The sequence below is a fragment of the Salmo trutta genome, chromosome 29 (genome assembly GCF_901001165.1).
Source record: "Salmo trutta chromosome 29, fSalTru1.1, whole genome shotgun sequence".
NCBI lineage: Eukaryota > Metazoa > Chordata > Actinopteri > Salmoniformes > Salmonidae > Salmo > Salmo trutta.
Window position 1 is genome coordinate 29864436 of NC_042985.1, and position 54782 is coordinate 29919217.

The 54782-nt window shown below is 43.3% G+C and overlaps 1 protein-coding gene across 1 annotated transcript; it reads left to right on the plus strand.

The window, feature by feature from the left end:
- The first annotated feature begins 8354 nt into the window (after positions 1 to 8354).
- On the plus strand, positions 8355 to 45851 carry LOC115167342 (lysyl oxidase homolog 1). The gene is made up of 7 exons (XM_029721690.1): positions 8355 to 9856; positions 27041 to 27149; positions 28311 to 28448; positions 35953 to 36109; positions 36404 to 36499; positions 42605 to 42720; positions 44081 to 45851. The coding sequence occupies exons 1-7, from the start codon at positions 8770 to 8772 to the stop codon at positions 44085 to 44087; spliced, it is 1710 nt and encodes a 569-aa protein (XP_029577550.1). The 5' UTR covers positions 8355 to 8769; the 3' UTR covers positions 44088 to 45851.
- Positions 45852 to 54782: the final 8931 nt, after the last annotated feature.

Here is a 54782-nt window from a genome sequence, read left to right on the forward strand (position 1 = left end):
CTGATGCAGCACAGTTTGGGAACAGAGTCCGATTGAATTATATACATAAAGCCAACCATTGCTGTAGATTAAAAAGTGAACATATGCTGTGTGTTTGTATGTTACTCAAGCCAATGGCCTTCTCTCTCCAAGCAGTGACTTGGGAATGGGGTCAGGTGAGAGGCTGAGGGGGTGAGAGAACGGGGTGAGGTGTCTAAGTTCCTGTGTTCACGCTCCTGACCCCTGAGTTTAAAGTGGGAATTTCAGTACGAAGCTCCACATTCAACACCTGTCCAAAATGAATAAAATGTTTCAATTATCCAGAGGGAAGGAAGGCAGACAACTCTGCTGCTTGTATAACTGGAGTTTTGTAAGATGGTATGTGTGTTCATAATCTTCGGTAAAGAGCAAGACGTATTTGTGGCCTTTGGCAGGAATTTCTGGGCTGTACTGTAGTATGTGTAGACTAATCATGACCTAAAGCCTGGGAACCAAATGAATAATGATATTTAGCCAGGGTCCATAGATGTCTCTGTAGCAAGACCACCCCACATAAGAGATAAAGAGAAAGAAAATAGTTGTATAGCTGTTCTCTTATCAATGAGAATCCACATAATGAAGTGGCACCCAAGGCTGTATCAGATCAATCACTATGTCTGTCACAAAGGGCTGGTCTGTGTGTGTGTGTGTGTGTGTGTGTGTGTGTGTGTGTGTGTGTGTGTGTGTGTGTGTGTGTGTGTGTGTGTGTGTGTGTGTGTGTGTGTGTGTGTGTGTGTGTGTGTGGTTTTAGGTTAAGGTTAGGTTTTCGGGTAAGGATTAAGGTTAGGGTATGGTTAGGTTTAGGGTTAGAGGTTAGGGAAAATAGGATTTTGAGTGGGACTGAATTTTGTGTCCCCACAAGGTTAGTTGTACAAGACTGTGTGTGTCTGTGTCCACGTAAGGAAAGCCCCTGTCTGACAGTCTGTTCATCTGTGGGTCTGTCACCCTGTCTGGATGTTATTAAAATAGACAAAAACAAACTATCTTGGTGAGTAAGCGAGCCATTTATGAGGCAAAGTGTCTGTTTGTCCTTGAGCAATATCAAGCTGCAGCGGTCTGAGATTTCAGATTCAGACCAGACCAGTAAGTGTCTGCTAGCTCTTTATAATCATTCAGTCAGCCAGGACCTTGTTGTGATATTGTCTGGTGAGTATATAGGAGAGGAGGCTAGAGGGAAAGGGAGAGGAAGATGGAGAAGAGAGGGGGCTAGAGGGAGAGGAAGAGGAGAAGAGAGGAGAGGAGAGGAGAGGAGAGGAGAGGAGAGGAGAGGAGAGGAGAGGAGAGGAGAGGAGAGGAGAGGAGAGGAGAGGAGAGGAAGAGTAGGTTAGATGGAGAGGGAGAGGAAGAGTAGGTTAGATGGAGAGGAAGAGGAAAGGAGGCTAGAGAGAGGGAGAGGAAGAGTAGGTTAGATGGAGAGGAAGAGGAAAGGAGGCTAGAGAGAGGGAGAGGAGGCTAGAGAGAGGGAGAGGAGAAGAGGCTAGAGAGAGGAAGAGGAGAGGAGGCTTGAGGAAGAGGGAGAGGAAAGGGAGATGAAGAGGGGAGGCTAGAGGGAGAAGGAGAGGAAGAGGAGAAGGAGAGGAAGCTAGAGGGAGAGGAGAGGGGGAGTAGACTAGAGGGTAATGAAGAGGAGAGGGAGAGGAAACTAGAGGGAGAGGAGAGGAAGAGGAGGAGGAGGAGAGGGAGAGGAGAGGGAGAGGAGAGAAGAGGGAGAGGAGACTAGAGAGAGAAGAAGAGGAGAGGAGACGAGAGTAGGCTAGAGAGAGAGGGGGAGAGTAGAGAGTTTCTGGGGTTTGCAGACAACAGCACAGTGAACATCTGTGAGGACGACTCCCAAGGGAACAGCTGTGGATGTCGGGAGCTAATTGAATGGGCCGCTTCATCAAATTTACAGGCTCCATTTGCTTTGGGAAACACATGACAATGGAATTCTCCTATTCTCTTTTCTCTCTCTCTCTCTCTCTCCCCTCCTTTGTCTTTGTTTTTCCCTCTTTTCTTTGGGATTTAGATTTCATGGCCAGTCATCACAACATGGTGTGTTAGCTAACTGTGCTGGTGTTGTGCAAGTGAAACCCACAGTGAGATGAGGAACCACTTACTATGCCAGTCACTCTCCTCGACATTTCCCCGTCCATGAGACTGCTCATTAGTATTGCGGTGCAGTCAGAGCCAGAGTCTGGGGCTCACCTTAGTCATTAGAGAGACCCATGGGGTTGTTTGTATTATTATCTTTGATTTTGATTTGGTGTTATGCCGCTGTCCTTCCCTTGAGCCTGTATGTGCCACATGTGCGAAAGGTCACCATCCGATGGAACCCCCATCTCAAATGAGCTCTAGGCGCAGAAAATGACATTGGAGGCAGAGGGCTGCAGGTCACAATATCTCAGTGAGAGGGACAGGAAAACCGTGAGGAGAGAGGAGAGGTGAGGAGAGGACCACCTGTGTATACCTTAATTTGTCTGTCCAGTGAAATGTTCCACTGTAACATTTGGGGAGCAGATGGGGAAGCGTATTGAGGTCACAACCGATGGAACATTGGGGGAAACCAGAAGGTCAGGGATCCTTTCAATAACATAGTGGCATTGGGAGTGTGGGTGGGACATGCCAGTGTTTTTGTGTTTGCACATGTATGTGTGTGCGTGTGTGTGCATGTGTGTGTCCGTTTGCATGCTTGTGTTCCTGCGTGTGCCTACATGTTTCTCTCATCAACATGTGTCCCTCCGGTGCCTTTGCATCATAGTAACATGCTTATCAGTACCAAATGAGTCCTGCCACCCTGACAGCTCTATTCCCCTGAGTAACCTCTGTCGATGTTCAACATCAGTTATGTCACTCCTGCATACAGCACATTGGGGTCTCCAGAATCTACCAGGGGTAGTAAATAGCCACTCTCTTCCCTCGCTCATCGATGCCCATCTTTCCTGTGTCTAGCCGACATCCTCTCCCTAGAGCTTCTCTACCCTTCATTGATTCTTCGTGTGGTGCATTCGTAGGGCTCCCGCCCACTGACGTTTGTTAGAATATCTGGAGGCTTGACATGCCAATGAGAGGTTCCCGTCCCGGTTACCATTAGGGGTCGTGTCCTTTGTGTGCCGTGTGGTGTGTGACAGACAGACACAAAACAACAAGCACCAGGGGCCAGTGGTGCAGGTGGACTGAACCATGTAGTGATTATTGTACACCTGGAGCCCAAGTCAATCCAGTCAGATTGTCCATATTGAATGAACTGGGCTTAAGGCTCACTCATTAGTTCAGCTAAGAGATTTGTTCCAGCAGCCAAAAAGGCTTACTTGATTTTGTCTGGTTTGTATGGAAAACCGCAAATCAGATGTTACAAGAAGAACAAAGATAGTTTAAACAAGTACAAGTAGACCAACACGTGCTTTGTCTTGACAGAGAAGCAATCTTCATTTGTGTATCATGTTGTTAATCTGTGTAACATTACCAGGCTGATTTTTGTATGCCATGATGAAACCGAATGTAATGAATTGTTGGTTTGGAGGGTTTGTCTGGTAGTCCTTGTGCTTAATGTAGAGCCAGGAAAACTGTCGTCAGGTGCATCACGCCTTCTCACTGAATGCCAATGGAATGGAATTGAAAACAGTTGGGTTCACGTCAAAGACTACAGCCTCTCATCCAGTACTGTATGACCAAACTATCTTACAATAGCCAGCCTCCCTCAGCTGTATATATTACTGCAGTGGACGTGCTGAAGTGAAACTTGGGCTCGTGAGCGGAAGTAACTAAATACAGGAGACTACTTTCTTGTGAGCAGGCTAAGATCAAACAGACATTAGTATTATGCTCATCAGTAGTTGTCAAAGGAGCAGTAAAATAATAAGTACCACCTACCGCTTCTCATTACCGGAATTAAGCCAAAAAGATGGACTTCTTACTTCTCATTTCACAGTAACAATTCTTCAGAAGATTAACGTTCTGAGCTCAAATTCCAGGAGAGACAGGAAAAGAGAGAGGGAGGAGCGGAAGGAGGGAATGAGAGCACTACTGAATGTGATTCCCAACAGACATCTGGAGAGTACTGACAGTGTTCAAGGCATGTGAATCTATCTAGCACAGACGTACTGTAGGGACTTGGGTGAAAGAGCACACGCTGAGCAAATACTGTAGCTGAATTGAGACGTACCATTTAAAACATAATGTGACTATGGTAGTACATTTAGTGTAGGGTAATTACATACAACCATAGAACCAACAACATGCAAGAGGACATAGACATTTCACCTAGATCATAAGCTGAGAAAGTGACTATACAGTAGATGTGAGATCGCAGAACAAAAGCATATACTTGTGTCCTGTTATGTGGAGCTCGCAGGGTTGTTCTCTCTCAGTGGGGCACCTGCTCCCTCAGGGTTTCCCCAGCACACAGTCACACAGTCCCTTTAGATCAATGTCTTCTGTCGCTGTTCTTCACAAAGTGCACAGTGTTTCTACGAGACGTGAGAAGCTGCCACAGCTCAAACCAAATCTCAACGAAATGTATTAAAGATGGGATTTTAGGGCACTTAGAATCAGTCTTGTGGGTTTGCTAATGAAACCAACACGTTTTATTCTGAAAGAGAATCTCCTGGGATTATTCTATAATTAAAAAAAAAACTCTAAACTTAATTTAAGCCTAAAAACTGTAATGATATGAAATTCTGTATGACTGTGGTAATAAAGGGATAAAAACCCAGTGTCCTCGGGGGAAATACTTGTCTTTAAAAACAAAAGCTATGGAGGTAGCATAATTAGGACATGTCACAGAGTCATCAATTGTCTGCCACTACAGGAATCTTGCACTGTTCTTCCATGATGAATTTCATTATTTTATGTCAGCTTAATGGAGATAAAATCCCAGCTAAGGCAGTCCCATGAAGGGTGTTGTGTAGTGATGGGGAGAGCCATGGGAGATGGAGAGATGGATACCTTATGGATGGATCTATCCTCAAATAATCTGTGTAGCTCTGTAGATTGGATGGATAACAGTGGTCTTGGAATGCACTCCCCCCGGGTGGAAGGAAAATGCTGGATCGTGCTATGATCAGGACAGTGAACTTCCATGCTATATCAACTTAATGGAGTAAGTGGAGAGTAGGATGCATGTCAGAAGGATGCATGTAGATGCATGTCAGCTATATGACTACATAGTTGAACTACATTGCTTTATATAGAATACTGGGAATCCTAGACACTAACTCGGCCCATTGAGACCACCGCCTAATCATTATATTCACAGAGGAGGTCCACTAACTCGGAGCATGCAAACATTACCAACCATTAAGTACATTGAACTGAACCTTAACTTGGCTATACTTGATGTTAAAACCTCTTCGGGATCTGCCCCTTTTTTCAATGTTCTCCTAAAATGACATACCCAAATCGAACTACCATCATCTTTAAAATGCAAGAGAAAGGCCATAATGTATTATTCCAGCCCAGGAGCAATTTAGATTGTGGCCACTAGATGGCAGCAGTGTATGTGCCACGTTTTAGACTGATCCAATGAACCATTGCATTTCTTTTCAACATTTTGTATCAAGACTGCCCAAATGTGCCTAATTGGTTTATTAATACATTTTCCAGTTCATAACTGTGGACTCTCCTCAACAATAGCATTATATTCTTTCACTGTAAGATCTACTGTAAATTGGACAGTGCAGTTAGATTAACAAGAATTTAAGCTTTCTGCCAATATTAGATATGTCTATGTCCTGGAAAATGTTCTTGTTACTTACAACCTCATGCTAATCACATTAGCCTACGTTAGCGCAACCGTCCCGCGGGGGACCCACCGATCCTGTAGAGGATTTATTAACTAAAGTATTGAGACGAGTGATAATGAAATGACCACAGTAGTAGCATTCTACACAGTAGAAGAAAGCAGCAGCGAATCGGCAGCAATCATCGGTACTACAGTTTTAACAGCAAGAATAAAACCAGATGTATTCTGCCACTGAACTTTGCCATAAATGAGCACTTGTCTCAACAGCAGCATAGCAGTGCCCCTGCTGTTAAATAACGTGGTAAATCGAGGGTAATTGCCTCCAACCTGTAATAATTTTCCCTTGGTGAATGAAAGGTAGTTGACATTTTAACAGCCTGTGATAGCTGCACAAGGAAATAATGATCTGCTCATACCAGGCTATTAGAGATCAACTGTGCTGCAGTCAGAGTGGGAAGAACAACAGAACGGCTGTGCGACCTGTTCTGTTCTGTTCAGCAGGTAATCCACTTTGCAAGAAGGGAAAGCATGTGAGAAATGCTAGTGATTCCAACCAACTCTCCGAATGGGGAGATATGTTGAAATTGCCTCCTTGTTTTCTCCTCTGGACTGCTTGCTATCTTGCTACGGTCGTTTTCCGGTCTTGACCTGTTGAACGATCCTAATTCATCAATGACAGAACTAGCTAAACTAAGGCCGTACCAAGAATATCTGCTTGACGCGTGTAAGATGCAGTAAAGCATTTCAATACTCAAATGATTTCCCCTCTCATCCCTCTTGAGTTTGTGCTGGTTGCTCCATACAGCCTTGGACCATGAAGGTTGTGTAGAACTGTAGCCAAGTGGCCCCTGGGAATGATTTAGTTCTCTGCTTTGCTGTATACAGCATCACAGTATCACATACATATTGATGCCCTCTACAGGAACCTTGCCCACTCCCTGGAGGAGCTCCTCCTACGTTTCCTCATTAGCGTTGACCACGGGAGGGGTGGCAGGTAAACTAGTGGTTAGAGCATTGGGCCAGTAACCGAAAGGTTGCTGGATTGAATCCCAGATCTGAGAAGGTAAAAATCTGTCGTTCTGCCCCTGAACAAGGCAGTTAACCCACTGTAGGCCGTCATTGTAAATAAGAATTTGTTCTTGACTGACTTGCCTTGTTAAATAAAGGTTACTTTTTTTAAATATAGGAGTTGGAAAGACAGCACAAACCAATCTGGAACCAGGCTAGCTCTTTGCAGGACATTGATCTGACTTTCAGAAAATGTGAAGAAAAACAAAATCAGCTTGTTTTACTGAGTCATGTTTCAAAAGGAGCCGAGCGGAGTTGGCAGATCTCAGCTGATTCATTTAAACCTCTGATCCTGTCTGTGGTGGTGGAATATTGTCCTTTCATTGGTCTGTGGCACATTCTGCCCGCTCCCGACAAAAGCCCATGCCAACTCAAACACCTTGGAAACCGCTGACTTTGATAACAGGAAAAATATTATATTGTCTCTCTCTCCCTCTCTTTCTCTCTCTCTCTCTCTGTCTCTGTCTCTCTCTCTCCATTCTGTCTCTCTCTCTCTCTCTCTCTCCCCTCTCTCTCTGTCTCTCTCTCTCTCTCTCTCTCTCTCTCTCTCTCTCTGTCTCTCTCTCTCCACTCTGTCAAGGCAAGCAGGAACCAGATCCGCTGTTTATCCCATGTTTGGAATGTGTTTACCTTCCTTTGAGAACAGTTGTGTACTAGTGTGATTACATCAATACTGCCCAGGTAGAAGAGCAACTTCATCTAAAATGTTCCCCTACAATATCATTTAAAAGGGGGTACTATTAGGCCAGTGCACACGGTTTGATCTGGGAGCTCTGTATGGGTGTATTGTGCATTGTACTGGCCACAGGGGAGATGCTGGGTGGGTTGCTTAATTGACCTCAACTTCATTGCATTGCAAAATAGGTCTTGGAGTGGGGGACACTTCACATTTCCAAACATGAGTACAACTACATAGTGGGTGGATTGTTGAGATTAAAAAGTAACAAGACTTTCTCTATAACCAGATGGAAAATCCCCTCATATCAGGAAATAAGTATACAGAAGGCAATAATAGTGACTGTTTTCAATGGCCGTTCTCTTTTAAGTATTGAATCAAAGACTATCTGATCCATCTGTGTTTCTCTGAAAGCTGTCCCTCCACTCTCTCCTCTTCATCAATTCTCCAGTTTAAAGGAACCTGTTGCTCATTGTAACTGAACTGATCTGAGTGAGGAAGACTGTTACCAATTACTTTCTAAAGTTATTTTTGGTACGAGTTATTTCCCATCTGTACGTAGTTATGAGTTTAAAGGGTTTGCTAGACACCTGTGTGGGTGAATCCAGGCCATGTTCAACGCATCTCTGCTTGTTGAGGATGATAAAAGCATTTGGGCAATGGAAAGTGAGCCGCGATATAAATCCAAATGCCTTTGCAGATGGTGATGTTGACTCTGGAAGCCTTACAGAGCGAGTCCTGGCTCCAGCAGTCAGTCCAGGAAACCGCTCTAGCACTAGGGCCATGTGGGACCTCTCCTTAAAAAAAAAAAAGTTGAGTGCTTTTTTTCACAGCCCATTGTAAGCAATCAGAGAAGCAAATAGAAGGCTGCAGTCGAGGCACACAGGCAGGCACTCCTCTCCAGAAGGCTGAGTGAGAGTAATGCTCAGTCAACTGACAGTCACAGCGCAGCTAGACAGCCAGGAAGACAGGGCATTCTCTCACAGCACTAACAGACACTAGCACCACCAGCGGGGCCTCTGAAGCCCACTCCCCCCTCCCGGATATGACTACTCCTGGACACAGACTGATCCTCAGCCTCTCTAGCCAGCTGTAAGGAGCAGCGAATGGACAGAACCACTGGCATATCCTCCTGCTATCCTCTCCACACTCCCACCACGTGCTGCTCCATACCCCTAGAAGAGGATTCATGCTGTGTTGACATAGGCTACAGGTGGTTGGTCGTGTTTGAGCGGCTGTTGGTTGTTTTCTCTGTGTGGTGGTGAGTTGAGGTGTGTTTAGTGTCATAATGATGCTGCCTCTTGTTGTGAAGAGCTTGGTGTGTGTACTACTGGGCTCCGGATGGGCCCAGGCCCAGGACCAGGCTGTGGGGCAGGATGGCGCTGCCACCCCCTGGAGACAAATGATCCAGTGGGAGAACAACGGCCGGAGGTTCAGCCTCCTCAACAGTGGAGCTGAGTACGTCCCTGCTGGAGCACAGGACCAGGAGAGAAGTCACAGAGTGGTGGTGGCTGACTCTCGCCCCCGAACCCCCAGCAGACCACAAGGAGGGAACGTACGCAGGCAGGCCCCCTCCAGGGGAGGCTCGGAGACCGTGAGAGGACAGGCCAGACATCCATTTGGCTTTGGACAGGTGCCCGACAACTGGCGCCAGGGCTCAGTGGGAACAGGCTCCACCAACCCCCGCTTCAGGCCATCCACTGGGTCCTCTTCGTCATCCTCGTCATCCTTCTCATCTTCCTACAACATCCCTGTCCAACCCTACCCGCAATACCCCTTCCCTCAGCAGCCCTACCCCCTGCCCTATGATCCCAGTGTGGTGGAGGGAGCAGGTCGAGGCTACGCAGAGCCACCCTTCCAGAGGGCCACAGGTGGAGGCTATGGTGCTGGTGGTGGAGGATATGTTGGTGTCGGTGGAGGATACACTGGAGTCGGGTATGGAACTGGTGCTGGTCTGGCACCTGTGGTTCCACGCTCCCCGCAGGACTATGGTGAGGATGGCTACCGTTACTACCAGTCCTATGGCTACGGGCCCAACCCTGCCGTACCTGCCGTGCCTGCTGTGCCAGCACGGGCTGCCCAGCCACCCTTCTCAGATGGCCTGGACCGCAGATACACACACAGCCTCTACAATGGAGGAGAGGATCCTGCTGCTGCCCCTGCCGACACAGTGCCCGCTGTCCCAGATAGGACAGTGGGTGGCGCTCAGCCTCCAGTACGAAGCCCCCAGTACGAGCAGTTCCCCCCGTTCGGTAGGCCCCAGGTGCAGCCACAGCCTCCTTTCCTCCAGCCTTTGGTGCCAGGAAGAAACCCCAACACGGCCGTGGAGAACCCCAGCGTCAACGTCGGGAGTGTCTACCGGCCGGAACAGAGAGGTATGCGCAATGTACATGCACAAAGTCATTTAGTTCAACGTCTTATGTCCTATAACAAAGCCAGCTCTTTGTCCAAAGTCCAACCAGATGTTTTAAGACATCAGAATGTCCAGTACTTCGTTTTGAGAGTATGAAAGTTTATCTGTATGTGGTCCTAAAGAAACTAGAGAGATTCGTCATCTTCTATTTAGTCAACTTTATAGACTATTTGATGTGAGCAGTACAAGACAGTCATGCAAACCACAAAGGAACCACCAGAGCCTAATGGTAGTACACATGTGAAGTGGATGATGCACTTGTGGGGTCACATCCAAGTTTTTCCTCAGTTGAAGGAGAGAAAACAAGAAGGGAATGTGGCTCCTTTCCTCTGCTCCTCTGCTATTTCCTGACAGCGGTGGACAGTGTGAGCCCAGGGGGAGCAGAACCCTTACCACCTGTCTCCCCAGCTATGTGCCTCTGCAGCTGGAGAAGTACACTGTTTTCTAGAGGTCTTTCGTTTCACATCTCTCAGGCCCAAAACACTCAAGTCTTTCAATTCCAATTTGCCAAACAAAAGCAAACTGTACTGAAGGACGGTTCATCTTTTCCCACTCACTCACAGGGGTTATTGAAACCAGGTGTTGAGAAAGGCCTGCCAATGTGATGAGCGCACACACAGGGCTCACTGTATCATAGCTTGAAAATGGCTTGGCTCCTGGGGAGACCTGGATGCAGAACTTGGGAATAGAGGACCTCGGTGTTGGGGCTGGCTGGGGCCTGGGTGAGGGGGGGGGGGGGGGTGCTGAGAGAGAGAGAGAGAGAGAGAGAGAGAGAGAGAGACCCTGTAACACATGGGGTCCATTGCCTCAGGATATCAAACAAATATTTAGTATGAGCTGGGGTGAAGAGGGAGGGAGCATCAATGAGCTGCTCTTAGACATGCAGCGACCCAGGACTCGTTTCGTAATTAAAAACACACCATTTCTTGAAAACCATGGGTAATTGATAGACTCTGTTCTGAGAGCCAATCACAGGGCTGGAGTAGGGTGAGGGTAGGGGGTGGACACCGACTTTATTATTGGAACCCAAAGTTGGCAATGTGGAAAACATTTATTTAGAGTAACTGAAGCCGTGTGGCGAAAAGTGACGCAATTGCCAACATGTGTGTGTGCGTTTTCTCTGTTCTAGCTGCTAGGAGCCTCCACGGCCTGTGGGGGTGGGACATCAGATGGGATCCTCTCCTCTCGTTAGGAGCATGGAAGATTGACTTACACATATCTCTATTCCTCTGCCTGGACTGGCTGTGCATCAGGCTCTTTAATGTGCCATGTGCTTCAGTTCCATAACTCAGTCTCACTCATTAAGACATAGGAATGTGGAAGCATTCTTCTCTGTCCTAGAAGCAGCCAACATGTGTGCAGATGCCTCAGCTTTCTCACACGCCATTTAATCAATGTGATAGAAGTTCTTCCAATGGGCTGACAGTCAATAGAAGCAAAGGCAGGCTGCAAGGGATTCCAATTTAACTTACATACCTTCAAATGTGGAGACCGGTTCGCTTTGTTTCCATACAAGGACACAAATCAAAGAGAGATTGGATACAGAAGTATTGAGGGTCACATTTTATTTGGATAGTCTGGCTAGTCCATCTGTAGATGCTCTACGGATGGTCATACCATCAACAAACTATCTGTTGATAAAGCAACATTAGGGCAAGGGTTAGGGTAAGGGTTAAGTTTAGGGTTAGGGTTAGGGTAAGGGTTAAGTTTAGGATTAGGGTTAGTAGATAGTTAGTTGAAATGTTAGTGATAGTCTGTAGATAGTCTGTAGAGCATCTACATATGGACTATCCAAATAATTCCACTGGGCACAGACATCAGTTCAATGTCTAGTTTTGATTTATATTTGTTTGAGTTGTTAACCAATGTGAAACAACGTCGATTCAACTAGTTTTTGCCCAGTGGGAAGTGTTACTGTATTGAGTTATCAATAGAGATAAGTAGTAACTTGTCTTGTCTTGTTTATTGTCAAAAGGCCTTAATATCATCAATATCCAATGGTAGCGCCTGGCGCGAAATACGAAAAGCCTTAAAAATGCTATAATTTCAATTTCTCAAACATATGACTATTTTACACCATTTGAAAGATAAGACTCTCCTTTCTCTAACCACATTGTCCGATTTCAAAAAGGCTTTACAACGAAAGCAAAACATTAGATTATGTCAGGAGAGTACCCTCCCAAAAATAATCACACAGCCATTTTCAAAGCATGCATATATGTCACCAAAACCACAGCTAAATGCAGCACTAACCTTTGATGATCTTCATCAGATGACACTCCTATGACATTATGCTATACAATACATGCATGTTTTGTTCAATCAAGTTCATATTTATATCAAAAACCAGCTTTTTACATTAGCATGTTTTGTTCAGAACTAGCATACCCACCGCAAACTTCCGGTGAATTTACTAAATTACTCACGATTAACTTTCACAAAATAGATCATTATTTTAAGAATTATTAATACAGAACTCCTTTATGCAATCGCGGTGTCAGGTTTTAAAATAGCTTTTCGGTGAAAGCACATTTTGCAATATTCTGAGTAGATAGCCCGGCCATCACGGCTAGCTAATTTGACACCCAGCAAGTTTGGCCCTCACCAAACTCAGATTTACTATTAGAAAAGTTTGATTACCTTTGGTGTTCTTCGTCAGAATGCACTCCCAGGACTTCTACTTCAACAACAAATGTTGTTTTGGTTCAAAATAATCCATAGTTATATCCAAATAGCTCCGTTTTGTTCATGCGTTCAAGTCACTATCCGAAGGGTGATGCGCCGGCGCATTTCGTGACAAAAAATGTCAAAATATTCCATTACCGTACTTCGAAGCATGTCATACGCTGTTTAAAATACATTTTTATGCAATTTTTCTCATAAAATAGCGATAATATTCCAACCGCGCGACGTTGTATTCGTTCAAACACTGAAAGAAAAAAATGGAGTCGTCTCATGCACGCGCGCACCAGTGTCATTGTTCCCAGAAGGACCACTCACAAAAACCCCTGCTGTTTTTCGCCCAGAGACTGGAGAGCTCTCATTCAACTTTCTGGCGCCTTCTGAGAGCCAATGAAAGCCTTAGAAAATGTCACGTTACAGCAGAGATGCTGTATTTTTGATAGAGATGCCCTAGAAGTAGAACAAATTGTCAGACAGGGCACTTCCTGTATAGAATCTTCTCAGGTTTTGGCCTGCCACATGAGTTCTGTTATACTCACAGACACCATTCAAACAGTTTTAGAAACTTTAGAGTGGTTTCTATCCAAATCTACTAATTAAATGCATATTCTAGTTTCTGGGCAGGAGTAGTAACCAGATTAAATCCGGTACGTTTTTTATCCGGCCGTGAAAATACTGCCCCCTATCCCAAACAGGTTAATGGGAACAAGATAAAATGAGGTGGTGGAAAGAACCTGTGTTGGTGTGTTGCAACAGGCTCGGACTTGTCTTGTTCACGTAGTGCTGTGACTGCAACCGTCACAGACTATTATATAGTGCAATATTTGTATTGCACGCTATTCTCTCACCACTCTTAAGCTCTCACATATTCTCACATGCACCCACTATAAAGAGTTGTTCTCAAAAAGAAATGACATGCCATTGACTTAGTAAAAGGGATGAGTTTGCATGTTGTGTATTGTACACTTTCAGGGAAAGACATTATTAAAGAAATGGCAAAATCCAACATATTTTCTCTAGTGCCCCATTTAGAATATGATACAGTATGTAGCCTTGTCAAATGCTTTCGAGGGAGGATCAGCTTTTGGTTCAGACACACTTTATCCCTCTGAAAAATACCCAATTTCCAGTTTCCGGAGATTAGGGGGCCAGAGAACAAAGGCCCTGCCGAAAGAAGAGGGAGAAGAGTCCGCTGCTGGATGGAAAACCTCTGCATTTCACACAGGCCTTACAGTGTTTACATGGTCTGCCCCAGGAAGCTTCCCGTGGCCTGTAAGTCTGCTTCAGAGAGAGATGACAAATAGGATGTGTACACAGTGCTTGGAAAGACAGAACCCTCACTTGAACCTGTGTCTAAACTGGGGAAGGCACACCTGGACGTTAAACAGGCAGAGGAGATAGGAAGCTTTCTCTGTAGAATTCCTATAAACAAATTGAATCCAAGGCCTGCTGTAAACAACAGTAACGACAGAGTGGGAATAGAAAAGCACAACGCTAAATATCATATCCCCATATGCCTTCAGTTGTTTTACTCTTTTGTCAATTTTACTGGAACCAAAATGAAGCAGATGGTAGTTTTATTTTATGGTACCAGAGGTCAAAACTTGGGATTGACTTTATGTTGCTCCAACTGGTTCACATTTAAGTGGATGTCTGGCCTTTGAGGTTGAGGTAAAGGGGGAGGGAAAGGAGTGGTGGTAAGGTATCCCAGTGACCCTTTCTGGCATGCCCTTTACTGGAAATGGGACACACATTAGCTCTGACAACTCAGGCCTGCTTTTTTATTTATTCTTCTGTTTCTCTGACAGAGTCAGTCACTGGCCCAGTTTAGGAACAGCGGGGTGTGAGATCATTGTTGTTTTACCTTAGCGTGCTTCTCTCTCTCTCTCTCTCTCTCTCTCTCTCTCTCTCTCTCTCTCTCCATCTCTCACATTTTCTTGCATAAATGTGAAAGATCTTAAAATGTTTGATTACTAGGAGCCTACAACAAATATGAAATATAAACTTTGGATACTATAGCAGAACATAATTGTACGTCTGGTATTCTGGTGAAGTCGATTTTCTAATGCTTAGCGTTATCCCCTCCAGATATGAATAGTCTGAATGTATTTTTCATGCCAAAGGTTAACATGGAATGACAGGTTCATATTAGGATTAGTGTCATGAAACATCACATCATATTAGGAAAGCCCCAGCGTCTTACCATAATTTCTCCCTGTGTGTACCAACCATGTTTTCACTTTCACATTCAGGTTCGAGGGGAAGAATTTTTAAAAGAATGAATGACTCATTCATGTATACTCATTTTATTTTTCTTGGCATGATTATCTTTTTTCTATACACTAAGATCAGAATCTATAGTGACCTATAGGGAGGGAGTACTAATTCTGCTAAGATTATCATCTGGAATGTACTGTAATTAGTGATTCCTGACTACTGACCACAGGACCCTTATTTCCACCTATCTGAATGTGCCGCCATATGTAACTTGGCGGCACAAAGATTAAGATGGGCAAAAGAACAAAGACACTGGACAGAGGAAGGCCAGCATCCCGGAGTCGCCTCTTCACTGTTGACATTGAAACTGGTGTTTTGCGGGTACTATTTAAGGAGGCTACCAGTTGAGGACTTGTGAGGCATCTGTTTCTCAAACTAAACTATTCCATTAAAAATCAGCCGTTTTCAGCTACAGTAGTCACTCACAGCATACAACTACACTGTACTTCTGATCAATTTGATGTTATTTTAATGGACCAAAAATGTGCCCCCAAACATTTGAACGGTGGTGTATATTTACAAAAAATATGTATGGGGGAATGGAAATGATGCAGACAATTACATTGATGGAAGCCACAATCTATCTGCAATATTAAACTGATTTACCCTCTAAAATCATAGTCGCACACGTCATGTAGCCTAGCCCATGGGCCTATATGTTTTGTATCATAAGGTTAGAATCACAACTAAAGTGGCCAAATTACTTCTTAAAATGAAGCACATTAATCCGTTTTACAACCGGTGTAGAGCCTAACTGGCATACATAGGCAGCGCGTGAGTTTCAAGTTTGGGGAAGATACTTTTCACCATAAAAATGCACCTTCATAATAAAGAATTATGTGCATAATCACATTTGCGGTCACTTTTGAGAATGGTGTTTTTCCCGCTAATTTTGATAACAGTTTGGAACATTCATGCCTATAGCCTACTGCCATGTGCACATTGCTGCGCTTATAATGTGAAAAAATAATCTAATAGTTTATCAACATTGTAAGCTACAGTAAACTACAGTTACTTTAAAAAAATATATATGATGCAAGTGGTTGTATTAATATCGATCTATCGCATCCCATAACTGTCCCAGACTATGTTTGACATTTTTATTTCTCGCACATAAGGACAAGTTGACCAATAGAATAGGTCAACTTTTATACTATGGGGGATAGAATATTGACATAGGCTAGTGCTTTGCTGTTCGTTAGGCCTACTCATCTTGTTGGCTGACGAAAAGTAAATGTGTATGTACAGTTATTCCAATATCTTCAATATGCGCCTCAGAATTTGATAAGAAGGATGCGCAGTTGCGTCCCCAATGTGTCTGTCTTCACTTGTAGCCTATAGGTGCTGAGATGCCTGGGGGAAGAAACAGATCACGTGACGGGCATTGGTTAATAAGAATTGAGATATCTGAGAGAGCCATGGAAGTGAGAGGGGCTTCGGAGCACGCAGCCGGGTGATGGGAATTATAATTATTATATTCAGCCCAAGGGCACAACGGCCGCTGGCTGAAGAAGGCATGGATTTTTTTAGGGGGAAATTTGAGGCATTATCAAGTGCTTGTCAAATTGTGAATGAGAGACTGATGAGGTGTATGCAGCCTGTGCAAGAAACAAACTAGAGCTCATGCCATTCATGCAACTTTTTTCAAATAATCATTAGAGTCACATCATGCACTCTTAGAATGTATTAAAAATCTAAACATATAGGCCTCCTGAGTGGTGCAGCGGTCTAAGGCACTGCATCGCTACAGGTGTCACTACAGAACCAGGTTCGATCCCAGGCTGTATCACAACCGGCTGTGATGGGAGTCCCATAGGGCGGTCCACAATTGGCCCAGTGTCGTCCGGGTTAGGGGAGAATTTGGCCAGGGGGGCTTTACTTGGCTCATTGTGCTCTAGCGACTCCTTGTGTGGGTTGGGCGCTTGCAGGCTGACCTTGTTGTCAGTTGAACAGTGTTCTCTCCGACACATCGGTGCGGGTGGGTGTTAGGATGTGTGGTTTGGCAGGTCATGTTTCAGAGGACGCATGACTCGACCTTTGCCTCCCGAGCCCGTTGGGGAGTTGCAGCGATGAGACAAGATTGAAATTGGTGGGAAAAAATGGGGTACATGTCACGTCCTGATCAGTATTTAGGTATTATTTGTATTTTAGTTTGGTCAAGACGTGGCAGAGGGTATTTGTTTTGGTTGGTTCGGGGTGGTGGTTTGAGTAGAAGAGTGTTTGTGTAACGGCTGTCTTCATAAATGGACCAAGGCGCAGCAGGTATGTGAATACTCATCTTTAATTACAAATAAGGAGTAAAGCATCCACTTAACAATACAATAAAGGTGACAACAGCTACAGTTCTGCAGGCTAGAAACGCAGTGCAAAAACAACCACCCACAACCCCAAAGAAAAACACACACACACCTATATAGGACTTCCAATCAAAGGCAACTCAACACACCTGCCTTCAATTGGAAGTCCCAATCAACAACACAAACATTCCCAACACAAACATGCCACGTCCTGACCCCAAAACTAAAACACTAGCTCCATCTGCTGGTCAGGACGTGACAGTACCCCCCCCCCCCCTCAAGGTGCAGACCCCGGAATGCACCTACCAACAGAAAAACACCAACAAAAAACCCCATAAACAATAACACCTAAACAATAAGGGAGGGAAGGGAGGGTGGCTGCCGTCACCGACGGCACTGTGCTACACCCTCCCTCCCCAACCCACCTATCCTGGAGGTGGCTCAGGTGCAGGCCGTGGACCTCGCTCCACCTTCGGCGTCACCCACTTTGATGGCGCCGATAGCTGCGCCGGGCAGACAGGCCACTCGGGCTGACCCTGGCAGACGGACCACTCGGGCTGGACCGGAGGACAGGAGGGCCCCTCGGGCTGGGCCGGGGGACAGGAGGGCCCCTCGGGCTGGGCCGGAGGACAGGAGGGCCCCTCGGGCTGGGCCGGGGGACAGGAGGGCCCCTCGGGCTGGGCCGGGGGACAGGAGGGCCCCTCGGGCTGGGCCGGGGTACAGGAGGGCCCCTCGGGCTGGGCCGGGGGGCAGGAGGGCCCCTCGGGCTGGGCCAGAGGGCAGGAGGGCCACTCGGGCTGGGCCGGAGGGCAGGAGGGCCACTCGGGCTGGACCGGAGGGCAGGAGGGCCACTCGGGCTGGGCCGGAGGGCAGGAGGGCCACTCGGGCTGGACCGGAGGGCAGGAGGGCCACTCGGGCTGGGCCGGAGGGCAGGAGGGCCACTCGGGCTGGGCCGGAGGGCAGGAGGACCACTCGGCAGATCCTGACAGGCAGGGCACCCTGGCAGATCAGGGCAGTCGGGCACCTCTAGCAGAACCGGGCAGTCGGGCCACCCTGGCAGAACCGGGCAGTCGGGCCACCCTGGCAGAACCGGGCAGTCGGGCCACCCTGGCAGAACCGGGCAGTCGGGCCACTCTGGCAGAACCGGGCAGTCGGGCCACTCTGGCATAACCGGGCAGTCGGGCCACTCTGGCAGAACCGGGCAGTCGGGCCACTCTGGCGGCTTCTGACTAGCGGGCGGCTCTGGCGGCTCCTGACTAGCGGGCGGCTCTGGCGACTCCTGACTAGCGGGCGGCTCTGGCGACTCCTGACTGGCGGGCGGCTCTGGCGACTCCTGACTGGCGGGCAGCTCTGGCGACTCCTGACTGGCGGGCAGCTCTGGTGACTGTTGACTGGCGGACAGCTCTGGTGACTGTTGACTGGCGGGCAGCTCTGGTGACTGTTGACTGACGGGCAGCTCTGGTAACTGTTGACTGGCGGGCAGCTCTGGTGACTGTTGACTGGCGGGCAGCTCTGGTGACTGTTGACTGGTGAGGCTGGGCTGACACACTAGACTCCTGATGCGTGGGGCTGGTATTGGACTGCCAGCCTGGAGACACGCACCTCCATGCTAGTGCGTCTAGCGGGAAACACCGGACCGAAAGGGCGCACTGGCGGTCTTGAGTGCAGGGTTGGCATCACCCCTTCCGGCTCGATGCTCACCTTGCCCTGGCACCTGCGGGGCGCTGGTACTGGGCGAACTGGGCTGTGCGTCCGTATAGGCGAGATGGTGCGTACCTCAGCGTAACATGGCGCCCTCCACCTCATACGCACCTCCCTGTAGTCACGGGTAGCTGGCTTACGGCTCTTCCCTGGCCTGGCCAAGCTACCCGTGTGCCCCCCCCAAAAAGATTTCTTGGGGGTGCCTCTCGGGTTTCCTAGCCAACCGTGTTCCAGCATAACGTTCCCGTTGGTTCCTCTGTCCAGCTGCCTCCACTCTCCTGAGTGCCTCCACCTGTTCCCATGGGAGGCGATCCCTTCCGGCCAGGATCTCTTCCCAGGTGTAGGCTCCCTTACCGTCCAGGACGTCCTCCCATGTCCATTCCTCCCTTTTCTTCTCCTGTGGCTTCCTCCTCTTCTGCTGCTTGGTCCTGGTTTGGTGGGTGGTTCTGTAACGGCTGTCTTCATAAATGGACCAAGGTGCAGCAGGTATGTGAATACTCATCTTTAATTACAAGTAAGGAGTAAAGCATCCACTTAACAATACAATAAAGGTGACAACAGCTACAGTTCTGCAGGCTAGAAACGCAGTGCAAAAACAACCACCCACAACCCCAAAGAAAAACACACACACACCTATATAGGACTTCCAATCAAAGGCAACTCAACACACCTGCCTTCAATTGGAAGTCCCAATCAACAACACAAACATTCCCAACACAAACATGCCACGTCCTGACCCCAAAACTAAAACACTAGCTCCATCTGCTGGTCAGGACGTGACAGTTTGTTTTATTATCTCCAGGTTTTGGGTTATGTTCTATGTTTTTCTGTATTTCTATGTTATCTCTAGTTTAGTATTTCTATGTTAGGTAATTGGGTGTTGGACTCTCAATTGGAGGCAGGTGTTTGTAGTTGCCTTTGATTGAGAGTCCTATATATAGGTATGAGTTTTGTTTGTATTTTGTGGGTAGTTGTATTTCGCACTGCTGTTGTCATTATAGCCTGTGAAACTGTTCGTCCTCATTTTTGTTATTTTCTTGTGTACGTGTTTTTGGTTTACGGTTTGCCTTCTTATCCAGAAATAGAGAAGATGAGTACACATAACCCCGCTGCGTATTGGTCCACTTTCTCAGACGATGATTTCTCTGTTTCTTCTGACGACGGAGCACGTGACAGTACAATACAAAAATAATTCAAACATGTAGCCCAATGTTTGTATCACAACTAAAGTTGCATAATTAACTCTAAATTAAGCATATAGGAGGACTTGTTTATTTGTTAACCACTCAACACTGAATAGCAGCATGTGTGTACTCCCTCAGAAATCATTTGGAGAAAATATCCTTTCTATTTTATGTTCTGTATTCTTCATACTATAAAATAATAGAAAATAATGCAATGGAATTCTAAGCAAATCTTGTCTGCTAAATGTATTATTTTTTTTATTTCACCTTTATTTAACCAGGTAGGCCAGTTGAGAACAAGTTCTCATTTACAACTGCGACCTGGCTAAGATAAAGCAAAGCAGTGCGACTAAAACAACAACACAGAGTTACATATAAACAAATATACAGTCAATAACACAATAGAAAATAAAAATATACAAATCTATGTACAGTGTGTGCAAATGTAGAAGAGTAGGGAGGTAGGCAATAAATAGGTCATAGAGGCAAAATAATTACAATTTAGCATTAATACTGGAGTGATAGATGTGCAGATGATGATGTGCAAGTAGAGATACTGGGGTGCAAAAGAGCAAGAGGGTAAGTAATAATACGGGGATGAGGTAGTTGGGTGTGTTATTTACAGATTGGCTGTGTACAGGTACAGTGATCGGTAAGCTGCTCTGACAGTTTATGCTTAAAGATAGAGAGGGAGATATAAGACTCCAGCTTCAGAGATTTTTGCAATTTGTTCCAGTCATTGGCAGCAGAGAACTGGAAGGAAAGCCGGCCAAAGGAAGTGTTGGCTTTGGGGATGACCAGTGCAATATACCTGCTGGAGCGCATGCTACGGGTGGGTGTTGCTATGGTGACCAGTGAGCTGAGATAAGGCGGGGCTTTACCTAGCAAAGACTTATAGATGACCAGTGGGTTTGGCGACGGATATGTAGTGAGGAACTAGTGTAGCCCACAGCCATATGGCATAGCCAGATCAGGGCCTAACATAAGGAGAGCACAGAATATGCAATTCTGTTTTTCTGAAATAGACTACATTTTCTTCATATCATGTTTCTTTAGATTTGTCTAAAATAAATAATGGATTTATTGTGATGGTGTATACTATTCTTTAATGGATTTATTGACTTTTTAAAATGTAGATGTTTTAAAGGTCTGCATCAGTGGCTTGTATGCTTGTCATAGGCGTCGTAAGGATAGGACAAAGGCGCAGCGGGTATAGTGCTCATACTTAATTTATTTAAAGATAACGCTTAAACAAACAACGAAAAACAGTTCCATAAGGCACACAGGCTATACAGAAAATAACCACCCACAAAACACAAGTGAAACAAACCTCAACTAAATATGGCCTCCAATTAAAGACAACGACAACCAGCTTCCTCTAATTGGAGGTCCTACCAAAAAACCCAACACAGAAATAGAAAACTAGATTTAAACATAGAAATAGAAAACATAGAACCTAAACCAAAAACACAAACACACAAAACAAACACCCCCTGCCACGCCCTGACCAAACTACAATGACAAATAACCCCTTTTACTGGTCAGGACGTGACAGCACCCCCTCGCTGAAGGCGCCGGGCTGAGGAGCGTCGCTGGAGGCGCCGGGCTGAGGAGCGTCGCTGGAGGCTCCGGGCTGAGGAGCGTCGTTGGAGGCTCCTGGCTGAGGAGCATCGCTGGAGGCTCCTGACTGGGAAGCGTCGCTGGAGGCACCTGGCTGAGGAGCGTCGCTGGAGGCTTTGGGCTGAGGAGCATCGCTGGAGGCTCCGGGCTGAGGAGCATCGCTGGAGGCTCCGGGCTGAGGAGCATCGCTGGAGGCTTCTGACTGGGAAGCGTCGCTGGAGCCTCCTGGCTGAGGAGCGTCGATGGAGGCTCCGGGCTGAGGAGCGTCGCTGGAGGCTCCGGGCTGAGGAGCATCGCTGGAGGCTTCGGACTGGGAAGCGTCGCTGGAGCCTCCTGGCTGAGGAGCGTCGATGGAGGCTCCGGGCTGAGGAGCGTCGCTGGAGGCTCCGGGCTGAGGAGCGTCGCTGGAGGCTCCGGGCTGAGGAGCGTCGCTGGAGGCTCCTGGCTGAGGAGCGTCGCTGGAGACTCCGGGCTGCGGAGCGTCGCTGGAGGCTCCGGGCTGCGGAGCGTCGCTGGAGGCTCCGGGCTGCGGAGCGTCGCTGGAGGCTCCGGGCTGAGGAGCGTCGCTGGAGGCTCCGGGCTGAGGAGCGTCGTTGGAGGCTCCTGGCTGAGGAGCGTCGATGGAGGCTCCTGACTGGGAAGCGTCGCTGGAGGCTCCTGGCTGAGGAGCATCGCTGGAGGCACCTGGCTGAGGAGCGTCGCTGGAGGCCCCGGGCTGAGAGGCGTCGCTGGAGGCCTCGGGCTGAGAGGCGTCGCTGGAGGCCCCGGGCTGACAGGCGTCGCTGGAGGCCTCGGGCTGAGAGGCGTCGCTGGAGGCCCCGGGCTGAGAGGCGTTGCTATAGGCCCCGGGCTGAGAGGCGTCGCTGGAGGCCCCGGGCTGAGAGGCGTCGCTGGAGACTCCGGGCTGAGAGCATTGCTGGAGGCTCCGGGTTGAGGAGCATCGCTGGAGGCTCCGGGCTGAGAGGCGTCGCTGGAGGCTCCTGGCTGAGGAGCGTCGCTGGAGGCTCCGGGCTGAGGAGCGTCGCTGGAGGCCTCCTGCGTGGAGCTGGGACCGGTCTCCCCGGACTGGGGAGACTTACAGGAAACTGGGTGCGCAGAGCAGGCACGGGGCACACTGGGCCGTGGAGGCGCACCGGCGGTCTGGAACTCAGGGCTGGCACACCCCGTCCTGGCTGAGTGGTCACTGTAGCCCGGCAGGGGCAGAGCGCTGGCACAGGGCGAACTGGGCTGTGCTGGAGAGTGAGGGCTGCCGTGCGTAGAGCAGGCGCAGGGTAAGCTGGTCCGAGGAGACGCACTGGTGGCCAGATGCGCTGCGCCGGTGCACTTCTCCCTGGCTGCCAGCCAACTCTCGCCCGGCAACGCTGCAGAGCCCGTACTGGCCGCACCGGACTGTGCGTGCGTATGGGCGACACCGTGCGCATTTCTGCGTCGCTCGGTGCTCTCCTCGTCACCCGCTCCCCACGGTAAGCACGGGGAGTTGGCTCAGGACTCCACCCTGACTCTGCCCAACTTTCCATGTGCCCCCCCCCAAAAAACATTTTGGGGCTGCCTCTCGCACTTGCCTTTGGTCCTATACAGTGCCTCATAGTAACGCCGCTCTGCCTTTGCTGCCTCCAGTTCCTCCCTCGGTCGCCGGTATTCCCCAGCCTGCCTCCAGGGTCCTTTCCCATCTAAAATCTCCTCCCATGTCCACGACTCCAAATATTTCTCCTGCTGCTCCTTCTTCCGCTGCTTGGTCCTTTTTTGGTGGGTGGTTCTGTCATACGCGTCGTAAGGATAGGACAAAGGCGCAGCGGGTATTGTGCTCATACTTAATTTATTTAAAGATAACACTTAACCTCTACGGGCCACGGGGGCAGTATTGAGAATTTTGAAAAAAATATGTGCCCATTTTTAACTGCCTCCTACACCAACTCAGAAGCTAGGATATGCATATTATTAACACATTCGGATAGAAAACACTCTGAATTTTCTAAAACAGTTTGAATGGTGTCTGTAAGTATAACAAAACTCATATTGCAGGCAGAAACCTGAGAAAAATAGATTAAAAAAAATGAGAATTTTGTGGCTGTACTATTTAGTGTCATTGTTTTAAAGATACCACAGTGAGAAAGGATTCAGTTCGCAACTCCTACTGCTTCCACTAGATGTCAACGATCTTTAGAAAGTTGTTTGAAGCATCTGTGATAAATACACACCGAATTAGAAAGCTTACAAGTTGACACGTCATCACTTCATTTTTTGCGCCTGCGCATGAATCTGAGAAGAGTGCCTTTGTCATTATCGTTTATTCTAGACACTTGATAGGTTGTGTGAAAATATTACTGATGTTTACTGATGTTTCACGTTAAAAATGGAACAAAAGATTAGTGCTAAACAACATTTGACATGTTTAAACAAACGTAAATAGATTATTTACTAGGTTTTCTTTAGTTTTTCGACGTGACTTTACACTGCCCACCTCATTTTGTGGGAGCCTACTGAACGCTAACTATTTGGACATAAATTATGAACTTTGTCAAAAGAAACCACATTTGTTCTGGACCTGGGATCTCTGGCAGCGCCTTCTGATGGAGATAATCAAAGGTAAGGGGATATTTAGAATGTTATTATCGATATTAGATGATGCTAATGCTAACGGTATAGCTTAGCTTAGCTTAGCATATAGCTTATTGTTGTTAGCATAGTACCCAGTTTATACAAAATGTGATTTCCCAGTAAAGTTATTTTGAGATCTGGCCCTTCGGTAGCAATTACGAGATGATAATATGTTATTCTTTGAATGACAATATTATAATTTACCAATGTTTTCGAATAGTAATTCCGTGATTTGTAATGCTGGATTCACTGGGTGCATTCGAGCCGAAAAAAATTCTGAATTTCACCGCGACTGTAAATGCTGTTTTTGGATATAAATATGAACTTGATGGAACTAAAAATGCATGTATTGTATAACATAATGTCCTATGAGTGTCATCTGATGCAGATTGTCAAAGGTAAGTGCATAATTCTAGCTAGTTTTCTGTCTGTTGATGCCCTTCTTTGAATTGGCTAAACATTACACGCAGCTATTGTCAATGTACTCTCCTCACATAACCTAACTTTATGCATTCTCCGTAATGCCTCTGAAAATCGGACAGCGTGGTTAGATTTAGGAGATATATCTTTCAAATGGAGGAAAATAGTTGATTATTTGATTTTTTGAAATGATTACTCTTGCAGTTTTGAATTCCCCGCCATGGTCACATGACAATGAATCCCAATACCGGGATAAGATCGGGATAAGATCCTCAACAGGTTTTAAACAAAATAAACAAACGACGAAAAACAGTTCCATAAGGCACACAGGCTATACAGAAAATAATACCTACAAAACACAAGTGAAACAAACCTCAACTAAATATGGCCTCCAATTAGAGACAACGACAACCAGCTGACTCTAATTGGAGTTCCTACCGAAAAACCCAACATAGAAATAGAAAACTAGATTTAAACATAGAAATAGAAAACATGGAACCTAAACCCAAAACACACAAAACAAACACCCCCTGCCACGCCCTGACCAAACTACAATGACAAATAACCCATTTTACTGGTCAGGACGTGACAATGCTATGCATGGAAGCCAGGAGATGCTAATATGTTCATGTTAATTAACTCTAAATGGGAAAGGAGGATGGAAAACTATATTCACTTCGTAATATTACTATCATGACGTGACTATGAGATGCGGCTGTATCTAGGGGGATTTGTATTTTGCTGAGCCTGCTAGCTAGCTACATTTCGGCTAGCTAGCAAATCCTGTGAAGTCACCAAAATTATTTTAAATAACAATTGAGGTAGCTATAGTATGTAATCTAACTCAACACTTATTAACTACTACAAACTCATTTAAATTACAGTATATAAAGGTTAACTTACTTGTTTTTCACTGTCCAGTGGCAGCACAAGTGGGCATTTGAACTCATCACATGATCAGCGTCTCGTCGGCAACACTAAAAAAGTACTTCCATGTCACGGAATTTCTGATTTAAAAAAAAATAAAAGTGCCCAACGTAATAGTAGAAAAGTGTCAATAACCATTAATGATATATGAACAATAATTGTCTAAACGTTAACAATGACTCATATTTTTCATATTTAAGTGACATTTGCATTAAATTTGAGTTTTAAAATATGTTCCAAGGTCAAATAAATGCCCCCAATGCGAATCACAGTATATGGAATACGTATGGGCTTAGTATTGTAGGGAATACTCAGTAGGGTCTCTAGAATGTATAGATGGTGTCATTTCATGGGGCTCTGAATAATACGGTGTTGCTGGCCTTTTACTCAACCAATTCCAATGGGGCCCGAATCACATTACATGTGCGCTTACTTCACTACAGAAAACCCACAAACCAAACAACAGTGCAGGGCATGCTCATTGAATTAAAGGTCAACAACACCCAAAAATCTTAGTTTCTTTGATTTTTTCCAGACCTCAAAAGTCATCCCCTAATGTGGTTTCAGCATTGTTGTGAACACAGAAAATCCAATGTGGTTGTTTTTCTATTAAAAAAGTGTGGAAAAGGCCCTACCAACGTGTTTTGCTGTGCATGACTGCACATTAGAGTGTGTTTCATTCTGCAGCACAGCATTTTGGAGGAAGTTGAGTTCAGGTCCAATGTTGACTCTGCACCCAAGAGGGAAAGAGGTTGGGCCATCCAAAAAATGTTTTAGTGAATTAATATAGAACATTTAGCAGACGCTTTTATCCAAAGCGACTTAAATGTGAATAAATGTTTAAGTATGGGTGGTCCTGGGAATCAAACACAATAGCCTGCCGTTGTGATGCTCTACTAAGATGCATGACGGGGTTATAAATGCTTTCTGAAGCCTCCATCTAATATGATTTATAAGGCCTTTATTAAGCGGTGCTTCTACCACCCTTTATAAAGCGCAGGTTTATGTCATATTTGACATAGTAGGTTGTGTCACATTTGACATTGGTGGTTATGTCACACAGTTATGCCACATTTATGAACCATTGATAAAGCCTGACATACGGTTACAGATGATTTGTAACACATTTTTGCAGTGTTTATGAAGGCTTTATAAGCTGCATGTCATTTAAGGCAGGACCTTCTACTGCATCTGTATCAAAGTCCTTACAATAACACGATGCAGGGGAATTAAATATAGCTGATAAACAGGTGTAAAGCTGTGCTGTTTTATTTGAGGAATGACCTTACTGGTCGGTGCACCACAACAATACTCTATATTCTGTCAAGGGAGGATGCAGACCTGTTAACATTGACGTTGGCATCAAGATACTGGTACTAACACGATTGAATCAATTGCTGTTGAAGGATACTATGTGTTGAGCCAAGTGTATTGTTCTAGGTTTGCCAGACCTGGTTCCTGATCCCAACTATGTGCAGGCCTCCACGTATATCCAGAGGGCTCACATGTACTCTCTCCGTTGTGCTGCCGAGGAGAAATGCTTGGCAAGGTAAGAGACCATTTTAAACCTTTCAAGTGTTTTAATAAGTGTCTGTATTTGCTTTGGATGAGGAGAACACACATAGTGTTGTTAGTAGTCACTCTGCACACTTTAATGGCATGAAAGATTACCACCAGTTTTTGTAAGCCAGTATACACATGCTGATGGACAATCAGTCTCCTCCAGTTAGAGCAGATTGAAAGATTCCATGTGCCTATCGGTGAATATTAGCATATAATGTCTCAGCTCCAGACTGTCTTATCTACCTGCTTAGTAAAGTTACTCCTTATCTAATTTGCAGTATATAAAGTTTGGAACCCAGTTCACAGTGCAACATCAATAAACTAAAATCTGGTCACCTAGGCCTGTCACTAAGGCTGCATTTACACAATTCGGATATGTTGCCACTAATTGGTCTTTTGACCAATCAGATCATATCTTTTGCCCAGATTTGAGCTGCCTGTGTAAACGCAGCCTAAAGCTTGTCTATCTATCCTGGCCTGTCAGTAAATGGTTCTCTGAGTGGTTTGGTCTGCAGTCGCAGCACACATAATGGGCCTCTGACTTTGGCTCCAGGGTTAGATGGGTACGGTACAATTGCCCAGGCTGCAGAGCATTTAAATGATGGCAATGAACTTTGTTGTCCCACTGGCTCTCCTGTTTGCACTCCTTCCCATCTCAAGCACAGCCATTCCTCGAAGCCCTCTCATATTATGTCTGTGTTATCAGCAATCATGGACAGATGGCCTTGTATAATGTGTAATACACTCCAATGTCAACAACAGCCATAAGATGAATTACAAAGATTTTTACTGATACTTTGGAATGCAGGTTATTATTATAACAATTCTAAAACATGTGTTCATACTGGACCTCTCTACACAGTGTATGCCTGTCCACTACAAAGATTTCCTTGCTACAAGACTGAAAAGGTGTGCAGTAGGCTATGGAGATTAATCACAGTAATCTGTAATGTGAATTATTTATTTATCATATTCCTTCCCTCTAGCTTTTCCAGGCCCGCTCAATTCTGTCTAGTTGCAGGAACACATTGTGAGCCTGAGGTATCAGAAACTCACTGGGACAACCCTTGGGAGACTAGTTCTCTGTAGCCATCTGTACTTTCCTTCACTCATTGCTATTCCTTACTTTGTGTTTGTCTCCCCACAGCACTGCCTACAGCGGTGAGACTACAGACTATGACATCAGAGTCCTGCTTCGCTTCCCACAGAGGGTTAAGAACCAGGGGACGGCTGACTTCATGCCCAACCGACCCCGACACACCTGGGAGTGGCACAGCTGCCATCAGTGAGTAACCAGTGTCTCCCCAAACCCATATATGCTATTGGTTTATGATACTCAAATCAAATCAAATTGTATTTCTCACATGCGCCGAATACAACAGGTGTAGACCTTACAGGGAAATGCTTACTTACGAGCCCTTACCCGACAATGCAGTTTTAAGAAAAAATCTAAAATAAAATAAAAGTAATAAATAATTAAAGTGCAGCAGTAAAATAACAATAGCAAGGCTATATAAAGGGGGTACCGGTACAGAGTTAGTGTGCGGGGGCACCGGTTAGTCAAGGTAATATATGTGTCACGGTAGTCGAAGGGATTAGACCAAGGCGCAGCGGGTTGCGTGCTCATCATTATTTTATTTATAGGTGAACACGAAAAAAAACAATAAACGACAGTAAGACAGTTTCGCAGGCTACACAAAACAGCAATGCAAAAAACAATCTCCCACAAAGGGACAGGTGGAAAACAGGCTCCCTAAGTATGACTCTCAATCAGAAACAACGATGTACAGCTGTTCCTGATTGAGAGCCACACCAGGCCAACAAAGAAATACACAACATAGAAACCCTAGAATACAAAAACAAGAACATAAACCAAAAACCCCGGAACACATAAATCCAACACCCCTCTACATACACACACACCCCGAACCATATAAAACAAATACCCCTCTAACTAAATACATAGCCCAAACCACATGAAACAAACACCCCCTGCCACGTCCTGACCAACCTATAATAACAAATAACCCCTATTACTGGTCAGGATGTGACAATATGTTAGTCATTTGGTTTGATGTTCAGGAGTCTTATGGCTTGGGGGTAGAAGCTGTTTAGGAGCGTCTTGGACCTAGACTTGGCACTCCGGTACCGCTTGCCGTGCGGTAGCAGAGACAACAGTCTATGACTAGGGTGGCTGGAGTCTTTGACAAATTTTAGGGCCTTCCTCTGACACCATCTGGTATAGAGATCCTGGATGGCAGGAAGCTTGTCCCCAGTGATGTACTGGGCCGTACGCACTACACTCTGTAGTGCCTTGTGGTTGGAGGCCGAGCAGCAACCCGTCAGGATGCTCTCGATGGTGCAGCTATAGAACCTTTTGAGGGTCTGAGGACCCATGCCAAATCTTTTCAGTCTCCTAAGGGGGAATATATTTTGTCATGCCCTCTTCACAACTGTCTTGGTGTGCTTGGACCATGATAGTTTGTTGGTGATGTGAATGCCAAGGATCTTGAAGCTCTCAACCTGCTCCATGACAGCCCCGTCGATGAGAATGGGATGTGCTCAGACCTCCTTTTCCTGTAGTCCACAATCATCTCCTTTGTCTTGATCATGTTGAGGGAAGAGGTTGTTGTCCTTGCACCACACGGTCCTTAGCTTAGTGAAGAGCTTTGAGGGCACTATGGTGTTGAACGCTGAGCTGTAGTCAATGAATAGCATTCTCACATAGGTTTTCCTTTTGTCCAGGTGTGAAAGGGCAGTGTGGATCAGTTGGGGCGGTATGCAAATTGGAGTGGGTCTAGGGTTTCTGGGATAATGGTGTTGATGTGAGCCATGACCAGCCTTTCAAAGCACTTCATGGCTACAGACATGGGTACTACGCGTCGGTAGTCATTTAGGCAAGTTACCTTAGTGTTCTTGGGCACAGGGACTATGGTCGTCGGCTTGAAACATGTTGGTATTACAGACTCAGACATGGAGAAGTTGAAAATGTCAGTGAAGACACTTGCCAGTTGGTCAGCGCATGCTCGGAGTACACGTCCTGGTAATCCGTCTGGCCCTGCGGCCTTGTGAATGTTGACATGTTTAAAGGTCTTACTCACATCGGCTGTGGAGAGCATGATCACAAAGTCGTCCGGAACAGCTGATTCTCTCATGCATGTTTCAGTTACTTGCCTCGAAGCGAGCATAGAAGTTATTTAGCTGTGCTTCCCTTTGTAGTCTGTAATAGTTTGCAGGCCCTGCCACATCTGACGAGCGTCGGAGCCGGTGTAGTACGATTCAATCTTAGTCCTCTATTGATGCTTTGCCTGTTTGATGGTTTGCCGGAGGGCATAGTGGGATTTCTTATAAGCTTCCGGGTTAGAGTCCCGCTCCTTGAAAGCGGCAGCTCTACCCTTTAGCTCAGTGCGAATGTTGCCTGTAATCCATGGCTTCTGGTTGGGGTACGTACGTACAGTCACTGTGGGAACAACATCCTCGATGCACTTATTGATGAAGCCAGTGACTGATGTGGTGTACTCCTCAATGCCATCGGAAGAATCCAGGAACATATTCCAGTCTGTGCTAGCAAAACAGTCCTGTAGTTTAGCAACTGCTTCATCTGACCATTTTTTTATAGACCGAGTCACTGGTGCTTCCTGCGTTAATTTTTGCTTGTAAGCAGGAATCAAGAGGATAGAATTAGGGTCAGATTTTCCAAATGGAGGGCGAGGGAGAGCTTTGTACGCGTCTCTGTGTGTGGAGTAAAGCTGGTCTAGAATTTCTTTCCCCTTTGTTTGCACATTTAACATGCTGATAGAAATTAGGTAAAACTGATTTAAGCTTCCCTGAATTAAAGTTCCCTGCCACTAGGAGCGTCACCTCTGGATGAGCATTTTCCTGTTTGATTATGGCGGTATACAGCTCATTGAGTGCGGTTTTAGTGCCAGCACCGGTCTGTGGTGTTATGTGCTATGAAAAATACAGATGAAAACTCTGTAGGTGGAAGCCACTACAGCTTATCATGAGATACTCTACCTCAGGCGAGTAAAACCTCAAGACTTCCTTAGATATCGTGCACCAGCTGTTGTTTACAACTACTCATAGAGTGCCACCCCTTGTCTTACCAGAGGCTGCTTTTCTATCCTGCCGGTACAGTGTATAACCCGCCAGCTATTCATGTCGGTTATTCATGTTATTCATGTCGGTGAAACATAAGATATTACAGTTTTTAATGTCCCATTGGTAGGATATACGTGATTTTGGTTTGTCTATTTTATTATCCTGCAATTGTACGTTGGCCAATGGTACCGATGGCAAAGGCAGATTAGCCTCTCATTGCCAGATCCTCACAAGGCACCCCGATCTCCTTCCTCGAAACCTCAGGCTCTTTCTCCAGCGAATGACGGGGATGAAGGCCTGTTCAGGTGTCTGAAGTATAACCCTCTCTTCCGACTCATTAAAGAAAAATTATTTGTCCAATTCGAGGTGAGTAATCGCTGTTCGGATGTCCAGAAGCTCTTTTCGGTCATAAGAGACAGTAGCAGCAACATTATGTATAAAATAAGTTGCAAACAATGCGAAAAAACAAACTAAATAGCACGATTGGTCAAGAGCCCATAAAACGGCAGCCATCCTTTCCGTTGCCATTGTACACAACCTTGCTATGCTAAAAACTGGAAGATCCTTGCTCTACAGGGTTAATCAGATTTGCTGTTTCATGTAACATTAAAAGTTGTTTGTTTAGCTCATTCGTTTTCTATTAGTTTGGTTAGCTGAGTTCGGTGCGTTCACATTTGCTCTTTTTGGTGAAATCATGACTTTACTTAATACAGTATGTCATGACATCACTGATATGTTTGGACACCCTCTGCCCTGGCCTTCCTCTATGACCTTGCATTCCACAATGATTTTGTTGGTCACAGTATGTCTGGGTTCATTGGGTTTGTGCAACAAGTCTCAGGCTGTACTTACTGTCCTCAGCTCTATGGAATGTTGACTGCCCATTAGCAGATTGGCAATGTTGCCTGCTGACATCACTGTTCGTTTATACATTGGTTTCCAGGGCGGGAGTTAGCCAATGCAACAGCTCGATTTGACTGGCCAATGGAAATGTGAATAGAATCCATAAATGTTCCTGTCAATCTGTGCCCTGGCATCATAGGCCTGGTGCCTGGTATTATATGATGACATGATTTTGTGTTAGTGGAACAGCACAGTGGTCTAAGGCACTGCATCTCAGTGCAAGAGGTGTCACTGCAGTACCTGGTTCAAATCCAGGCTGCATCACATCTGGCCAGGATTGCGAGTCCCATAGGGTGGTTCACAATTGGCCCAGCCAGGGTAGGCCATCATTGTAAATAAGAATTTGTTCTTATTAACTGACTTGCCTGGTTAAATAAATAAAAAGAACACAGTAACAAGTGTGCTTGTTTTGAGAAAATAAACACTCTTTGCCAAATCAACTTTACTGTCCTACATTTTGCCCCCCAATGGAATATTTTAATACAATGTGTAGTCAGAGTATGCCCCCTTAATCCATCCATATGTTAATTTGTGTACTGAGCAAATGTTGTACGGTACAGAAAGTTTAGGATAAAACCTTAGAATCAGTGTTTTATGGAGACAAACAGATAGTATGAACTCTGTTTCATTTAAATACAGTGTTGATCATTAGATTCAGATTTCTCTATTAAAAAGTATGTACATCTCAATATTACATTTCTGTCCATTTACACAATAGAGTGCTCAATAATAATCAAACAGAACAACAGATGTACATAGTTAAAGTCAGGATGATGTACAGTGCCTTCGGAAAGTATTCAGACCCCTTGACTTTTTTCACATTTTGTTACGTTACAGCATTATACTAAAATTTATTTTAGGATCATCTATCTGCACACAATCTACACACCCAATACCCCATAATGACAAAGCAAAAACAGTTTTTTAGAAATATTTATTCATTAAAATGTCTAATTTATTATTTTGCTTCTAATTTATTAAAAATAAAAAACAGAAATATTACATTTACATAAGAATTCACATCCTTACTCAGTACTTTGTTGAAGCACCTTTGGCAGCAATTACAGCCTCGAGTCTTCTTGGGTATGACACTACAAGCATGGCACACCTGTATTTGGGGAGTTTCTCCCATTGTTCTCTGCAGATCCTTTCAAGCTCTGTCAGGTTGGATGGGGAGCGTTGCTGCACAGCTATTTTCAGGTTTCCCCAGAGATGTTTGATCGGGTTCAAGTGGGCATTCAGAGACTTGTCCCGAACCACTCCTGCGTTGTCTTGGCTGTGCGCTTAGGGTTGTTGTCCTGTTGGAAGGTGAACCTTCGCCCCAGTCTGAGGTCCTGAGCACTCTGGAGCAGGTTTTCATCAAGGATCTCGCTGTACTTTGCTCCATTCATCTTTGCCTTGATCCTGACTAGTCTCCCAGTCTCTGCCGCTGAAAAACACGCCCACAGCTTGATGCTGCCACCACCATGCATGTAATCTGGTTGCACTGTATGGAATGCAAACACCATCCACTAAATATTTACCCCCCTTCTCCTACCTGGCCACCTGGAAGTCTTTGTATTGCATTTTAACACAACTGGGATATGACTCATGGGTATAAAGTGCAAAGTGGGATTGGAATGTTTGTATGTTAGGATTACAAGTCAGTCTTATTCCAGCCTTCTCCCTGTGTCCTTCCAAAAGTTAATTCTCTCTAGTTGACATAGTCACAGGGGGATATCCAGGATTCCAAGGCGAGGGAAAGGGCCCTCCAGTCCAGACAGCTCTAGGCCCAGTGTCTCCCTGTCTGTCCCACTCTCACAGAGAGATAACAATCTCAAGGCTACCATCTATAAATAAATGTCTGTCGTGGGGAAAAAATGATGGCCATATTTGAAACCCCCATTGCACTGAACACCCGCCTCAAAACCCCTGCCCTTAGACACATACACACAAACACACACACACACACACACACACACACACACACACACACACACACACACACACACACACACACACACACACACACACACACACACACACACTCAGACACACCACATACAGAGGGTGTTTTGCAGAGAGATGCCCTCTCAGGATACCCAGTGTGCAGTGTGCATTCCTCTGGGTTTACAGATTCCCTGTGTAGTCGGTGCAGATTCCCCTTAGAGAATCACATGGTGTAGCTTTTAGCCTGCGGAAACACACTGTTCCTCACCTGAGAGGAGCTGTTTACCATCTTCAACTGCTATGGAAAGAATGGCTTCTTCTTTCATTTGTCACCTCCTCCATTTGTGGAAAGTACCCGTCTGCCTTTCCCTCCAATCCTCCATTCAATCTTTAATGACTACACCAGTAAAAAGTTGTAGCTATGTTAAAACAGGGAACATGAGGTAAGGAGACTAGGTTATTATTTATACAGTCTGAGTCCAACTGACTGAACCAGCTCCAGCACTTAACACACCTGCACTACATTCACCAAAACACACACTGACAAAATTCTTAGTGTCTGGAATCTGGAATGTGACATTTGGTAAAAATTGCAAGAAAGGGTGATTAATTGCAATAATTAGGATTAGGATACATTTAAGTACATGTGAGATGAATAGGTTGACAAAGCACTCCAGCTTTTCAGCCATTAGACGCTGTATTCACAGTTCAGATGACGTCTTTCATAGGAAATCCAACTTGGCTGAAATACGAGGCCATTACTGTATCTGGGAATCGAAATAAATGCAATATGTTTTACATTTACCACGCTGCCATTTATTCCAAACAGCAGGAGACTGAATAAGACAGAGGAAGCCTTCTTATTCACTGTGCAACACTGTTTCTAATGCATATTTAAAGGAATCCCCCATGTATGTCACTTGTATTCTCAACCTTACAGTGTAACAGTATCTGTCTGATTTATCTGAGTACCACAGTGTTAACAGTTAGTATGGAAAGGATATTCACAACATGCTGGTCTGCAGAGGGCAACAGTAAACAGCCAGCCCTCTCAGGTCACTGTCTGACACTTGGAATTGGTCCACATCCCAGCTACAAGATGGTGCAAGGCTATTAGAGTAAATGATTTCAGATGAACCAGCACCAGCAGTACACTGAGACACGGAGTGGTGTAACTCATTTCCCATTCTGAGGATATGATTTGTTCTCATGGGTAACCAGGCTAGCAGTGGCAAAACGCAGCATTCCAACACTGTTAAAGCTGTGTAAACACATTCACACACACACGAACACATGCTCAATCCTTCACTTATCTTGTGGTGGTGATTAAAACTTTCCAGATTGATATAAAGTAATTAACGAGACCCCATACATCAATAGATTGTTAATGTCTTGCTTCATCAGTGCATGGTTGTAGGTATTAATTACATTCTAGTCTCCTTTGGTACGTTGGGATATGCTCAGTCAAGCTGCACCGAGTTGAAGTGTTGACAGGTGAGGGCAATGGGCTGTTCAAATAAACAAGCACATCTCATATAAAGACTTTGGATGATGGCCTGCAGTAAACAGTTTGTTTTGTGTTGGTTTACTGATTATCATGTAATTGTACTTTATGCAAATTGAGCATGTCTCTAGTATTGGCTGTTGTACCTGTCATTAACTGAATTTATAAATGTTAAAATTAGACTCTTCTTTGTTCCCCTGCTGACCAGCCTGTGCCATGCCTCCTCTCTCTCCTGCACTACACACAGACGCTTTTTACCTGTCACAAATTCATTTTAATATGGTAAAAGTGGACATTTACTCCCCTCTTTTTGCACAACCAACCACCTATTTGCCCTTCTGTCTACCCACAGACACTACCACAGTATGGATGAGTTCAGCCACTATGACCTGCTGGAGGTCACCACAGGAAGGAAGGTGGCTGAGGGACACAAGGCCAGCTTCTGTCTGGAGGACACCACCTGTGACTTTGGTCACCTGAAGCGTTATGCCTGCACATCTCACACTCAGGTAGATACACCAACACATATCTCTCTAAGGTAGATTTGCCAATATACTTGGCATGGCATCATTCATTTGTCCGACGGCAAGTCGGTGTCATGGTCTTGCACCAGGTACTGCAACAATGTGTCATCATCTGAGATTTCAGCGAGCAACTACAACATGTCTCTTGTTAAACAATTCTTCCACCCCACTCAGCCTTTCTATGAGTCAGAGATGGTGCAGGCACGTCTCTATGGTGCTGAGCTATAAGCATAGTCTGTTGATGTTCAACATGAATAACTCTCCTCTATGTTCCTCCAGGGTCTGAGTCCGGGCTGCTACGATACGTACAACGCTGATATTGATTGCCAGTGGATCGATATAACAGACATCCAACCTGGGAACTACATACTAAAGGTGAGACTAAGAGCAGAGGAAAGTTCTGATGTGTACTTGGTAATCTTCCAGGAAGGCGACATTCCAAAGGCAACATTTCATAGGAAAAACTTACTGGAAAAATGTATCGGAAAGTTTTACATTTGGAAAGTTGTCTAAAGCTATAAAACATTACGTTTCCTAGACTGTGGCTCATACCGATCTACTAGTTTTGACTGCCATTCAGTCCCATCGCTCTCTGCCTGTCTGTGTTGACCTCAAGTGTTTCAATGTGGGACAAATCCTAACTTGGGTTGCATGTAGTGGACAGTAATATTTGACATGTCTATATACAGTATATATGATATTATAAATGCTATATTATAAATACCTCAATACCTCACATGCGTAAGAAGACTAAACAATTATCCTATTAAAATGTTTCTCTGATTCCATTAAGATAATTAAAATATACAAGCAAGCATTAGGCAATGAGTTGACGTTGACTAGCAAGAATTGGTCTGAGAATTATCTATATCAAAGGCAGGTATTTAATTAACATTGTACAATGAATGGATTCACCTACAAGCCATAAAGCTTAAGTTACAAAGCATTAACAAGCATTACAAGGCATTATTCTAAGTATATACAGTAGATTCTAAGATTAATTTACAGGACAAAGCATGAACAAAAATATGTTTACTAGTCCAGAGGCCTGGAAGCCTAAGAAATTGGAATTGATCCTACAACCTTCCTCCAAATCAAATGTAATTTGTCACATGCTCTGAATACAACAGGTGTAGACCTTACCATGAAATGCTTACTTACAAGCCCTTAACCAACAATGAAGCTCAAGAAATAGAGTTAAGAAAATATTTAAATAAACGAAAGTTTTTTTTTAAATCAAATTTTACATTTTAGTCATTTAGCAGACGCTCTTATCCAGAGCGACTTACAGTAGTGATTGCATACATTTCATTTAAAATAATTCCGTACTGGTCCCCCGTGGGAATCGAACCCACAACCCAGGTGTTGCAAACACCATGCTCTATCAACTGAGCCACACGGGACGAATTAAAAAGTAACTCAAGAAAATTATATAACAATAGCGAGGCTATATACAGGGGGTACCGAGTGAATGTGTGGGGGTACAGGTTAGTTGAGGTAATTTGTAACGTGTAGATAGATAATAAACAGAGAGTAGCAGCAGTGTAAAACCAAAGGGGGGGGGGGGGCTATGTAAATTGTCCGGGTGGCCATTTGATTAATTGTTCAGCAGTCTTATGGCCTGAGGGTAGAAGCTGTTAAGGAGCCTTTTGGTCCTAGACTTGGCGCTCCGGTATCGCTTGCCGTGCTGTAGCAGGGAGAACAGTCTATGACTTGGGTGACTGGAGTCTTTGACCATTTTTTGGGCATGGACTGGATACAGGATGAGAGAGAGATCAAAGGCATTTCATTCCATTTATAACATCTGAAGGTGTAACCTTTCAACCCAAAACCAACCACCATTGAGCAATCAAATGATACCAAGTTGGCAGTAACCTAAACACTCCCAGGCTCAATCTACACAGGGTGTCACAGCATTTAAAGGCTTGAGTGGGGGATGAAACCAATGTAAATAAGACAGAATTCCTGAGAGGAACATCAAATCTTTTTGCATATAGTAAATCAGAGTTCACCCTATACAGACACAAGTAACCACAGAGATAATAGATATATATAGACAGCATTAGAGTTATCCTCAGTGAACAGTAACCACAGAGATCATACATATATATAGATAGAATCAGAGTTATCCTCAGTTAACAGTAACCACAGAGATAATAGATATATATAGATAGAATCAGAGTTATCCTCAGTGAACAGTAACCACAGAGATAATAGATATATATAGATAGAATCAGAGTTATCCTCAGTTAACAGTAACCACAGAGATCATACATATATATAGATAGAATCAGAGTTATCCTCAGTTAACAGTAACCACAGAGATCATACATATATATAGATAGAATCAGAGTTATCCTCAGTGAACAGTAACCACAGAGATAATAGATATATATTGATAGAATCAGAGTTATCCTCAGTTAACAGTAACCACAGAGATCATGCATATATATAGATAGAATCAGAGTTATCCTCAGTTAACAGTAACCACAGAGATAATACATATATATAGATAGAATCAGAGTTATCCTCAGTGAACAGTAACCACAGAGATAATACATATATATAGATAGAATCAGAGTTATCCTCAGTTAACAGTAACCACAGAGATAATAGATATATATAGATAGAATCAGAGTTATCCTCAGTTAACAGTAACCACAGAGATAATAGATATATATGTATAGAATCAGAGTTATCCTCAGTTAACAGTAACCACAGAGATAATACATATATATAGACAGCATCAGAGTTATCCTCAGTTAACAGTAACCACAGAGATAATACATATATATATATATAGATAGAATCAGAGTTATCCTCAGTTAACAGTAACCACAGAGATAATAGATATATATTGATAGAATCAGAGTTATCCTCAGTGAACAGTAACCACAGAGATAATACATATATATAGATAGAATCAGAGTTATCCTCAGTGAACAGTAACCACAGAGATCATACATATATATAGATAGAATCAGAGTTATCCTCAGTTAACAGTAACCACAGAGATAATACATATATATAGATAGAATCAGAGTTATCCTCAGTTAACAGTAACCACAGAGATAAAAGATATATATAGATAGAATCAGAGTTATCCTCAGTTAACAGTAACCACAGAGATAATAGATATATATAGATAGAATCAGAGTTATCCTCAGTTAACAGTAACCACAGAGATAATACATATATATAGATAGAATCAGAGTTATCCTCAGTTAACAGTAACCACAGAGATAATAGATATATATAGATAGAATCAGAGTTATCCTCAGTTAACAGTAACCACAGAGATAATACATATATATAGATAGAATCAGAGTTATCCTCAGTTAACAGTAACCACAGAGATAATAGATATATATAGATAGAATCAGAGTTATCCTCAGTTAACAGTAACCACAGAGATAATAGATATAGATATATATAGACAGCATCAGAGGTATCCTCAGTGAACAGTAACCACAGAGATAATACATATATATAGATAGAATCAGAGTTATCCTCAGTTAACAGTAACCACAGAGATAATACATATATATAGATAGAATCAGAGTTATCCTCAGTTAACAGTAACCACAGAGATAATAGATATATATTGATAGAATCAGAGTTATCCTCAGTGAACAGTAACCACAGAGATAATACATATATATAGATAGAATCAGAGTTATCCTCAGTGAACAGTAACCACAGAGATCATACATATATATAGATAGAATCAGAGTTATCCTCAGTTAACAGTAACCACAGAGATAATACATATATATAGATAGAATCAGAGTTATCCTCAGTTAACAGTAACCACAGAGATAAAAGATATATATAGATAGAATCAGAGTTATCCTCAGTTAACAGTAACCACAGAGATAATAGATATATATAGATAGAATCAGAGTTATCCTCAGTTAACAGTAACCACAGAGATAATACATATATATAGATAGAATCAGAGTTATCCTCAGTTAACAGTAACCACAGAGATAATAGATATATATAGATAGAATCAGAGTTATCCTCAGTTAACAGTAACCACAGAGATAATACATATATATAGATAGAATCAGAGTTATCCTCAGTTAACAGTAACCACAGAGATAATAGATATATATAGATAGAATCAGAGTTATCCTCAGTTAACAGTAACCACAGAGATAATAGATATAGATATATATAGACAGCATCAGAGGTATCCTCAGTGAACAGTAACCACAGAGATAATACATATATATAGATAGAATCAGAGTTATCCTCAGTTAACAGTAACCACAGAGATAATACATATATATAGATAGAATCAGAGTTATCCTCAGTTAACAGTAACCACAGAGATAATACATATATATAGATAGAATCAGAGTTATCCTCAGTTAACAGTAACCACAGAGATAATAGATATATATATAGACAGCATCAGAGGTATCCTCAGTGAACAGTAACCACAGAGATAATACATATATATAGATAGAATCAGAGTTATCCTCAGTTAACAGTAACCACAGAGATCATACATATATATAGATAGAATCAGAGCTATCCTCAGTGAACAGTAACCACAGAGATAATAGATATATATATATATAGAATCAGAGTTATCCTCAGTGAACAGTAACCACAGAGATCATACATATATATATATATATATATATATATATATAGATAGAATCAGAGTTATCCTCAGTGAACAGTAACCACAGAGATAATAGATATATATAGATAGAATCATAGTTATCCTCAGTTAACAGTAACCACAGAGATAATAGATATATATATATAGACAGCATCAGAGGTATCCTCAGTGAACAGTAACCACAGAGATAATACATATATATAGATAGAATCAGAGTTATCCTCAGTGAACAGTAACCACAGAGATAATACATATATATATAGATAGAATCAGAGTTATCCTCAGTTAACAGTAACCACAGAGATAATAGATATATATAGACAGCATCAGAGGTATCCTCAGTTAACAGTAACCACAGAGATAATACATATATATAGATAGAATCAGAGTTATCCTCAGTGAACAGTAACCACAGAGATAATACATATATATAGATAGAATTAGAGTTATCCTCAGTGAACAGTAACCACAGAGATAATAGATATATATAGATAGAATCAGAGTTATCCTCAGTTAACAGTAACCACAGAGATAATAGATATATATAGACAGCATCAGAGGTATCCTCAGTGAACAGTAACCACAGAGATAATACATATATATAGATAGAATCAGAGTTATCCTCAGTGAACAGTAACCACAGAGATAATAGATATATATATAGATAGAATCAGAGTTATCCTCAGTTAACAGTAACCACAGAGATAATAGATATATATATAGAATCAGAGTTATCCTCAGTGAACAGTAACCACAGAGATAATACATATATATAGATAGAATCAGAGTTATCCTCAGTTAACAGTAACCACAGAGATAGTAGATATATATATATATAGAATCAGAGTTATCCTCAGTGAACAGTAACCACAGAGATAATAGATATATATAGACAGCATCAGAGGTATCCTCAGTTAACAGTAACCACAGAGATAATACATATATATAGATAGAATCAGAGTTATCCTCAGTTAACAGTAACCACAGAGATAATACATATATATAGATAGAATCAGAGTTATCCTCAGTTAACAGTAACCACAGAGATAATACATATATATAGATAGAATCAGAGTTATCCTCAGTTAACAGTAACCACAGAGATAATACATATATATAGATAGAATCAGAGTTATCCTCAGTTAACAGTAACCACAGAGATAATAGATATATATATAGACAGCATCAGAGGTATCCTCAGTGAACAGTAACCACAGAGATAATACATATATATAGATAGAATCAGAGTTATCCTCAGTTAACAGTAACCACAGAGATAATACATATATATAGATAGAATCAGAGTTATCCTCAGTTAACAGTAACCACAGAGATAATACATATATATAGATAGAATCAGAGTTATCCTCAGTTAACAGTAACCACAGAGATAATAGATATATATAGACAGCATCAGAGTTATCCTCAGTGAACAAGTTTCAAATAACAACCATATGTGGATACTATAGAGATAATAGATACAACAAAGGACAATGCCGAAGGACTAGTCAGCCCTTCCCCCTTCTTCTTGGCCCCTCAGAAGGGGAATGGCTGACTAATCCTTGGGCATTGTCCTTTGTTCCTGGACCATTTGCCATGCAACTCCAGGTGTCAGAGAGCACATAAATTAGCTATCTTAGTTCCTCATCAATTCCCCATTGACATCAACAAATGATTTAAGCAGCACTTCAAATGTTTTATTTACACATACAGTATCTCAAATCAAGATTCTCCCAGCAGTCTCTGCCCAGAATTCCACGGATAAAAGTACTGTGTAAGTTATTGTTTTATTCCTACCTGCCTAGCTGTAGTGGTATCCTCTTGTGTCCTCCTCTGCCTCGCAGCTCCAGGTCAACCCCAAGTACCTTATCTTGGAGTCTGACTTCACCAACAATGTGGTGAGGTGTAATATCCACTACACGGGACGCTTCGTCACAACAACCAACTGCAAGATATCTCAGTGAGTACAGCAACGTCTCTTTTGTGATACTAGTCAAAAGACAAGCTCTCATTATTATGCCAAACTACCTGTTAGAACGAATGTTTTTTAGTTTATTACCTAATGATTCTGTGAATCATGTTCATCAATGTCACCAAGATGAATGATTACTGACTGTTTTATACTGCCTCTCAGAAGGAGCAGTAAGGCTACTGGTACTTTCAATGGGTTGATTAGGAAGTGTATTATTACATTACACTCCGAATTACTGATAAATCATTTTTATGAAAAAGACTTAGCTTTAGAGCATACTTTATCTGAGCAATGAAAATGTACAGGTGAGGTGGTAAATCACCTGTAGTTCTATGGAGTATATAGGGAGTACACAGATCATTAAATGATGAGTGGGCTAAAGCATTCAGAAAACCATGTCACCCTATGATACAACAGTGATATGTGGAGTTTTATTTGACATTGGAATGAAATAGAAACATATAATGACAGTATATACCCTCTGTGTATGTCCTAGTTGTCAATAATTAACAACAAACATGCTATTTCGTTTTTTTATTGTTTCAGTTTTTGTTTTTGTGTTAGGGACAGAAAGCATGTGGGGAGGATAGGAGCCATTTGTATTGTAAAGTTTTTGGGGCTGATTGATCAGGCCATAGGTTAGGTTAGGTTTCAATTATAAACTCCATCTCAAGCGCTGAGACTGGTACTAAAACATATGGTGGAAGGAAACTCTCTCTCACCCATGTTTACGCCAATCCAATGCTTTTTAACTTTAGTGGTACATATAAGATGAACAGGGGCAGACTGGGACCAGAAATCAGCCCTGGGCTAAAAATGCACCAGCCCATCTGACATTTCGGCCAGTCCGTTCCTAAAGGAGAATCAAGTTAGCTACTTAGCCGATTTTTTTCCTTGTTAGCTAGTGATAGCTAGTGATAGTGATGCACAAACTAGGCCTATTTGAAACTTCGCCATCTCCTGGCAGCATTTCAGTAGTTTTAAAACACTTCAAAAGCATGAGAAGCCCATTGAAAACCCCCTTCGATTTCTGTCCAAAGTTTAGGGGGAAAAAATTTAACTGAACATAATTCATGATTGTTTTATTTTCTTTTAGTTAATTTTGGAGTCAAAGATAATAGTTTTAGTTTTTCAAACGGATTTGTTCATTATTTAATTTCAGTTTCTAACTAGTTTTTCATGATTGGTTTTTGTTTTAGCATCAGTTTAAGTTTACTATAATAACCTTGCCTCGGTCTACATAAAAGGCCTTTAATAAGAATGTGTGGACAGGTTCGGTAAACTCTCTGTCTCTCTGTGTTATGAACACCCGCCTCATTGTGTTGTTTGTTCTGTGTCCATCCTGAAGGTCCTGATCAGACGTGGGAAGTCTGCCCAGCCAGGGTGAGTCCTCCAGGACAGTGCTGTTCCATTGAAATGTGAATGGAATTCATTTTGTTATTGTTGTTGCTGTTGTTTTGTTTGTGCTGTTTCCTGGGCCCAGAGTGAACAAGGGTTCCAGTGGCACTGAAGAAAACATGGGGATATTTACACAAGCACACAAACTGAAAAACCATACCAAACTCAACACTCCAGTCTCCCACAGTCTCCATTGTTGTTTTCCTTCTATATTATCCATAACCTTCTCTCCCAGACCAACCCCACTGCTCTCATTTCTACTCTGACAGCCTTAATGAGGCTTTTGTCCATGAAATAGTAAACATCTTGGACATTGTGAATACGTTGCTCACAGCTGTGAGCAGAGTAGCTCGGTTTAGTTTTAAATAAGGTGTGAAATGGAGCTGGTGCTGAAATTAGTGGTCCCAGACGAGTCTGGGCTCAACTGCAATTCAACAAATTTAAAAAATGGTGCATTCATCCATGCTGTCTGGGAGTACGACATGGCAGCCCAGCCAGTGACTCACCAGGACCATTATAGTGTTGTTTTTCTTCTTCTCTCTGCCTCTTTGTGCCAGGTTGAAAAATTGTGATTCTCCGAGTACATTTGCATAGTGTAATATTATGGAGCCAGGTCTTGTTTGTTTGCACACGTTAGTCTCCATCAAGTAGTCACTCAACATAAAGAGGCTGTCAGAACCTAGAGCGTTACCGCCTCTAAATACCGTCAAAGTCAGTTTTCGTCCTCGTCCTTCATTTTTGTATTTGTCTCACAGGAAAACATAAAGCTTAGTTGGCAGAACTGCCATTTATTTTCAAGGAGGTGCTTTCCAGAATGAAACTTACATTGGATTGTTCTTTTTTAACTACCAACACTGGTCAGATGCCAAATAGGTTATCTGTAGCTTTGTAAGAAGAATGTACATGACAATTAACCCACTGATGCATGGTTTTAGCTATGGAGAACTGTACTTGTTTTAATTGATTGTATTTTGATTCTTGTCTTTTTTTAACGAAAGGGTCTTTAGTACTGTGTTTGAATTGTTGCTGTATTTGTGAAATTCCAGGAACTCATATATAGTTTTTTATGCAAATCCAGATCAAACTTTTGATTTGTTCAAATCGAGTGTGTTGTGGCAGAGAGTGACTGTAAAAAAGAAACTAATGTGGTAAAAACCTATCATTGTGATACATTACACTGGTAGGTTTAGCTTGGCATTACAGACAGACAGAGTGCCGAAATGCCGCCTCTACCTACCTCTAAAAGAGTGAGCTATTGTTTCCAGTTGAGTGTACGGTTTCTATTACACATCCCTGTGATGATGGCCCACTATGGCCTCCCACACACTCCGTTGCAGCACACACCTACAGTAAAACACTTAAGAGAAAGGATTTAGGAACATGAACAAATGCAGAACAAGTCTAGTCTTGTATACTGTTTATATACCATATTACACGTTAACATTACCATTTTAACATTGTACATAGTGGTCTATCAATGCTATCATTGACCAACACTTCTTTGTATTCTGGTTGCTCTTGATATTGTATTTTTACCAAGACAGGAGGAAAGTATAATTAGAAGATTCTATTCAATCAATGGAATGACACTATTAGACTTGTGGATTATAGCAGGTATTATTAAATATATGAGCATATGTTGATTTGCTTGAATTCTTCTGTTCTTGAACACCTGTCAAAAATGACATACCCAATAAAGACATACATTTACACCTCGATAAGGTGTTTGGACTGACATCTGAATGTTGTTTACAGGCTGTAGTTACCGATGTGGTTTCTGTCATTGTGTTAAAAATAAATATGTTGCTTTTCGTAGGATAATAGCATGGATAATAATGGATCAAAAATGTATTCAAGATTTTTAGACATCTGCATGCACGAGACATAAACATTAGACCAAACTTCAATGCTGGAAAGTACTTAAAGTTCCAGTTTCGCGTGTGTATCTCATGTTAGGATTTGGACATACATCCATTTTGTTATGGCACCTTCATTTTATTGTCCCTATTATGTGTAAATAAGAATTCCATGGTCAGTTTGGGATTCCACTACTCCGGAGTGTTCACATAATAGGCCACACACCCAAACAAACAGTTCTGTTGATTCAGAAATGCCCTGAGATTTGAATATTGAAAAGTTATTTATGGTTTCCTACTCTGAAATGTCAGGTGCGGTATGTTTAATGCATTACGGCATTTACTGTAGGCCTGTCTGTGTAGTCGTGTACATTTATCATGCAGCATCCAGGCAGGAATGCAAAACAGACCTTTTCAGATTCACAAAAATATACGGTGAATACAAATATACAGACAGCTCTTCATGGCCAAGCAAGAGACACGGCTGTCTCATTTGTGTCATGCATTCATCGTGTGATATCGCACAACTAATTACTTTGTGTCTCCGAGCAGGCTTGGTGGTCATCAGTCTCTCTCTATGTTAGTAAGCCTGAAACAGAGCACACATCTCCTGTCCGCGGACATGTTGCAAGATCAGCTCGATTGGGCCGGCTTTACAATTGAACATCATTATGAGCATCCAATGCCATAATGTCCATATAACAATATGGATATGGACACACAGTGCCTTCGGTAAAGAAACAAAAATAAGTGTAGCCGTTTTTATAAAAAGCAAAAGCTTTCTCAAATGACCCCAATACTGAAAAGTAGCATTGGTTGACGTGTTTCTCTATAATGATGCTTTTCCAACAGAAGCTGAAGGGCTACGGCTTATTTTACTGAGCATTCCTGACCCCACAGTACAGGCCAATCTAACTAGACTACAGATGTGTGGGTTAGTGATACACACTTAAAGCAACAAGAGGTAACAGGAAAGCCTGAGTAGGGGGTATAGGACATATCACAGCAAGCAATATCCACCCTTTTGAAGACTTCCTAAAAGCAACAATCACCTTCGGTAGAAAGGGTTATTAGAAGGTTCTTCAAACAAAGAAGAGTTGATTTGGTTTCTTTGAAAAACCCAATGGAAGAGAATGAAAGGAGAAGAGAACAGATACAACCCACACACACACACACACACACAGACACACACACACAGAGGCTGAGTGAAAGTGTTTGAGGATATTTCACAGGCTTGTCTCACCAGGAGAGTGGAGCAGCCTAGATTCATACTGTGAGGGCGGGACTGTTTGCCTGTGTAACAGTCTGGCCGATACTTTTCCTGTGTTACTAATGCAGCAGGATAAGATTTTAAAAACAGGGATTTGTCCTCTGTTAAACTCACTTCAACTTTACTTTTACTGTAATACTTGAAAGGCCCGGTGCAGTCAAAAATGAGATTTACCTGTATTTTATATATATTTCCATACTATAAGGTTGGAATAAAACTGTGAAATTGTGAAATAGTGATAATGATCAATGACCTTTTAGTATAAGAGCTGTTTGAAAAGACCGCCTGAAATATCAGCCTGTTTTGGTGGGAGGGAGTTTCGGCTTTCAATGGTGACATCACCATGCGGTAAATTAGTTAATAGACCAATAAGAAAGAGAGTTCCATACCTCTCTGCAAATAACAGCTAATTTTCAGTTTCCCCCTCCCCACTCAAACCACGACCAGATAGTCCTAGCAAAATTCTTGCTTGAGAAATTGTTCTTGCTAAGAAGCAATTTTTTTTACCATTTTAATTTAAAACAATCATGGTAAGGTACTTAATTTGTTACCCAGAAATGTTTGATATTGAGATAGAAACGGCTGCATTGGACCTTGAAGGCAATGTTTAATCATGATTGCATAAAGAATTATGATTTGAATACGTTGGGTGACAATAGTCATTGGTGTTTGCTCAGGAAGCATTGTCATCCTTTGGAATGAAAATATGTTTCATCTCCGGAGAACAAAATGTCCAATATTTCCTGTGTCATCTCCATGGTTGTTATGTTCCTCCTGTTTGTCCCTGTATTACCCTGACCACTCTGACGGGACTTCCTCTCTGTGATGGCTATTTGTTCAGGCTGCTCTCAGCCTTTTCCTTACGGTACACAGACACTTCCAAAAAAGTCCTCCAGATAATTGTGTGTGTGTGTGTGTGTGTGTGTGTGTGTGTGTGTGTGTGTGTGTGTGTGTGTGTGTGTGTGTGTGTGTGTGTGTGTGTGTGTGTGTGAGTGTGCTTGCTTGCTTGAAAGAGAGGACCGTGTAACAGAATACACTGCAGTGAATTACTGTACATAATTTGACATCAGCTTTATAAACAGGGTGGGTAGACATTTCTAGGCTCTTACATAAAAAATGGACAAGTGTGAATGTAATCCAAGTTATGGCATGTGATTCAGTTTTGTGTAAACACTGGGAACACATTTTGGCATCTAAGAACTCTCATGCTACAGGCGTGGCTCTATGTGGATCAGTTGAGGTCTTGTACTTCTTAGGCTCTAGGAAAGGAAGCAGTGGGTGTGAGGAGGGTCGATGAGGGTGATGAGTGACTTGTAAAATACATGATGAGCTGTACAGTGTTGCAGAGTTAAATCTGACATTATCCTCATTGTGAGGGTGTCACAGACCGTCACTCAGGACAAAGTTGAGGTCCATTCACACCCATAGGAGAGGTACAGGACAGCTTACTGTCCTAGAGATCCATCTATTAAAACTCTCACGAGGCCAGAGGGAGTGGACAGGTAATTGATGTATCTAATAACCAGTCACGGAACACTTAATCATGTCATAGCTACATGGATCTTCATTCCATAGCCTGTCTATGTATCTCTGCCTGCCTCTGCCTGTCTGTCTCCTTTCCATCAATATTCATTAGTCCATCTTTGGTCTTTACCATCTTACTTCCTCTGACACAGTTATAAAGCTTCTAAGTGTTCTGACTTGGCCTTAGCATTCTACCCTTACTTACACTCAGATCAATGATAGAAATAACTACCTACAAGCTCACTAAGCATTCCAACATAATTTGACCAGCTGGCTTGCGATGAGACAAGGCTTGAAGACACAACTTGAGACTGCTATTCTCCCCACTCAAGCATTCTCTTGGTGAGGATAATTGAATTTAGAGGAAGGAGAGAAAAGGAATTATTATGCAACCAGACAGTGCCAAAAAATAACCCCCAGACATGAGGTCTCAATCTGCAGAGCCTGCCTTCTGCACACATATTCTGTGGCACAACATCAAGGCCACAGGTAATTAATCTTCTGTCTGTTACTGTGCTTTTCAACTTAATTCAATTGAATAAAGGCTCACCTTTGTTTTCAGGGAGGTTTAACATGTTGCTCTGTGGTTAAAGAGAAAGGAGAGATTGTCTTTAGGAAAGGAGGGAAGAAAGAATGAGAGCAGGAGAGATGGAGCAGCCTGGTCTCATAGACTAGACGTAATATAGTAAATGTAAATCCAGGACACTCAAATGTGTATGATATGTTACGTTTGAAATGGTTACATAAGAAAGAAGGTTACTTAAGGCAAAAACTAAAGGAGGGTGGTTGGTCGGGTTGAATGGGTCTGCGTATAACACAAACGTCTAGCAGCCCAACTTTAGCATTTTAGCTATTTAGCGTCTTTGCAACTGTTTACTACTTTTCAGCTACTTTTCAACTACTTAGCATATTAGCAAACCCTTCCCCTAACCTTAACTCCTATCCCTAACCTTAACCTTAACCTTAACCCTTAACCCCAATTCTAGATAATGGGGTGGCAGGAAGCCTAGTGGTTAGAGCGTTGGACTAGTAACCGAAAGGTTGCAAGATCGAGTCCCCGAGCTGACAAGGTCAAAATCTGTTGTTCTGCCCCTGAACAAGGCAGTTAACCCACTGTTCCTAGGCTGTCATTGAAAATAAGAATTTGTTCTTAACTGACTTGCCTAGTTAAATAAATGTAAAATAAATAAAAATGTTAGCCACCTAGTTAACCATAGTGTTAGACACAAATTGGAATTTGTAACATATACGTATTGAAAATTGTAACATATTGTACAAATTGCAATTCATAACATATCACACGAAATGGATGATGGACATCCACAAATTAATACATACCAGTGGAGGCTCCTCAGAGAAGGAAGGGGAGGACCATCCTCCTCTTCGAATTTCATACAAATCAAAATAGGGAAACATTAAAAACGTTATCCTCTTTAGATAAAACTATACTAAAATATATTTACATGTCGCCAAATAATTTATTAAACACACTGTTTTGCAATGAAGTTTCTACAGCAGCCTCAACAATACTCTGTAGGGTAGCACCATGGTGTAGCAGGAGGACAGCTAGTTTCCGTCCTCCTCTGTGTACATTGACTTCAATACAAAACCTAGGAGGCTCATGGTTTTCACCCCTTTCCATAGACTTACACAGTAATTAGGACAACTTCTGGAGAACGTCCTCCAATCTCTCAGAGCTCTTGCAGCATGAACTGACATGTTTTCCACCCAATCAAAGGATCAGAGAATTAATCTAGTACTGAAAGCATAAGCTAAAGCTAGCTAGCATTGCAGTGCATAAAATGTGGTGAGTAGTTGACTCAAAGAGAAAGACAACAGTTGAACAGTTCTGAACAAATGAATTTCTTTAAAAATGAAGGAGAAGCAAGAGAGAGAGAGAGAGAGAGAGCTAAATGTTGTTGTATTTTTTTCACTTTCACTTATCTAACAAATGCAGCTAGCTAGTTTAGCCTTCTCAAACACCCGGCTCAAACATAGAGGGATGCTATGTTAGCTAGCTGGCTATGGCTTTTCAACACAGGAACTCTTCCAAGTCAAGGTAAGCTTTAGGTTTTATTCATGGAAACTGCTTGTAGCGGGTTGTTGACAACAATGTAGGCTACGTGTAGTGGTTAGCGTTTATGATATGAAGGTTTGGCTTGGAAGGTTTTTTTTCCTGGTCACAGAAGCGTCCACAAGCGAAGATAAAAAATGAGAGGTGGAGAGCGCGTAGTTGCGAGAAGGAATTCTACAACAAGCAAAATTATTATGCTGTTTGTATGTGGCTGCTATGAAAGTCAACTGTGTTTGCGTGTGATCAGGGGTTTAGTAATTCCGCCGATTCTGGTGAAAAACATTTCTTAAATGGAAGCAAACGTAATGAAACTGGAATAAACATATCGGAATTTGTCCAATAGAAAGTATTGTTTGCAACTGTTAGACTAATGATTACACCCTAGATCAGCCAGATGCAGGCAAGAGTGTGCAAGGTGGTATTGAATGTATCACTGTCTGTCACCTTGATTACTCATATTTTCCTCTCAATCTGTGCACCTATATTGTAAACTTTCATTCATAGGCTAGGTTGTAGCAACCCCATGATAGGTATAGTGAACATTTTAGTATCATGTAGTGGCCTAAACCTGTGACATATATAGGGAAGGTAATCAGGGAGGTGATGGAGTCCAGGGGAGTCTGGTGCGCGTAACGATGGTGACAGGTGTGCGCCAAAACGAGCAGCCTGGTGACCTAGAGGTCGGAGAGGGAGCACACGTGACAATTACACTTTATATACATCACAGAATGAAATATAACAAAACCATTTGACTTAGAAACACCAGATTTGCTGCGCAATTTTTTTTATAACATTCCACCCATGAGGCCACTAGAGGACGCTTTGGTCATTTGACTGCAGGAAAGGGCGACATGTTACAGACCGCCACTGATACATACCATACTCATACAATACATATCATACTAATTTGTGTCCCGGATTTCCGTTTACTATGTTGCATCTACCCCTGAGTCCAGGTTGGATGGAGAGAAAGGGAGCAATGACTGAGTGAGCACAGTGTAAGTCGAGAAGAAAAAACTGTTTCCATCATTTTAACCGTGAGAAAAGATTATATTCTGATTTACATGCAGCTGCAGTCACTGGCTCATTTGTTTTGATAATGGCTCATCCTGCCTCATCCTGCACATATTTTATACAGAGCAGAGTGTGCCGTATATATCTGACATAACAAACATCTCACTTTTTGTGTTAGCACTCTGCATCAAAAGTGATGGGCGTTATACGAGGCTGGGAAGCAGCTTGAGTAGTAGACTGACGACACACTCGAGTGCACAGCCTGACAGTTTAAATGCCTCGTGCCTCATCTCTGAAACATCTGGCCCCGGTTTTGGTGTCTGAGGCAAAGACGTATTCTTCTTAAAACTTGGGTTCTCTCACTTTCTCCACTCATCAATTTTAAGGAGTATGCAAATGTCTCGTTCCTTCAGTATCCCTGGGAGTCCGAACGACTGCACGGCTGCAACAACAGGGTAATACATTCTCATTAACACTCCCCTTCTTTGAAAGGGGAAGAAGTTGAGTTTGGGATATTCGTGTTTATGGTCCCAGACAATTGAAACAAATGACTGGATGTTCAGGAGGCGAGACAGGACTCCCCCAGTTAGTGAGGGGTATATCTGTCTGTATGTATGTATGTACAGAATGTCTGCAGACGTCATCCTTCCCACTGATCGCTGCACAGAAAGCTGATGAAGTCAGCCACAGGGAGTGATGAGGCCTCGGCTGCAGCCGCCCGCGCCACTCTGCTCAGCGTCTCCCCTCCCCTCCGACAGCACCATATTTCAGTGGGCTCATTCTACACTACAGCCTGTACTGTCCCTGTCTCCTCTGGGTGTCAATGGGACGCCTCCCATCATCAGATGGGTGATTTCACACCCCGGTGGCGGCAGCGGTCTTTGCTGTAGCTGAGTAAAGTGGCCTGACTCCAGACAGCTTGGTGACCCCTCCTTAGTTCTTGGCTGGCTGCTCTATCCATCTCGTGATGTGCGTGAGAAGATGAGCTGGGTTGGGAATTCTTACCACATGATCACTTCTACTCTTGGAGAGAGTGTCCAGAATACATCATTTTAAGTCACACTCAAGAAAATAAGAACAGGGGATGCCTGTGGGTTTGCTATACTGCCTTTCTGTGTCCCTTCTACTAACCATTAATCACTCTGTTCATTTACCCTGAGCTGCTGATGTATTTATCCTAATGAGCCACTAAATGAGAGAAACCAAAGTCTGGCCTTCCAAGAGGCCTGGTCTACAAGGCCAACTGAGACCAGGTCACAGCTAACCTGATCTTCAGCTCCACCATTGTCCAGGTGACTCACCACACGCCTGAGTGATCCCAGAGAGGGAGCCTGAAATCCAGGTTTGGTTTAGGCAAGTGACCGCAGACACACACCTCTTAGAGCATGGTTTAGCAGTAGCCAGGGTGTGATCGCTCAGCCCAGGTCCCTGGGGGTGTTTTGAACAGCATGAAGGGGAACTCTCTGTCTGTCTCTCTCTGCTGAATGGTAGCACATAATGCCCCTCTGTGTTCGGCCTGCTCCGGGTCATACACTGTGACCTCTGTGTGGACCCCCCTCCTTCTTCACACTGCCCTCCACCGCCCTCTCCTCTCATGTACTGTAAGCTTGACTGATCATGGGTAAGAGATGTGTTAACTGTATGAGGGAATTTTTTTGCAGTTTGCCATGGTAACGGTCATTAAAATATTGAAGGCGGAGGGGGATACACAGCCAGGTCAAAAGTTAATGCCGACACATTTTGAGGAACGGCTATTGACTTTATGTTGTAAATTCTACACCGAGAGCAGTTTTCACATCTTCGCTAAGACCTGGGTGAGATGTTGCTAAGCTGAGTTCCTGGTCTATTCATGTCTACTACACTATCATGAAAACCAAAACAATATGTTTTAAAAACAGCAACTGTCTAAATACTATTAATGTTACTAAATGCTTATAACATGCTGAGTATGATATGCACTATAACTATACAACCTTAGTGGTTTATGAATCAATGATGCAATTCCATAGCTGCCAACCAGAGCTATTTCATATTAACCAGAAGGCATCTATCTGACTTGTTCGTTCATAAAACGTGGGCCCAATTCAACAGATAGGTTTTCATGTTTATATCAATAACAGGGCTGGTCCGTGACTGCTAGTGGGTCCTCTGGGTGCCTATATCACTGTGTAATTTCTCCTCCAGCTCCTCTGAGTGATTCTATCACTGTCAACACAGGGAGACCGGGAAAGCAAGGGGACATCCACGGATAAATCCACTTAAAGGGCTTTTGAATCTAATCTATGATGAGACACCTTCTCAGAGGATTTCCAGGGTGAAATTGTGCTCAGTAAATTTGAGTTTACCAAGAGTAAAGTTATTAGCCAGACAAGTAAATGCTGGCCATATCGCTTTTATCACCTTGGCTATCTGGGATTTCTTTCTGTTCGTGTTCAGGGCTGTGTATCTGGGGAAATCACACACTGGCGGAGCGAGGAAAACACAGATCCTATACTGCCCCCAGTGGACAACTGGTTGAACAGTTAACAGCCCACCACTCACTCACACCGGATCAACACTGCCACCTATAGGCCGTCTCTGGTCACTGCCACCTGGATGCACAGGCTCAACCTAGGTTTTCTCACTAGATAGAGAAAAAATGTGTTGTTTAATGTTTTGGAAAGTATTTCAACATCCCATTTTAACTATAAAATGCAACTTTTTGATTAAAACGAAGACAAGGCAATTGCAACAAATAGGTGCCATACATTGGAGATGCTTTAGTGACCGTAGATTAACGATCTGCACAGAGACGGTGGGTCAACAAGTGACATGAATAACTTCCAGACAGCAAGTTAGAGATTTGAACGAGATCTTAAAGCGGCAATCACCAGTTTAATCAATAGCAAAGTGATGTCCCCGCTCCCTGTTTCGG

Bases quoted from the DNA above. Each gene is read 5' to 3' on its own strand.
- LOC115167342 (XM_029721690.1), top strand. From the start codon at position 8,770: ATGATGCTGCCTCTTGTTGTGAAGAGCTTGGTGTGTGTACTACTGGGC. The intron at 28,449-35,952 runs GTGAGTAACCAG...GTCTACCCACAG, and splicing joins GAGTGGCACAGCTGCCATCA to ACACTACCACAGTATGGATG. The intron at 36,110-36,403 runs GTAGATACACCA...ATGTTCCTCCAG, and splicing joins CCTGCACATCTCACACTCAG to GGTCTGAGTCCGGGCTGCTA.